Genomic DNA, 72,089 nt, shown 5'->3' with positions numbered 1-72,089 from the left:
TTCCCATGTATGTAGAATACGTGATCTAGAAGTCATAGCCATTAGCCCGTCGGATCTATTGTTTTTTGCTTCCAGATGAAAACCAGGGATAAAAAAGGAATTTGCTTCAGGCAGAGTTGGGAAAAACCCCAGAAAGTCAGACTCAGTCTGGTGGTATTTGCTCAATACCATGCCCACGTAGGAGGAAACAAAGGCTCAGGAGCAAAACTTCTGTGCTCCTCTTAGGACTGTGTGTGTGTGTGTGTGTGTGTGTGTGTGTGTGTGTGTGCGCGCGCGCGCGTGTGTGTGCATTTGTGCACGTGCGTGTGCTCGTGTGCATGTGTGTAAAGCAGAGGGAGGAGGAAGGTGGCTACAACAAAAGTCTTCCAACCCCTCATCCACGTTTTTAAAACCACTGCTACACCTTATTGGGACAGGATTTTTATTTCCACTGTTCTGTAAGCTAGCTTTGCCAATACACGAGTGAACCCAATCCATTGTCACTGTGTGCATACCTTACCACAGAACACATTTGTGTGTCTGTAATGATCACTGAAAATACCCAGTGACTTTTTTTGCAGAAGAGCTATTTAAATGAACAGAGAGCTCAGTAGCCATTAAGTGATAATATTTGTTGAATAATGACACATTCTAAGATTCAAGCATAGTCACAATTTCTTACAAATTTAATTAGGGATTAGTTTGTGGTTCCCCTAATCTGGACTCCCAACACACTTTTTTTAGAATCTCTAACTTCTGTTTCATCTTCAGATTCCACATAGTTACTCATTTATTATTGAGTTGTGAAAGAGCTGTGTGGCTTTTCACCTCAGTAGACCAACTGTGAGCAAACAGTCTGGAAGAAATCACTGTAGCCTCCAACCATGTGTTCAGTTGCCAGACAGTGCATTATTTTTCAAAATATTAACTGTATCTTTTCGTAAGGCCTGATACATAATAGGTAGGCAGTAAATGTTACTCTTCTGTTGAAAGTCCTTCATGCTTCTTTCTTTCCTTCAGGATAAAATTAATACTCAAGCTTGTCTTAGTTGCAGCATGCAAGGGCAGACACAGCTGCCCTTCTAATGATTGCTCCAAATGCTTAGGCCCCTAACCATGAACTGCATAGAGATTCTCAAACAATGTACACTCTTTCCCACCTCCTTGCCTTTGCGGATGCTACACCCAAATGCCAGAATGACATTTTTCCTCTCCATTCTCCTAAATCCTACTTTGAAACTTCTCTATGGAATCTTCTAGGATCTCCCCAGTTTGGAATAGATTTTCACCAGTTCTGCTGCTACTCTCTACACCCCGTCACCACCACCCCCCCACACACACACACACATTCGTACTCACAAACGCACACACACCTCTGCTCCCATAGCATCCTGTTTAAACTTCTATCATGGATCTCACTGTATTCATTTTAAAACCTTTTCTCACTCCTCTGACAAGGAGATTAGAGATTTGTTGTGTCCATGGCAGCCCACACGTGGGTGCTTACTACATTTCTGTTTCACAAATGGAGAAGGTAGAGACCCTGATTCCACTCTACAACTCCCTGTGTGTGACAAAGGGGGTCAATTAAATTACATGCCGTTCCGGGAAGCCCTTGTGTGGAATTTGGAAGGGCAGATGAAGCACTTTGAAAGGGCATGCGATTCCTAGACCACAGCTTAATGATTTGTTTGTTAGGAAGGCTCTCCAAGGGAACAGCAGTCACATTCTCTGACTACCCTCGGACAGCAGGAAAAAAATATCAGGCAGTCACTTTCTCAGTAAATCTCATCTGTCAGCGATTCCTATGGGTACGAACCCTCCTCTGCTGGGCCAGGGCTGGGAACTGAGAAGGTTTATACTGAGTGAATAAAACCATGAATCCACAGTTTCTAACTTCCCCCAGTGAGCAAACCCAGACCCAAAGCCTTGACTGTCGACTCAGAAGAGAACTTAGATGTGATCTTTTGTTCCAAGGTGCTAACCCAGGTGTTATTTTAACTGCAGACTAGAAAGGCTATATCTGAGAAATCTTTGATACAATTAAAATGATTGAGAAGCTTTCCGCATGAAGTGCAAGTGCCAAATAAATAGACAAATAGACACAGATCAGATAAAAATGATTTATCAGAGGGTTTGTTTTCCTGTCTTTCTTACTAGCATATAAGTAATTGTCACTTCAAAGGATAAAAGAGAAATTTAGTTCCTCCTAGAGGAGCAGTCTAACCTAGTGGTTCGGAACCCAGGCTCTCTGGGTTTGATTCCTGCCTTCATTAGCTGTGTGTTATTGGGAAATTTACTGTACCTCTCTGTGCTTCAGTTTCATTACTATACATACATAGACACATGCATGCACACGCATGCTTTTATATCACGGTACTAATGAAGTGATTTAATACACACACAAGAAAACCACTTAGAAAATTGTCTGGTGAATAGTAAGCACTAGTGAAAGTTAGTTGTTATTCTTATGATCCTGATGATAGAAAAATATTAATGAGCTATTTCGCCTTTGTTGCTTTTATTTCTTCTATTATAATGCGATGTCTTGAGATATATTCGGTCGTCCTTGTGCCGTTGAAGGATTTCTGAACAGAGCTAATCCTACCTGTTCTAATGAGGGATCCTTTCACCTCACATTAAATAATAAAAATATCACAAAGTTAAAAATCATCCTTGTGCATTGATTCCAACTTCTGTTCTCCATGAAGGAGAAGGATGCCACGCTTGTGTAATAGTCTACAGAAAGAATTATTATTCTCCACACCATTGTGGATCATATCCCAACTGCCTTTTAATTTGTTCCCCATGTTATGGTCCTGCAGTCAGAAAAGAATAATAATATCCTGCAAGAAAACTAAGTTAATACACAGTGATGTGAAAAGTGGGTAAGATACGCATTGTACTCTATTGAAAACAACAGAGGCAGAGAATGTAGTTATGAGTACGTATAATAAACTCAACCTTTGAATGACATTCAGCATCTGAGATGTGTTTAAAGTCTTGGAGTGGAAGAGAAGTTGAACATGTTCACGGAGATTGTGGAGTCTGATAACTTCTCTGCGGGAGTAACTTACTAAATTTCCTTCCCAAGCAGTTTATCACTGTCTTTGGGGCACCCTAGATGGACAGAGAAAATGTGTCACTGACAGGCCCTATGAGAGGTAGGAAGCTTATTCATTTCCAAAGCCTTCACTTTGATGATCCCCAAATACCATCACTAGCCAAGCCTTCCACCTGTCAGAACTCCTTCTTTTTTGTTCTTAACTAATTTTGGTTTCATGGATGTCTTTGCAAATCTGATGGATATTAGAAATACTCCTCCAGGAAAAATGCACACACACACAGTTTTGCATATTGATCTGTGTTTTTTATGGATGCTGTCATGTAAAAAAAATCCTTTTTAAATGGAATGATTTATATTATCTTCAGTAAATGAATCGATTAACATTTGAAAACCGACTTGCCTACTTAATTTCTTTTTTAAAAAATATGTTATTTAAAAACTGACTTATAACTCTCCCCAAAGATTTCAGATCTTTCACTTTTGTTTTACTATGATCAGCAGTTTCAAAAACCTTTGTAGATGCTTCTGAAACACTTAATTTCTAGGGAAATTTTAAAATTTATTTCTGCTAGGAAAGTGCAGCAGGCATTGCTATGTACCTTCTTAGAAATATTTTATTATAATTTTATGAGGAAATAAGCCAAGAGACTGCAATGTTATTCCCATATTGGTTTATATTAAATAAACATTGATAAGCCACAAAATCTTGATCGTAATTCAGACTCTGACCCTCAGATATATTGTTTTGGGAGAAATAAATGTACACATATGGAGAGAAAAACCTTTTGAAACTCACCCTCTATGGATACATAAACAATACTGATGAGCCACTCTATGAATTCTATGCCTGTATCTTATATTTTAAAGTCGGGACAGAGAAACTTCCTAGATACTTGAGGTAAGAATTTGCTTTGAACAAGGTGGCAATGCAAAGCTTCTTTAAAAGCACCTCTTACAGAGTAAAATCCTTAGAAAAGCTTATAAAAGTTTATAATAATAAAAATTACCATCTTACTTTTCCTTTGAGACCAATCATCACACACCAAGAGCAGCTAAGTTTATAATAATTTATTAAGGTCGCATATCATTTGTCATGAATAATAAATTATAGAAACCATAGCATCTTTATAAACTATTAAGTGTATCATATTCACTTCCTAATGCTTATTGCAGTAACTGTAAGAAATTTAGATTATATTTTAGCATTAGTTAGAAGATTAAAAAAACTATAAAATTTGTTCACAGTACTTCGGATTTATGAAGGACCCTATTATTTTAACTTTTGGGCAAGCAGTTTGAAATACGTAAAAACCCCTTACAAACCAGAAGGTGGCGTACGGTTTCACTGAGCTGCTGAAAATAATGCAGTTCCTTGAATTTGTACTTACACCCATGTGGTGCACTTTTTAAGGCATTGTAATAAATGCAAATAAATAATCAATTACTGATCTCTAAAAAAAAAATCTACCAATAGACAACATTGAAGCTTGGCAACACTTTGAACATTCAAATAAAAAATTCAGTAAACAATTGCAGCATGGAATTCTCTCTCCTGTTCCCCATTTCCCTCCCCCTACCCAGTTTGGTTAAGAAAAAAAAGTTCAGGTTGAGTTTAAGTCCTAGGGCCTGACAGGGAGACCCTGGCCTCCATTCTTCCCCAGACTTCTGTTATCTTCAGTTTCAGTTCTCATTATGTCTGTCCAGACTCGCCCCTGACATCAGCATCGGTCCTTTTCCCGCAGGGGGAGTTTTCCAGTCCTTGCTGAAAGCATTTCCTTCTCCACTGTAACAGCACAGGCGTGAAATTAGTTGGAGTCTTTGTAACAAGTTCGTTCTGTTCCTATGGAAGAGAAACTTACAAGGCAGCAACAAGGTGCTGTGCGCGTTAGGTTTCATAGACTGGCTTGGTCTTTAAATGTCCGGTCTTGGCTAATGTCCTTCTCCATCCTCTGGTCCTCAGTGAACTTTGATGGAATATTTCCGCAGTTTCAGAAATTGGAAAAGCTTGTCTTTCGTCCTCTTCTTCAGAGCCATCAGGGCTCGTGTTTTCTCCTCCAAATCTTGATCTATGGCCAAAATGATCTTAGCTCTCTCCTCTGCTTTCTTGTCCCCAGAGTTTTTGAAGAGCCTCTGTAATGCTTCTTGGTCTATGTTTTCAAAGATGTTGCCCACGGCTTTCTTACGTGAGGCTGTATCGAAGTGGTAGCCGTGGATGGACGGGCTTACTCGCAATGAGGTGGACATGCTTCTGGCCGGGTGGCTTGCCTTGGCTTTCATCGATGTGTGAATCTTCGGGAATTCAGCTCCCGGGCTCCCCAGAGAGTCTGTAGCAAAATCATTCCGTGACTGCTATTTAAAGTGTGAACAAAAGCTCCAGGCTCAGATTACACTGGTGACATCAGAGTGATCTCAAGGAAGCATAATCACAGAGAGGTTTAACAGTTGAGTTGCCAATATCCTGTTCTTGTGCTAAATGTTACTAAAAGCTGCGTTCAGTGATGGGGCCGGAAAGGTGGGTATTTCTCTTTACCACATCTGTGGCCATAGGATTATAGACTTGGACCCTTCTACAGAAAAAAAAAAAAAGCTGAAACCAGGACAGCACAAAGATAAGAGACAAACAAGGTGGCTTAGACCCTCAAATCTTTCCAGACAACAACCGAAGCAAAGGGTTCTGCCAGCCACCAGAAAGTTTTAATTCCCAGGGAAGTTATTGAAGTGCAGTCCCAACATTTGGCAGCCCACACCAGCGGCCTCTGGACATCTCTAGCCAGGGCAACCCCGAAGCTATTGAGAGACAGTTTAAGCATCAAGGACATTGATTTGGAGTATGTCTGCTGTAGAAGGGGGGTCAGACACTACAAAACGCTGATGTGACACAGCCTGAGTCCGTGACCATTCAGAGCCTGCGTCCAAGAGCAGACCTGCAATTGCTGAATAAAATTTTCATTTAATAATAATCATAGCAATAGACAGTGTCTCCTTAGGCTTGTGTATATATCAACAACAATGTCAAAAAAAGCCGGAGGGAGAGTTAAAAGCTGCTTTTATGTACATAGCACTCAAAAGGGATGAGTTGACTTTTTCCTCTCATATTTATTTTGGCATCAGTCAGACACAGTCAGAACAATACTTCCTTTGGAAGAATTTAAATTCATTCTTTCTACCTTCCACAATATTCAGCCAGCCACTGTCCCCACTGGTGTATAGAACACTTACATTCCACCAAGGTTCAATGTCAGCTTCAAAGGGCTCCAGAGACTTCTCTTCAGGGACCTTCTGCCGGGTCCTGGCACTCTCAGAAACAGGGCTGGCCTTTGTTTTCCTCTCATCTAGTCATCTAGAAAAGTGCACAAAGGGAGAGCATGTAGACAAGGTACCTCACTAGAGAAATGAGTTAGAGGCCCTTCTCATATATTCATTCATTCACTCGTTTATTCAATCAGTATTTATTCAAGGTCGACTTTTAGCTGGAACTTTTCTAGGCATTGGAAATATAACAGGAAACCACACTAAACCAAATAAAAAACAAAACATCCCTACCTTACCTTTGTGGAGTTTACATGCAGCTGGGAAAGGACGTCACAGGGTCATGCATGAAGGAGTTTGTACAGGAGAAGCAAGGGAGGGTTGGAATTTGCATAGGATGTCCAGAGGCAGCTTCCCCATGTGACCTTGTGCAAAGACCTGAGGGAGCTGAGGGAGGAGCCTGCGTAGACAGACACCTGGGGGGAAGGGTGTTGTAGGCAGGGGTACAGCAAGTGCCAAGGCCTGAACATAAGAGTATGCGTGGCGTGTAGGAGAAACAGCCAGGAGCTCAGCCTGGCTGGAGCAGAGTCACCAGAGAAGAGTGAGAAGGGGATTCAGGGTAAGAAAGCCAGGGGCAGATTGAGTACAAGCCTGCACTCACAAATATCCTGTACTCACAACCCTGTCTCACAAATTTCCCTTTTACTCTGTAGGAGATAGGTAGCCTTTGGGGAATTTGGAGCTGAGAAATGACACGATTTTTCTTATAATTTAATAAATAAATAAATAAATAACTGTCACTTCTTAGTAGAGAATAGATTGTAGGGAAACAAATCAGATTCTGGGCATATTGTGAAAGGGGAGTCGAAAGGATTGCAGACGGCCCCAACCTGGGGAACCAGACAGACAGGAGCCCAGCACTCACTCTTCGTGAAAGCTGCTTCCTTGAGAGATGTTTCTAGGTAAGCTGGTGTTCAACGCGCCAACCACGGCAGCTGATACTTGTTCTGGTTTTTCCATGGAGAACCCTATGTTCCGCTTCCCACGACTAGGGATTTCCTAGCATATCTAGCACACCTTTGTGGCAGCCTCACTAACGTAAAAATAGTTATTATTCCATCATCAAAAAGTCTACATACAATAAATGCTGGAGAGGGTGTGGAGAGAAGGGAACCCGCCTACACTGTCGGTGGGAATGTAAATCGGTGCAGCCACTATGGAGAACAGGATGGAGGTTCCTTAAAAAACTAAAAATAGAACTACTGTATGATCCAGCAATCTCACTCCTGGGCATATATCCGGAGAAAATCATAATTCGAAAAGATACATGCACCCCAGTGTTCATTGCAGCACTATTCACAATAGCCAAGACATGGAAGCAACCTAAATGTCCATCGACAGAGGGATGGATAAAGAAAATGTGGTACATATATGCAATGGAATATTACTCAGCCATAAAAACGAATGAAATAATGCCTTTTGCAGCAACATGGATGGACCTAGAGATTGCCATACTGAGTGAAGTAAGTCAGAGAAAGAGAAATAAAATATCGTATGATATCACTTGTATGTGGAATCTAAAAAGAAATGATACAAATGAACTTATTTACAAAACAGAGACGGACTCACAGACTTAGAGAATGAATTTATGGTTACCAGTGGGGGAAGGGTGGAGGGAAGGGATAGTCAGGGAGTTTGGGACTGACATGGACATAACCTGTCTTAACTGTCATTGCTCAAGGCTTCATCAGCCTTTCCATGCTCTGCCCTTTGTTGAGGTGACTCTTATGCAGGCTCACAGTTTTTATCTTCTATTCATTAATTAATCCCAAATTTTGATTTCCAACCTGCCCCTGTCCTTTAAAGTATAGATTTTATTAACTAACTATAGAATACTTACGCAACACAGGTATGCCATTAATATCTGTTCAGTTGTAAAAGTCAGAAAGCCAGTTATAATCTTCTGTAATCTTTAATATCTCATTCTCTTTATCCCCTCTATCTATCTATCCATCTATATATGTCACCAAGTTCTGTCAACTCTATCTGCAAATATTTCTCAAATCGATCCAGTTTCTCTCTGTTTTTCCTGCCACTCTTCAGGTAAGCCTCAATAGGGCGGATGCTGTGATGCACAACCCAAGCATTCTCACTAAGTTTTCCCCAGATGCTCAGCTGTCAGCTGCCTTCGGAGGTGGTCACCACTGAAGAAGGTCATGTCACCTGAGGCACCTCCCCTTCCTGGTGCAGCTGCATCTAGTGACTGGTCAATACACGGGTGGAAATGCCCACTCCCCTCACCCCAATTCTGAGGGCTCTTCTACACTTCAGAACATCCTTTAGGCTCTGCCCAATCTTGTCTCTTTCCCATCTCTTGGCAATGATCCCAAGAGCTCTCGGTGACAGACCACCTGCCTGCTGCTCGCCAGCTCGGAGTCTGCTTCCCCGGGATCCTGGTCCCTGACACCCCATCTTCTCTCACCTGGACCAAGGCCAGACCTCTATCCTGGTGTTCCTGCTTCCACTCTTGTTCTCCATTCTCCGTGCAGCACCCAGAGCAATACTGTCTAATGAGCAATCTGGTCAGACCACTCCTGCTATTTTTCTTAGGATAAGCCTCCAAAATCCTAACACAACCTTTCTGAGCCTGACCTGCTCTGGTCCCTGGCTACTCCTGCCGCCTGATAATTTGCCACTCTCTGCCCTGCTTTCCAGTTCCTTGAATGCACTATGCCCATTCCTGCTCTGGGTATTTGCACATATTTTTCCTCCTTCTGGAATGTTCTTCTCTGCCTTTTATCTCAGCTATTCATTCATAAAATCTCAACTAAAAGCTACCTGCTCAGAGAAGTCTTCCCTGATGCTTCTAGACCAGATCAGGCCTCCTTGCCAATGTACCCTTTACTATTCCCTTGTAGCACTTATTACAGTTTTCAAGCACACATTTATTTTGGGGATTACTGATTTAAAGCCTGCCTCCACCAAGAGCAGGGATCCGCTCTACGCTTCTCTTTAATGTGTCCGAAGCTCCTGGGTCACTTAATGTGTTGCAGTGTTTAACTAAATAACAGTGTGTGTGATTCTATTTAATTCTCATAGCAGCCCTGTGCGGTAGGAACTATTGCAATCCTCATGTGACAGACAGGACAACTGAGGCAATGGAAACTTGCTCCCTGCTGTAGGCTGAATACCCTCCCCCTCTCCCCAGATGTCCTAGAACCTATGAATATAAGCAAAAAAGGAAATTTATAGTGCAAAAGGGGCTTATATGGCAAAAGGAATTTTGCAGGTGTAAATAAATTAAAGATCTTGAGTTGTGGAGATTATCTTGGATTATTACATGGTCGGCCCACGCAATCATAAGAGTCCTTATAAGCAGGAGACAAGAAGTCAGAGAGGGAGAGGCTGCTGTGTGGCTGACTTTGAAGACGGAGGATGGAGCCGCGAGCTAAGCACCAAGGGTCGCTTCTAGGCCGCCCCTAGAAGCTGGAAAAGTCAAAGGAACAGATTCTCCTGTAAATCCGTCAGAAGGAATATATCGCCACAGACCCATTTTAGACCTCTGGCCTCCTGAACTGTAAGATAGTAAATTTGTGTTGTTTTAAGTCACTAATTTGTAGCAATTTGTTACGTGGCAATAGGAAACGAATTTACTCTGCAGATCCTTCAGCTGTGATAAGGTAACTTGAACCCAACGTGAACCCTTGACTACCTGACTCCAAAGCCCGTGATTTTAAACACTCTACTGAATTGCTCTCAAATCAACTGCAAGCTCTCTCTTCAAAAAGCGTGAATAATGTTCCCACATGACACTAAGCAGCTCTCCTCGAGTACTGCCTGAAAGCATCCAGATGAATTTGAGAGATTAAGGCATTTCAAAATTGTTTAGAGGACAAGACCATGCACAGGGGAACAGTGTTCGTTTCTGTTTACCAGAAATGTGACACAAGCCTTAAGGCTGTGATTTGCTGATGCCCTTTGCCAAAGGTAACTCCACGTGTGCTTGGAAAGCCTTTTGCTGCTGTCACCCTGTTCTTTCCCTTCTTTGTATAAATATTTTCAGTGAATGATGTGGACAACAGACTCTAAAAAATCACTGGCGAGGAGTCACAAATTGCATATGAACGAGATGGTATCACATAGGTGCCTTACAGAATGTTTGCTCTCTACAGTAAAGACAGGACATGATGAAGGCTGTTTAAAAGAAGCAGCTTCTAGCAAATTCCTTGGCAGTCCAGTGGTTAGGACTTAAGAAGCAGCTCCTAGGCTAGTGTATTTTCTTTCAGGCACCAGTTTTCCAGCATTTTTTCATCGCACAGAGAGATCTGTTTGCCGGTAATAAGTGTGTGCTTGGTTACTTTTGTATCTAATGAAAAGATTTGAGAAAACAAAGGGAAAGAAGAAAACTAATATTTATTAAGTGATGTGTATACCTAGTTTTCTTCATACAATATCTAAATGATTCTTCATAACAATACTGGAAGTAGATATTATTGACCTCCATTTTCACTAAAAACAAAGAATTGGGCTAAACATTCTGTCCAAAGTAAGTTGTAAAAACTGAATTCATTTCCAGACCTTTTTCTTAGCCCCAAGATCTCTTTGGGAAGGTTTTCCCGAACTTTTGCTAGGCTACTTGCCACTACTGTTTGCATCACTAAGACTCTAGATTTACCTTTCCAGAGGAAAAATGAGAACTTTATCTATATCTTTAAAGGGCCAAAGATATTAAGTGTAGAGGCTGGTACATAGAATGTATCTAATGAATACTTACTGAATTATTACATGAAGAAGTGAATGAAAGTAATCATACAGAATTTACTTCAATGCTGTTTTGTGTACCAATTTCTCTCCCTGGCAATCTCCTGAAAATGAAAAGCACAGAAGCCAGCAATTAGACATGTATACCTTAAACTTTCACTGAGCTATCCCTGCACATTTTTGTTTTAACAACAAAAATTTCGTACTGCGTTGCAATTTACCAAGTGCTTTCACATATATTACTTCGTTTGACTTTCACAACGTCACTGGTAGTATTATCCCTATTTTGCAGATGAGAAAACTGAGTATAACAGAAGTTAAGCAAGTTTCCCCAAATTTTGGAGCTAATTAAATAACAGAGCTGGCCCTGGAACTCTCATTTTTTGGTCTTTAAATCCTATGGTTTTTTTTCCTACCATCGCATAGCTTCCTGCTTAGGCTCATTATTTCCTTATCTCTTATAGTTTGAAAATTCTATCCCAACTGTCTTTCATTTTTCTTTTCATGTCTTTAGTCATTGATTTATAGATTCAGTCACAAACACACTATTGAATGCTTACTGTGTGCCACGAGCTTGAGGAACAAACAGGCTGGGAGAAATGGACATCATCCCGGTGTCTGTGGAACATGAGGCCTAGAGAAGAAAAGAGACTTTAGACAGATAAGTAAACATATCAGTAGATGAAGAAATATTTATAAGTGCTAGAAAATGAAAAACATCAGGTGATATAAAGGAGGAAACAAGATGAGGCTTCCTTTAAATCGTTCAAGGCGTGAAAAGCTTTTCTGAAGAAGAGCCATTTAAGCTGAGACTTGAAGTAAATGTTGAAATTAACAAGGAGAGGAGCACAGCAAGGAGCTTTGGATGCAGAAGGAAATCCTGCGCAAAGGCCCTGGGGTGGGAATGAGTTTGAAGGACAGGGAAACAGACACAAAGACAACGCAGGTGGGAAATAGAAACCAACGAGGAGAGGATGATGATGCTAGATTGGTAGGTGGGGCCGGAAGACGGAAAGGGTTGAGGACCGTGTTGAAGACTTAATATTTTATCCTAAGTGCAATGGGCCATCTTTAAAAGGTTATAAGCATGGAAGGGAAAGTGCTGCGCTTTTCTACTTTAATTTTTAAAATTACTTTGAGTAGTCAAAGACAACAACTAAAGAGAACAATTATGGTTTCAGGTGGTGACCAGACTCTTCTAAATGTAGTTTGGAAATAAACTCAAAGGGACTTGGTGATGACTTTAATAGGGGATGGGCTAAGCGTCAAGGGTTACTCCCAGGTTAAACCCTGGCCTCCTTGGTGGGGAAGGTTGAGAGTGAAAAGGATTTGGGAGAAAATGCAAGTTCAGTGCTGCACACAGTAAATCTGAAATGCCTGGGAAACTGGAAGAAGATAGCTGAGTATGTGAATCTAGAGCTCAGAGGAGAAGTCTGAAATGTAGTTTTAATTTTTATTTTTTCTCAGTAATAATTATCAAGAAATCAACATTGACTGCAGCTTTCTTTATCCTACTTATGCATAAACCCAGAATCTAGAACAATGCCTGGCACAAAGTAGAATTCATATAAATGGTTTTAGAATTATTTTACATAAGGAAAATATTGAGGCCTAGAGAGGGCTGAATAACATGTGAAAACAATGGTCAATGGTCACGTGACTTCTTTTCACTGGACACTTAAACCTTCATTTTTCTATACTTAACAACTGAAATGGCAATCATTCTCTTAAGTAATTGCTTTGAGGGCATTTACTATATTCCATATGTTTATATAAAATCTATACTAGTCCATTTCTGCTGTAGTAGTGGTTAATTCCTTTAAAAAATTAATCAGCAAACATTTTTATTTCAGTAAATTTTATTAAATGTCTTTTTAATCTTTAGTGATTGCTGATGAGAACGAATGGCAGGTTTTCTTCTAGAAACTTTGATTCTGATATACTTTTACTCGAAGAGAGGAACTAATTAAACATTCTGAAGCAATAAAAATTTTGAGCAAAGAAAAAATAAAAACAACAGAGAAATGCTTTTCCAAAATGCTTTCAGTCAAAATATGGGGAAAAAATCCACAACTTTACTGCAAAGAATTACCGCCAAGCCCATTTTTTTAAAGTGCTGCTTTTTAAATGGTGCCTTTGCATGTGAAATGAAACAGCTGTCTTTGCTTAAGCCACAGTCTATATTTGCAACATCTCCTAAAAAAGGAACTGAAGATAAGCTTTTCTTTTTTAACATTTTAATTAGCTGCTCAGATTCAGATATTGAGCTCCTTTTATTAATAGCTTCTTTCAAAGGAAACAGTTGTGAACATAAACTAACATGTTTTTCTCAGGAAGTGGGCATGAGATATTTATATGTATTTATAGTAGTGTGTGTTTCTAAAATCTATGACTAAAGCTAAAAAAATCTTTATGCACCATCTCTTCCCACTTGCCACTCCCTCTCCTTCAGTCCGTGCCTCTCAAAGTGGGACTCCACAGAGAAAGAACTCCTGGCATGTGCCTCCCAGATTTCGCAAGTAGTGTCGCAAACCATACACGTGGCCACTTCTGAAGGCCCTTCTCCTGAGCAGATTACTGTCACACCTGGCTCCTCTCTACTCAGACTGACCTACTCATTCTGTCTGACTTTCCAAGAACTATAGGCAGCCCAAACTTCTGAGGGGCCTGGAGAAATCCGGTCCCGAAACTTCTCCAAGCCGCTGAGGGACAACTGGACTCTTGGAATTCTTCATAAGGTGAAGCAAACTCTTAGCAAGGACAACATATCTCTGTTTAAATATTGAAAGGTTATTAAATGGAAGAAAAATTAGGCTTATCTGAAAAGTGCCTGGTGGTAGAAATATGGCCAATGAAATAGGTGAGCTCCAGAAAGATATAGTTTGACTCAGCACAATTAAAGGCATTTACTCAATGAGAGAATAAACAGTGAGAACGTTCAAGTACAGTCAGGATGACCACTAGGTAGGTATCCCATAGAGACATGTAAGTAGTGAGACTAGACCAGTGCTTATTTTTATTTATTCTATTTGTTGCCGATGATCTACAGCATGTGTCATCAGGTTATACACACATAAGAAAGTGTGTAACATTTTTGTTTCAGTCATTATATATAAGAACATATATATGTTTCATGTATGTATAAGTAATGTACATGCATAGCTGAAGCACAAATTTCAAAAAGACAGTTAAACTTACTAGCTTTATGCACTATGTATTTCATTCTATTTTTATTGTATCCTCTGGTCGTTAAAAAATGGCTGGTTACAACCCATTAAACTGACTTCAAACTCACTAATGAGTCACAACTTGTGGTTTGAAAACCACTGGACTAGACAATTTTAATGACTCTTTTGATGCTGAGCAGAGGAAATCGTGACCCTTTGCTTCAATAAACTTTTACGTAACTAGTTGTTGCTGTGCTGTTGTTTTTGACACTTGTGTACACGAAAGGCTTCAGCATAACCACCCTGAAACGGTAGACAGTCCAGTACAGCTGCCATCACTATAATCATTCGGGGAATAATTGTTTTTTAACATGTCTCTAGAACCAGGTAGTAGAACCACATAAAAATATCTCAGTAGTTTAGACCACAAGGGCAATCATACATTCAATCCTTTGCTCATTTAGCCAATAAAATATCTATTTATTTCATTTCAAAAGCCTCCCATCCTGTTTGCGATGCCCGAAAGAGACAAATACTGTATATGCTTATTAGTCCTGCTTGCCATTCCTCCAAACATCCCAAGGTGTTTCCTCTTCCATTTTACAGGGCTAATGAGATAAGAACTGGAGGACCAAGGTAGTAAAAAGGGTGCCACGGTAGGGGATAAGGATGGTGATGTTGGCCGTGGGAGGTCAAGAATAGCCTTGGGTTGGGGAGGGATAAATTGGGAGATTAGGATTGACATATACACACTACTATACGTCAAATAGACAATGAATAAGGACCTACTGTATAGCACAGGGAACTCTACTCAATACTCTGTAATGACCTATATGAGAAAAGAATCTAAAAAAGAGTGGATATATGTATACGTATAACTGATTCACTTTGCTGTACGCCTGAAACTAGCACAGCATTGTAAATCAACTATACTCCGATTAAAAAAAAAAAATAGCCTTGGGTGAAAGGTAACAAAGTAGATCCCAACAGACTCCCAAGACACTCAACAGGCACCTGTTTTCAAATGCATGAAGTGAAAAACTGACCCTCTTCTAGTTTACTACTTGTTGACACATGAATATGAGAGTCCCTAAAATGCTGGGAAAATTGCACAACTGCTATACAATCCAAACTTGTATCTCTGGAGATAAATTTACTTTTCTATTTCAGCACGTCAAATCTAAGTTTTCAGACAGCCTGGGAAGGACGGGAAAGCAGCATTTAATGCAGTCACATGTGTTCCAGGCTCATGCAAAGACTAACACTCAGTAGGAATTTATGATGGATTTTATGACTCAGAAGCAGAAGAAAGAGATCATGGTCCCTGAACTTAGTTGGTTTTTGTTTAGAACATTAAGGAACTGGTCCAAGGCCACTGAACAAGAGTAACTAAATATTTACTGAACCCCTTAGAGGGTATTAACTTTCCTATAATTAGTCTTTTTTAAAAAAAACCCTGACATCAACTTAATATGTTGTCTTTTGTCTTTTTGTTTTTCAGGGTATAGTGTTCTACACGTGCTCTCAAATCTTGTCAAACATTATTTCTAGTTAATTTTGTTCTAAATTCTCAAGTGCATTAAATATTTCTACTAGTGATAAAAGTGAGTTCAACTGACATGCCAGCAGAGCCACGGGGTCCGTAGTATCTTACATATTTTGTGGCCAGAATGGCACCACCGTGCCGTCGCACAGATGGGGCTCAGGCAGGGAGGCAATTTTCTGAGGGACACAGCTGTTTTGGGTGGCCCGGCAGGGGTGAAAACAAACCAATGGCTGATCTCCTGGAAACTGGGGTAGTGGACCTTTTGTCTTCAACGTCTAGGACTCCTCTTCCCGTTTCTTTCCGGGTAACAAATGCTTTCTCTTGCATTCAAACTTACTCTGCAAGAGGATGGAGAATCAGTGCTCTACACTGATTCTGTGGTACTCTTTAGAGAGGGTATTTGCATTTGCACCTTATTTCCCTCCCAATGTCACGTAGACCCCCCTGGAGTCAATGAGTCCGTGACACACGGCCATCTCTCCTTCCTGCTCAGTTTCTCCTCGGCTGCTTGACTAGTACCCTTATAGGACTGTACACCTGACCCCTGGTAGCTCTCAGTAAATCACGAAGTAGATAATACTGAGTGTCCAGCATGCTGCTTACTTATTTTTGACTTTTAATACAAAGGTGCAAACTCCGTGGTGAGTTTCGCACGCTTGAACCACGGTGGGTCTCTCTCCAGTTCCCAGATCTCTCCAGCCTTTTGTTTGTCTAACCTTAAAGCACTTCAGGACACCGTGTTCCCAGACTTTCCTCTGGTCTAATCAGGTTCCGTGTCCCAGAGGGGACTGCAGCTCTTGGCTAGCTTGTCCCCTGGTTCCTCATCCAGGAAGAAGCAGGGAAGAAGGCCAGAGGCTGCACCCCCAGCAGCTGTGAGGTTACAGCTCACTGGCCCTTTGTGCTCCGCTCTGACTCCCAAACCCCTGGGGTCCCTCGCAGAGGCTGTGCGAAAAGGAATCTGGCTGTACTGGCATCCTCACCTTCCTTCCTCTTTGAACTCCTGGCAGGAAGTCACTGATACAAGATGACACTTAAAAAAAAAAAAGAATCCCGGAATGCTGCCTAAATCTTGAATTTAGTTCAGTTGTCAGCTTGCCTAGAAGCCGGGAAAACCGTGAAAGACGTTAGATGCATCTATGTAACCGGATTTTGAGAATGGCCTTAGCATTGGACCCCTTACGCTAAAAGCAGATACATCATCGCGTTTTAGAGCTGAGAGGGGCTGCAAAGTCTTTTAGAAAAGAGAAGTAAGGCAGAGTACTGGCTCCCAGGCTCAATTCGCCCCTGTCTGAAAGTTTGCTCTTTCTCGGAGTCCTGCGTGTCTGTACTGGACCCAGGACTCAGCTTTGCAGAGACTCCCTGAACTGCAAGGGACCACAAGACATCTGACTGACAGCCTCCTGCCTCTGGTTCAGACCCCCCGTCATCATTTGAATTAGGAAATTGGAAGTTCTCCTAACTTTGTCCCTATACCCCTGGACATTGCTCTGTGTTACATTATCACGATAGTGGTGGGAGAGGGGAAATTTGTTTCTTTTTTTAGAAAAATTCAGAGAAAAGTTAAAGTTTGAAAAATTACTGTCTTGAATTTAACACTAGATGATGACCTGGACTCACCAGGGTTCTGGCGGGCAGGGCTCTGGGCAGAGCAAAGAGGGAAGGGAAGTCATATTTCAGGCGTTCCTCCCGTTCCAGGCACCTTTCATACACTTTACAAATCGTCACCAGAGTCCTGTAAGAGCGGGTGAAGTGGAAAGTGAGGTTTATTTAATAAGTGAAGGCACAGGGTCTTGTTTCTTGTTTGTATCTATCTGAATCCAAAACCACAGAGAACCTTTCCACCAAACGACTGCATCCACCATGTTGCCTTCGTCCTGGCTTCTGTCTCTTCCCCCACTTTTCTCCTAAACGCACATTCATGGTGTGCTTGACCCACAGTATCTATATATTTACATCTATATCTATATTCATCTATCTAACATCCATCTCTCTGTCATCTATCACCTATCAGTAAATACAAAATCTAAAATCATCCTCCCAGCCACTCATTGAACCCTTGAGGATTAAGCCTTCGGGAAGCAAAGTATCACACAGAACATTGGGCAGCTGAGATGGAAGGGTTGTCCCAGGTCCGTGTGACTCTTGGTCTCTGCTTTTTCACAATCCCCCTGCATTTGTTCTGACATTTGAAAGAGCAGCTTACGCGTGTCAATAATTTGGCAGCCACGTTAGAGCCAAGAGAGAAGAGAGGGGAGGGCTCTGTGTTGGAGAAGACGTACGAATGGAGTAAAGAAGAAGGAGAGCCGTGCCTCAGATGGAACTGCAACGGTGACAGTATCCACCCCAGGCTGTCCTTCCCTCCACCTGTTTCCCCTCTCCCACCTTATGTCCAATTCAGTGACTTCCGGTGGACCGGCTTCTCAGAGTGAATCTCATTAACTCCACTGGACCACCAGCTTCCATGCCACCATCATTTTTCTCCTGGATTACCACAAAAGTGTCTTTACTATTCTCATGCATAACATCTAGAATGTTTCCTTGAAAGCATAGATCTCATCTTAATTTTTCTGTGGATAAAACACTTCAGTAGCTTCACATTGAATAGACTAAAACCTGAACTCCTCATGTGAGTTACAAAGCTCCCCCTGATATGGTTCCCGCTCACATATATGGTCTTAGGTTCTCTCCCTGTCTCTGTCTCTCTGTCTGTCTCAGGAGTGACCCAGCTCTAGGACTTTATACTGCCCTTTGCCTAAAACCATTTCTTCCTCCCAGATTGTCAGGTGCCTTCCTTCTTCTCGTCAGTCAGATTCTATTTCTAACGTGCTCTTCCACAGGGGCCCTCGCTTAGCATTTATTGTGGATTGAATTGTGTCTCCCATAAAGACATGTTAAAATCCTAACCCCCAGTGCCTGTGAATGTGACCTGTGATTTCAAAATAGAATCATTACAAATATAATCAACTTAAGATGAAGTTATACTGGATTTGACTGGGCCTTAATCCATGGATGGTATCCTTATAAGAAAGGGAAAAATTTGGACACAGACACACAGGGAAGAAGGCCATGGGGAGGTTAAGGCAGAGATTGGAGTGACGCATCTAATGAGCCAAAGAATGCCAGGATTTCTTGCACCTACCAGAAGCTAGAAGGCAAGGAAACACAGCTCCCCTAGAGTTTGCAGATAGGGTGGCCTCCCCAACACCTTGATTTCAGACTTCTATCCCCCAGAACCATGGAAGAATAAATTTCTGTTGTTTTATATAACTCATTTTGTGATCATTTGTACAGCAATCCTGGAAATTAATACAGAAATCAATCAAAAGTTTGCCCCGGGCTTCCCTGGTGGCGCAGTGGTTGAGAGTCCGCCTGCTGATGCAGGGGACATGGGTTCGTGCCCTGGTCTGGGAAGATCCCACATGCCGCGGAGCGGCTGGGCCCGTGAGCCATGGCCGCTGAGCCTGCGCGTCCGGAGCCTGTGCTCCGCAACAGGAGAGGCCACAACAGTGAGAGGCCCGTGTATCACAAAAAAAAAAAAAAAAAAGTTTGCCCCAACTAACTCTCTAGCTCATAGCCCATCACTCTCTAAAATTACCATTATTTTATTATATATGTAACTAATAGATACATTTACAATATTTATACCCATCTATTAACGTTTCTGATATTTATATCTATATGTATGTGTGATATATGGATATTTGAAAGCACAAAATGTATCCATGTGGTTCACTGAACACCTAGAGGATCGTCTGTGTGTAATAGGGCTGTAGCAATACCTGTTGAATGAACAGGTAAACTTTGTGAGTGCAGTCATAGGGCTATGCTCAGATAATCTCTGAACAAAAGCCTTTATTATAAAGCTCTTTCTTCACTGAAGGCCAGGTTATCTCAAATGCAGAATATTTTTCCAATGCTTCATTTAATAAATCTAATTCTTTGAACACTGAACTCAAATTCTGTTCCACTTATTCAAACTCCCAGAGAGATAGAGTGTTATAAAGATATGATTTTGTATCAGTTAAGAGATATGTAATACGTATCAATGTGATTCCTACAGCAAAGGTCTGAATTTGAAACAATAAAAATAATTAATAAAAAATTGAAAAAACAAATTGAATTAAATATATCAAATGTATCAGGTGAGAAAATACAATTAATTTACTTTTAGCTGTCCCCAGCGCTTAAGAACTGAAACAGGAGAGGCCCAAACACCTATGAGTTTTTCCATCACTTGGCAAAAATAAGTTCATTTTTGAATGAGTTTAGGTTTGGCTACGTTGAGTATGGCGGTTCATGCTCTAATTCATCTTGTGATCTGCTTAATTTTGTTCTGACATCACTTTCTGTTTCCTAAGTATAAAGCCCTGCAGATGTGTCGAGTATCATAGATGAGTCCTAATGTAGAAAAATCAAGTTTGTTCCAGTGGGCAAAGTCCAGGCTTCAAGACCCAGAACCCTCTGATTTCAATCGCAATGGACCACATAATCACAGGTAAAGAACCCTGTTTTCTGAGCATGACATATTGTTTTTCATGGCATTTGTTTTCTTTTAAAGATCATCATCAAAGTAATGGAAGTTTGTAACAATGATATAGAAAATACAAAAAAATAGAATACCAAAAATATAAATCAGTCCCAGTCTTACCAGCCTCAGGTAAAAACTATTAATATGTTAGTTTATTTTCCTCCAGTTGGTTTTGTGTGTACATATTTATACAAAAATATATGCACAGAAATACGGCTGTGTTTCTCACAAAATTAAGGACACATGGTATACAATATACAGCTTTTGTATCCTGCTTTCTTTGAGGTCTATATAAATATTGATTTCTTTAATTCACATTCTATGTGAATTTTTTGTGTTTGTGAATATGACTTAAAAATTTGCCCAACATTTAATGACATAAATATGCTATAAATTATCGAGCAGTTTATTGTTGAAAATTTAACCTATTGCTAATTTATAAATGATGCTTCTGTAAAGATTGCTGTCCATAAACCTTTGTGTCCATGTCTTTGGAACTTGGTCTTTCCCTGAGTTTTTCACACCACAGCAACTCCTTTCCAAGAGAAAGTATTCCAAATGCTCTAAGAGATTCAGACAGAAACTGCAAGGCTGCTTGTGAGTTAAAATGTCATTTCTCCCACGTTCTCCCGGCTAAGTGAGTCACTAAGATGAGCACAGATTCAAGGGAAGGAGAATTCAAGAAAATGAGAAGCTGAAATAAAGTTGTGTGTCTGTTTTTAAGCAGGATTTTGGAAAAATATAAAGAAGTCAGGTCCTGCTGGATTTGAAACTAAAACTTTCTTATTCCTAGCTTCTCTCCACCTTTCAATGGAGGAGTGGCAAGGTCACATTCCAGAAGACTGAATGGGATGAGAGAGTCTGTCCTGGCTCTTCTAGGTAACAGTCACATGCAAAATACACTTAGACTTCTTCCAAGACCTCTAAAATTTGATCCACTTACAGTATCATCACGAAGTCCAGGGTCTCTCCATCCAAATGAAGTACAGGTACAGAGGAGTTTCTTGGACAGTAACTCAAGAACATCCCCTCTCAATCTGTAAACCTATAAATATGTTAGCTAGCCTCCCCACCGCCAATGTATGCACTCAACCTACAACGGTGATACAGGGATAGAATTGTGATGGGTTGAATCCTGTCTCCTGTAAATTCTCATGTTGATGTTCTAACCACCAGTGCCTCAGAATGGGTCCCTATTTGGAAACAGGGCCATTGCATATAAAATTAGTTCAGGTGACGTCATACTGGAGGAGGATGGACCCTTAATCTAATATAACTGGAATTTCTTTTTTAAAAAAGGGGAAATTTGGACACAGGCATGCAGAGAGGGAAGGTAATATGAAGAACATATAGAGAGAGGACTTCCCTGGTGGCGCAGTGGTTGAGAGTCCGCCTGCCGATGCAGGGGATGCGGGTTCGTGCCCCGATCCAGGAAGATCCCACATGCCGCGGAGCGGCTGGGCCGGTGAGCCATGGCCGCTGAGCCTGCGCGTCCAGAGCCTGTGCTCTGCAGTGGGAGAGGCCACAGCAGTGAGAGGCCCCTGTACTGCAAAAAAAAAAAACATAGAGAGAAGACAGCCATCTATAAGCCAAGGAGATTGCCCTGCAACAAACCCTTCTCCCAATTCTCAGAAGAAACCAACACTGCTGTCATCTTGATCCTGGACTTCTAGCTTCCAGCACCACGAGACAATAAATTTCTATTGTTTAAGCCACCCATTGTGTGGTACTTTGTTATGACATGCCAGCAAACTAATGCAAGAATGACTGAAATAGACATTCTCATTTAATAAGAACAGAAAGGTGAGGCCTACAGCATACAGTGGTCCATAGCAATACTGAAACTGATCCGGACACACAGCACCAGTTTCTTAATTAGATTCTCCTTGGGTATGATTTTTTTTTTTTTTTTTTTGGCCATCTTAGCTCTGCTCTTAGGACTATGAGCTCCTCACTCTGGAACACCCTTCCTTTGCCATAAGATGTGACTCATTTTTTCCACTTTAGTAGCTTTCTCATCCTGCTTCCTGAAGCCCTGTCTCTATTGCTTCTAATCCAAGTATACAATGCTTCGGGTAGTGTAATTATATTACATCGTTTTCTAGATTTTCTATAAATCTTATTAGGGTTTATTGCATTAGACAAAATCCATGCCCACAATTCCCCAGCTTGGACTGAGAGCCTGGATTCTGTGAGCTAACACCCTTCTGTTGGTTGAAACCCTTTTGGTCTAGTTGAGAGAGTTTACAAGACATATCCTTAAATCATTTTGAAGTTTAACAAAGGGTCTTACAGACACACTCCTGGATTTGTTCTTTATGGCTATTTCTTACTTTGAGAGTCTTTTGCCATCTAGAGAAGGTAGAAATCAGAACTGGTTTTATTTTCAAATCCAGCAAGGCCTGACTCTTATATTGTTTCAAAATTCTGCTTACAAACAGACCTACTACTTTATTTTAGCTTATCTCTCTATTGATACCTTATCATATGTGACTAAAAGAAATTAATTGGCACTTTCAAAGTTCTGCTTAGAAATTCCCTTAGCCAACCACTCTACTTCATTAGGTATACTTTCTATTTTCCACGTTAGTATAGACCATAGTGCTGTCAAAATTTCTGCCATTACATAACACAATTTTTTTTTCCTTAGCAGCCAATAACAATTTTCTCACTGTCTTTAAGGCTTACAGTCATCAACATCCTAGATTTTGCCCACCATATAGTCTGGAAGAGAATACCACACGTTTTAGGCTTCCATTTTGACAGTATCCCAATTCTAGGCACCAAACAGTTAACAGGTAAAGTTGATCAGGCGAAACAGAACTAAAAATGATATGGACTAAGGGATTTATTATGGGAATTAGACCTTATTTATTTATGGAAGCACGTGAAGAAGTCTACAGAAGACTTTTCTCTGACTCTAGTGGTGGGAATAATGTCCCTGTGGGTCAGTAAGACGCACAGTCAGGAAATAAAACCGGAAGTGAACTTGGGAAGGGTGAGGGCACACGAACCTGTAGGGACAAATCCAGAACGATAAACTCCAACCCACCTCTCTTACCACTTCTGACTTTTATGACACCAGTGACCTGTGACTAAAACTATTGTCCTTTGCCACAGAACTACACACACACACTCAAATTAGGACTTGAAGCTGAAACAAGATCCAGCAGAAACCAGAGGAGCTGGAGGAGATGCAGACCCAGCTGCTGCACCAGCACACAAGGTAAGTCCTCAGACAGAGGTGAGGTGTGTGAGACGCCATCATCTGGCACGCCACACCTTTGGAGTGTAAGGGCCACTGTGTCCCTTCCACCTTCCATTAAAACAGCGCTTGAAAGGAAGGTGATTGTGCCCTGTCCATATAGCTGAAGGCAGTAGGCGGACACACATGGATTTAAATCTGGTTCCTGTAATGATTCACACGATGCACATTTTTTTTTTAATTGAAGCATAAGTTGAGATACAATGTTGCGCTAATTTCTGTTGTACAGCAGAGTGACTCAGTTATACACATGTATACATTCTTTTTTTATATTCTTTTCCACTATGGTTTATCCCAGGCGATTGGATATAGTTCTCTGTGCTGTACAGTAGGACCTTGTTGTTTATCCATTCTGTATATAATAGTTTGCATCTACTAACCCCAAACTCCCAGTCTGTCCCTCTCCACCCCCCCTTGGCAACCACAAGTCTGTTCTCTATGTCTGTGAGTCTGTTTCTGTTTTATAGATAAATTCATTCACACAATGCACTTTTTATTAGGACATCGAACTCCAAGAGGAAGTAGGATCTCCTAATACAATGTTTTCTCTCCATTAATAAGATAATGAAGGATTTGTTTTTATGTATTTTCAACTTTTGCTTTAGTTGCGGGAAGCTCAGAGTTACATTGTGGTGTTACATTGCGGTGTTCAGTTTTTGTAAGACAATTGTAATTGTCTTTGCTCAGTGTTTTCTTCATAACTGCTTCCCTTCATTATTGCTTTTTTAAAAAAAATTTAATCATTATTTTAATTATTTAATATTTAATTTTGTAGGCCATCTCAATTAACTTCTGAAAGTAGGTTGAGTGTACATATAATGTATTATTGTGGTTGCTGTACAGCTACTGCCAAGCTTTTTTTTTTCTTTTCTCTCTCTCTCTCTCTTTCTGTTTTCTGTCTGTGTGCACATCTCACTTTTTAGAATTGAGAAGGAGATCTTGGGTTAAATTCAGGTTCTGTTATATGATTTTTCAAGGGGATACGGTCTAAGGGCTCATTTTCATTCAACAGGATTTCATATACACTGAGGAAAATAGTAGAAAATCCTAGAAGAAGCATGAGATGCCCTGAGAGGGCATCTCATCTCAGGGACATCATAAGCCAGAGGCTTTGGATTTGTCAACTAGTCTTCAGCTTTTCTTTATCTTATACAAAGGTAAGTTAATCACATTATGCAAAAACCAGGAAGAAAGAATATGATAAATGTTACATTCTCTTTGAGACTTAAAAGTCTGATACTTCCCATAAATTCCATGTCATCTCTGGGGTTCCTGACAGTGCAGGACATGACAAGATAAATTGCTAGTGACTTTAAGTAAATTATAGAGTTTCACTAATCTTAAAAATCAAAGCTGAAACTTGTGACATTTTAAAAGTGTTCACAAGGCCACATGAAAGAGCTCCCAATCAAAGCTGAAGAAACGGGCAGTTGTGAACCTACACCCAGGTCTTGCTTCATATTCTTTTGAAAAGATCTCCTTGCCTAGAATGATATTGTACCTGCCACAGAAATGGGAGGCTGAGGACACATACACACACAGAGACACAGATGCAAACACACACACCCTCTCTTTTGTCATTTTGCACACATTTCTGTTTATAGGCCTCTAGCTTTATCTAGCCAAGACTCAATAATGTCAAGGGGGTGGGGAATAAGCACACACCACTCCTCCGCCCCCATTTGTCTTAGTATTTCCCAATCTCTCTTAGTTACTGCTCCACTGGATCCTGAGTTCCCTGAGGACTTCATCTGAATCTTAGCCATCAGTTCATCTCCCACAAAGATTTACATATTCCACCACAGATACTAGATACATGTTCATTAAATGAATGAATGATGTTGAATAGAAATTGTCTTAAGCATGCAAGACAATTGTGTGTGTTTCTGTGAGTGCTGCGTGTGTGACTGTGTGTGTGTGCGTGTGTGTTAGAGAGAAAGAGAGGGAGGAGAAAATTTAGCACAGTTTCTGCTTCGGGCGATACCACCAGCTAGAACCACTGGGCATCCTTGGACGCTGCAGTGCATCTATGCATGCTTTTAGGAAATGAGTTGGTTTTTCTCTGAAAATCAGCTCCATGTAGATAAAGGCTGGAAAACTGACGCAATTAAATACAGACTCTAAGACTCAATCGTAGAGTACAAAATTACATACTCCCATTTATTTTTCTTATTATTCATAAAAGAGAGATTGGAAAATCTCTTTCTGTTGTTTTTTTTTTTTTCCTCATCCCTCTATAGCAGAGAATAGTGGCTCTGGGTTCAACAACATAGGCAGTTAGACCATGGAGGCAGGATATCAAGAATAATAAAGGCTTAAATACTCTGGTTGGACTGCCCAGAGAAAGGGCTGATTGGAACAGAATACGATTGATTCTCATTATTCACAGCAGTTATGGTCTATGAAGTCCCCGTGGACACTGAATGAGTCAATACTGAACCACCGCTTCTAGGGGAAATATCCTGTTAGGTTCCTGAAAGCCTCTGGTCACATTTTCATCAATCAATCAACGTATACCTGATTTTATGGTGCATTTCTGCTTAAAGGCATTTAATATGCATTGTTGATTAATTAACCTTGAACTCACAGCCAACAGCCCTCTAACTCATGTGCCAAAGAAGGTTATTTAGCGTATGTTTTCTCCCTAATGGAGATCGCACTGGACAGCACAGCACTACATCTGGGGACTATTTTAAAACAGCAAAATCACCAATAAAAAGCACAAACATGTGGCACTAAAGGGACCACAAAAAAAAAGACACCTGTTTACTGTATGAGCTTTGCAACAAAAAGGCACAGTATCTCCTCGGTCGACCTCAGCTGGGCACGTGTGTATTGGGCTATGCACCTTTTTTTTTTGCCACTTTCACATCTGCAAATGACTGTGAAAATGCCATGCATATTGATTTGGGGTTACAGATACATTTTAGTGAGTCTGTGAACTTAACAATACAGAACCCGTGAACAAGGAGGATTAACTCTATATACATTAGGGGGCAAACTGAGGTGACTGAAGTTGAATCCAGTTCAGGGCTCCACATTTATAATCATGATTATTCTGCATCAGCCTGGGTTCAGGAGGAAGCAGAAACAGATGGTTCCTAGGACATGTTACCTAGTAAATGTGTTTTCCTATTAAATGTGAGAGGGGTGAGAAGCTTAACCCCTTGACGTAGCAATGGGAATTCTGGAAAAGAAAAAAAAAAAACCTAAACCGTTTAAACCCAATGGCATAAATGGAGAATATAAAATGCTGAGTTGGCAAGTGAAAAGAGCAATTAAGTCCCTTAAGGGAAGTTGTGCCCCCTGCTATTTCTGTGATGTTTGAGGTATCCCTGGGCTGGTGTGAAGTACTAGACACCATTTCTGAAGGAGAAGTAAGGATCCTCTAATTGGGCAAAACTACAAGGAATCTGGATCTTGCTTTTGGATAAGGCCAAAAAAAAAAAAAAAAAAATCCAAAGAAATAGAACTGTCTCTAGATTAACCTCTTGAAGAGTCCTAGTAAGTCTCAGCACAGAACCTTATTTGAAAGAGCTCATCAGAGCTTGGCCAAACGGTCTGTAAACAAACATTGCTAAAATCCTAAACAAATGCAACAGAAAGCAGTGAACATAAGACAACCTAGAAACGCCCTGTAATGCAGGTATTTTTACACCCATTGGATACTAAATATTGATATTTTGTTGTTTTGAGGGTTGTTAAAGGTGTTGTAGAAATGAAGAAGTATTGCAAACGTTAAGAATAGGACACACAAAGTAGTACGTGATGTTTAATCCATGGCAGTTACTCGTATTTTCACCCTAGCTGTGAACTAAGCATTAATACATGGGGAGACAGAGGGTCTCTCGAGGCTACTTTGCTTGGCAGACTTCTGACCATGAACAGCCATTGCAGTGGGCTTCTCTGCTGTAGTGGAGACCGTTACCTGCGCAATAACTGTTCTTCCTCTTTTCCTTTCTAACAGAGCCTGGATAAAATACTACACTCCAAGCTTTGCCAGCAGTAGAACGTGGCCCCATGACTGAGTTCTGGGGAGTGGGGCTCCCCAGAAAGCTCTTTAAAGGGAACCAGCACAGTTGCCATACTGTTTTCCTTCCCCCTTCCCCTACACGATGGCTCTTGTGGACGTTTTGAAAATGTGAGGGCAAGGGTTACACCCTAAGGACGGAGAAGCACGGAGGTCAGAGGAGACTGCCTCCCAGTTGGAACTGAGAAGCTCCCATACCAACTCTGGACTGTCTACTTCCAACGGGAAAAATAAATAACCCCTAAGTTGTTTAAGCCAGTGAGTTTGGAGTTTCTGTTACGAGCAGTCAAATGCAATTCCTAACTGATAGACCCAGGGACAGTCTAGTGGGTCCCGGTGTGGAATATACTCAAGGCTTTAGACCTTTTCTAAGGAATGAAAGTGACAGTTTACAGCACAGAATGTGGGCCTTTACCCTGCTCTGGTGTGCGGATTTATGTGATCATTTTGGGGGTCGTAATGGATAATGGCATTGAATCAATAAAAGTATGAGTTTAAGAAACAATGTTCTTTTTTCATATCCTGGGTTTAAAATAGAGCAATCCTTGCTGAACACTGGACACACATATTTTTTTTCAGGAGGTGAGTTTCTAGGTTTTAGGGTCATACCTTTGACTCTGGGTAATCCCATCTAAAGTGGCCTTTGTAAATAGATATCAAGCTTCACTTAAACTGAGTTAAAACGTTTTGCTTCTTTGCCTTCATTTTGGTTGACAGCAGACCTCGTCCCCATTCCTGGAAAGAATGTTGCCAATTTCCTGTTTAACAAACGATGGTGAAGAGAGGCAGTGGGTGAGGCGTCAGACGTCCTACCTATGAAAATAGGGCACAAGCTTTGCTAAAAAAGGATAAAGATGAAAGGTCTCTAAGTGGCGGTGTCTCCATCCGTTGTTTAGGGCAGGCGACGCTGACTCACTGTCCTGATGGCCAGGGGAAATCCTGTATTTCCCTCTCTGGGGCTTTCAGTTTAATCTTGCTTAAGAGAGGCAGGCATTTCATTGTTCTTCTGGAGCCTTGGTGTCACTCTTCCAGACTTGCTTGTGCCAAGTTTCAGGTGGCCTCTGTAAATCATGTCATTGGAAATTGGGGACATAACTTTTTCTACTTCTATTGTTTGGACACCGGGTAGCATTGTGTTCCTAGGCACACGTACATCTGTCTACTGACCTGGGACATTTCAGACGGTCTTCATGGGAACCTCCTCCCGTGTTCACCTGTCATTCTCAAGTAGATCTGACCCTAGTCTTTTCATCATTTTAAGAAAACTTTATATCTATTGTCAATTCTTTATTTCATCATATAAAGGAAGCACTCTATAAATTGTCAGTCTTTTGCAATATCATGCACACAATGCTATTCTCATTAATTTATTGGAAAGAAACCAAAAAAGTTTCAGACATGATGTGTGCCTTAAATGGATGAAAAGAGTAAGACAACCAACTTGAGAATCAGATGGCCTGGCACTTAACCTAATTCCTCAGTCATACAACTGCAACTGAAAACCGTGAAGGATTCAGTGTGAAGCTGCGTGGATCATGGTCAGGGAAGAATTCACCAAGAAGGTGATGAGTGATTTGAGGGGTTAAAGTTTATGTAGGTTCTAAAGTAGGTGGGAAAACAAAAAACAATTCCAGCAAGAAACAGGGTATGCAAAAGCTTGGAATCAAAACTGAACACATGCTAGTAGAAAACAGTAAATAAAAACCCTGCCAAAAAGGAGGATTTGCAAAAGAGAACTAGTAACGTTTTAAATCCTTTGGGTGAGGCTACGTTATGGAAAGTGTTGGGCTCAATCTACTAGGAAACAGAGAAACTTTAGTGATGCTCAGAGACAAGGTGAAACAATGTTTAAGAAGAGAAATTTAGCAAGTGTTCATTATTAATATCATGCTTACAAAGCAAATGAATCGTCAAATTAAAATAAAGTAGAGATGTTTGAAATTACTTAAAAGGATAAGCAATTTACTTACATTAAAGAATTTATTTTTGGACGATTAAGCTGCTCTGTCCACATTACAGAATGATGAAACTGGTTGGTTAAAAAAATAAATTGTTTATTGTAATACTCTAACATTTCTGATGAAGAATTTCCTCTTGGCTATCCACTATAGTTCACTCCCTGTCATCTCCAAAAAAAAATGCACCCTGGCAAAAACAGTCTGATGCAGGTCACACAATTTAATTTTTTAAAAAAAAAGTTCTGTAATTTAAACTTAAACTTGGTAACTTCCACTAGTTCTTCTGAATTAGTGAGTCAGTGTAAGCAAACTCTGGTTTATGCTCTAGATTGTAGCTCGTTGACAAAGCTTTATGTACAGGGACGTCATTTAAAGGTCCATATAATAAACTGAGCTTGTTGCTATGTCCACTGCATAATCTGCTTTCCAGTCCAGCTGCTTCACACAACAATTTGCACTTGGCGGTCATTTTTGTCCCAAGTTCAGTTATTTGATAACTTTTAATTCATTGTATTTAAGTTGCTGTTTCACTCTCTCTTCCCAGTTTATTTTTTATATTGCTATTCCTTTCATCTAATTATTTTATTATTATTTTTATTGACGTATAGTTGATTTACAATGTTGTGTGAGTTTCTGCTGTACAGCAAACTTTCTTTCTTTTCTTTCTTTCTGGCTGCGTTGGGTCTTCACTGCTGCACGCGGGCTTTCTCTAGTTGCGGTGAGAGGGGGCTACTCTTCGTTGTGGTGCACGGGCTTCTCATTGCGGTGGCTTCTCTTTGTTGCAGAGCATGGGCTCTAGGGCATGGGGGCTTCAATAGTTGTGGTGCATAGGCTCAGTAGCTGTGGCTCATGGTCTCTAGATCACAGGCTCAGTAGTTGTGGCACACGGGCTTAGTTGCTCTGTGGCATGTGGGATCTTCCCGGACCAGGGCTCGAACCTGTGTCCCCTGCATTGGCAGGCGGATTCTTAACCACTGTGCCACCAGGGAAGTCCCAATACATATGTATACATTCTTTTTTGTATTCTTTTCCATTATGGCTTATCACAGGACATTGAATATAGTTCCCTGGGCTGTTTCTACCCAGTTTATTTTTGTTTACTATAATATTGCTTATTCCTTCAGGTTCAATGAGCTATTCTTTAAATCCTGTAAAATCAATGGATTTAATCTTTCTTATTTGGTATCTTGGTTATTTCCCACAGTGCTACTCCTGAGTGAAATCTCTCTGTCATTTTGAGAACAATTTAATATTACAAAATCTTCCAATATCTATCTTGTGACTGCTACTCACGGCTGTCAGAATTCCTGGCACGCAAAGCAATGGCCAGTAGGTTCAAGTACAATAATTTTCAATTATATTCCTTATTACTATATCAAATACCTTTACTCAAGGACTTAAAATGTAAAACCCAGTCATCTGAGGAATAACCTGGTCAAATCTTTGGATATACCTTCTCTCAACTGGGAAAAGAAATGGTGATTTCATTCTTAATTTAGAGAATGTTTTGGCTATATGTGACCTTTTAGTTTTGAAATTTTTCAATTTGCATGTTGTCTTTATCATTTGCGTACAATTTGTATATTGCAGAGTCTTGTTCTCACATCAAAGTCAGTTTTAATATGAAAAGGTTTCGGCATCATTAAATGTCTCACTGACATGGTTTGAACTGCCAATGTTAAGACAGAGAAGGTCTCAGCTCAGTAAAAATGGTCTGGGAAACACAGACAAGAATGACCTCTTCACTGATGCAAAAAAATACAGCTTCTTTCAAGCCTTTCAATATCCCTTTTTATCCCCTTGAATTAGAAGAGCAATGTCTCTGTTGTCATTCACCCTGTGTTCTGATTGGTTCACCCATCAGGAAAATCCAGGAAGTTTCAGTGTCCAAAGTTTTATTGGGTTTCATCTGGAAATCAAGCAGGACCCTGAGGGGCCTCCCCGGGTACAAAAGTCCCTTTATGTCCCCCACTTCTTGTTTATAGAATAAAAGGCTTTAGCCTCCTGGGCCTTCCCCAAGTTCCAAAGAGCAGACTCCAGCAGTTAGAGAGTAGGACAGCAGAGCCACAGGACTCATAGTTCCCCCTGAAGGGTTATGAATAACAATCTGAGACATATCTCTGAGTTGTTCAGTAGAAACTAATCCCCTCCCCCAGGTGGACTACATGAGGGCCACAAGCATGGAGACCCTAGAATGGTTGGGACCAGAAGTTTGAGATTCCTGAAACATCACCTTGTTACCTCACCACCAACCAATGAGAAGAAGGTCCACAAGCTGATCGCCCATCCTACAACCCTCTCCCCTAACACTGTCTTTAAAACCCTTGCCTGAAAGCTGTCAGGGAGTTGGGGTCTTTTGAGCACGTGCAACCCCTTCTCCTTGTTTGGTGGCCTGCAAATAAGCCCTGACTTTGCTGCAAACACCTGCTGTCGGAGTTTGGCTCTCTGACTTCTTTTGCACAAGCTCTTGCTCTGCAGCAATTACATAGAGACAGTTGACTGAATCACTGGCCATATGGTTCATGGCTCATAATCCAAGGTTGATCTTTCCAGCATGACCAGCCCTCATGCTGGTTAGATCATGAAACTAACCAGGGTCCTCCCACGAGTCACCCATGTCTGATCCCAGGGTTTCTACCAAGAGTAACAAACACACTCTTATCACTTAAAAACTTCCAAGGATTTGGAATCTCCCTCCCAGGAACCAGGGACAAAGATGAGTCAGATTCTTTGTTATACAACAAGGTTCAATAAATGTAACTACTTTTATTAATGTTGTTATTCCCTGAGTATCATAATAACTTTGTGAGGTAGGGACAGCTTTTCATATAAACTTTCACACTCTGATTTTTAAAGATGAGAAAAGAGTAGAGATGGGAGGGCGTGTTCTACTCAAGACAAAATTTTAAGACCCTTTGGGAATCCAAACACTTTAAAAACGTAAAGAGAATGCTAGGCACTTTACACATTTTCAGTTTTCAGATTTGTAAGCAAAAGTGTAAACATGTATCATCTTTCTATAAATTAAGTCAAATAAAAAATGTGTAGTTGAATTCTGGGCTAATTATGTATAACAACTATTAAAAAATAACTTCCATGGGAAAGCTGAATAACTCATTTTTGGAATTAAAAATAGACACAAAAGTAAGCCAGATCCTCCAAATACAAGATACAGATGTTTTCCATATGCTGTTGACAACTATTATCGCTGTTGGCAACCAAGGAGAGTGAACTTCTGTCAAAATGCCTTGGATTTCGCTGTATCACTATAGGTTTGATTTACCTCGTGTTACTGCCAGAGAAACAATAACAGACTTACAAAGATTACATTAGCATTTGTATACCTTTGTAATCTTGGGCGAGATCACGGCTTTGCATCCTATTAAGGAAAAATAAAGATACTTTAAAAGCGTTCTGCTACAATTATAAGATGTAAGGCGTCTCCTGGTTCACTTACTTACACCAGCTGGATCCTGACTCAGCACATGAGCCATACTAGAAACAGGATTTGCTTCATCACAGGAGGACGCAAAGAGAGGGTCACTTTAACAGGCTTTTGAGAAGAGATCTAGCCTCCTTCCTTCAGACCGTTAGACAATTCAACATTTTACATTTGAGACAATTGAGGCCAAAAGCTAGGTAATTTGATCACTGCTCTACGGTAGATCTTGTTTAAATCAGAATGCTACAAAAACGACTTAGTTAGGTCCTGTATAGCACAGGAAACTATACTCAATTTCTTGTAATAACCTATAATGGAAAAGAATCAGATGAATCGCTTTGATGTACACCTGAAACTAACACAACACTGTAAATCAACTATGTTAATACCTCAATACAAAATTTTTAAACATCAACTTAAGCCCCAAAGTCCATGAGTTTAAAACATTTCTCAGCAATCCCTCCACTTTACATGAAAGCGTAAGTGATAAAAACTGTTAAGAGACTATTTATTAGGAAGCCATGATTTCTCCGAAAGGAAATCATTGTTTTACACATTTTGAGTTTCCTATTTTGCATCAGATTTAAGTAGACACTTGGCTTGTCAGGTTGCTTGTGTTTGATTAGCATGATTTATTTAGATGATTATCTCCAAGTTTTAAGAGAAACTGGTCCTTCTGTGGTGTTGGAAACTCTTTGTTAATATAATGCTTCAGAATCATAAATCATCAAAGGGGACTGTTTGGTTACTATGGAACTCCAGAAGAAATTATTTTCTTCTGGTTTTTTTTTTTCTGCAAGAGAAGACTGTAGAGAGAGGTTGGATCTAAGGACAGAGACAGATGCAAAGAGCACAAAAGCACCAGAATGTTTCCACTTCTGGGTAAAGGGGAAGATAAGGTGAAGTCCAACCATAGCAATGCAATTGGTCATCTCTGTGGTATAGAGTCCCTAAAAACCCCCTCTTTGGTAAGATCTGGTTTCTGCAGAATTCTTCACTAACACTAACTCATTATTTTACCATGAACTCTCTGTTATTTAATCTTCAGACTAGGATTGTGAGGTAGAAAGATTCATCCTTTATTTCAGATATTCTTAGGAGTGTGGAAAAGTGGTGTATGTTAGCTGGCGCTCTTCTAGGAAACAATTTAACCAGAAAAAAGAATTGGGAAAGATTTCCCAGACTGTGGTACTTCACTTTGTAAAACATCCTTATTTGCCAACTCAAATCAATTTTGGGGCCAGGAGTGTTTTTAATAAGTAATTATTATCTTCTAAATAAAAAGAGTCTTTAGTCACTAACAGGAAATTTTATAGTTCAATGAATGCAAACTCAAAACTATTGCCAACTTGTAAAATAACCTTAAGATATCTAACTTGAGAATATTTACCATATCTTCATCTCCCTGGCTTTCAAAAGCAAAGAAAATTTGGAATTCTTCTCAGTTCTCAGAACAATGTAGAATGCTTATAAAAAACCCAAGGTGGATGAAGTTTTGTCTTCTATTTAGTTCCTAAACAGAAAATTCCCCCTACATATGTGTATAAAGACCTCTTGAGATTGGCCTACAATGGAGAATAGTTTCAAGGATAAAAACAGAAATGTGTTTATTATACTCATTTCCTACTGAGAATATAAATGAGTAGAGACCTTATTATTAAATCCCTTCGAATTGGATTCTTTTCTCCAACAACTCACATTTACTACTGTTAGTTCCAGTTTAAAGTCCATATGAATCAGATGTGAGGAAGGAAATGCTCTATTCATATGAAATTTCGGCAGTGATTTATACACAGATGCTTCGGGCAAAAAGTAAGATGAAAGTACTTTATTCCCCATTTAGAATTCTTTTCCACAATTCATAAGTAAAATTCCTTCTCACTGTGGTTATTGAGTTTAAAGCCACTTAAAACCCTGAAAAAGATCATGGAAGGGGTGTTCTCCACTTGGACTCAGTCCCATCCGACCATAGAAAATGCTTAGGCAGAAGGTTTGGAGTCTCAGAGGCAGAAGGAGATGTAAGAAATTAGCTAAGATGACTAGACCAAAGACCCAGTAGGTAGTCTTACTTGATTTCTGTGGTGGGGTAGTGGGTTAAAAGATGGGAACAATTGGACAGGTTGGATTTTGGAGAGCCTTGAAAACTAGACTGAAAATTTATTGTTTTTCACTTACCAATGGTAAGTCATTTTATGTACTTGAGGAATGAAATAATCCAATACATGCAGTATTTCAAGAGAATTAGCTTGATAATGGTGTACTGGTTGAATTGTGTACAGAGAGGACAAATTTTGGATTCACCAGAATTGCAACCATAAAGATCTGTGTAATTAGGAGGAGGGATGGACAGGGAGGTAAACTTGAATAGTAATTCAAACTTTCAAAGAAATGAGAAAAGACTTTGGTGAAAATACGGACGTGTCAGGAGATGGAAGAATAGAGCATAACTGCAAAGCTTCCAGCCTTCAAAATTGAGATGGTGGACAGAGTAAGACCTTTGTAAATGTTTGTGATTTGCGTTTAGATTTAGGTTAGGAGGACCAGTTTGATTTGGGCGTGTGGAGTTTGCGACGACCATAGGACATCCAACTGGATGTATTTAGTAGGCTGTGTGAGTGGTATGGTAGTCAACTATGTAAAAGTATCAGTAGTGGCTAATTCTCCAAGGGAATTAAAATGAGAGAGAAGGGATAAGAAAGACCTTTAATGAAAGAAAACAAAATATGTGCCATGAAAGCAGGGTGAAGGAAAAGGAAGAGAAGTAGGGGGAGGAAGAGAATGGTATGAATCTATGGAAACAGAGAGAGAAGAGAGTGAGGAAGAAATGGATACCAGGTTCAAACCTTTCACCAACGTCAGGGACATGAAATTTGAGAATTGGTCACCTTGGATGGAGCAGTCAATGGAATGGTTAGAGTATAAGTCAGAACATAGCAGTTGAAGGTGGAGTGGGATGTTGTAAATTACAGGAAGAAATGAAGAAACTGGAAGGTGTAAAGGAGATTGCAACTACAGAAACAGCAGGGGCAGCTGAAAGGGTTTATTTTAGGACTTGAGATTCTTGGGGCTCGGGAAAGCTTTTGAACCTGGAGTTGGGAGTCTACTTATTTTGAAATACAGTATTACAAGGTGCCATGAGGAGCCTGGTAATGGGTCCATTTCTGTAACCTGATTTTTGGTTTTATGTTTGTGGCTTGAAATGATGAGTTTCAAGGATCAGCTCACATAAATAAGAGGGAGAAAGAAGGGATGGTAAACTACTCTTTGTACTCAACTTCATTGCAAAAGGCAGCCTCACAACCCCCTTCGAACTGGTTGGAAGCCAGCATCTTCAGAGCCTACTTACTTCCTGCTCAAACCATGAGGATAGACTGAAACCAGATGTGTTGTGACCTCCTCAAAACATATACACAAGCAGGAGTCCATAACATACTGTTTAAATACAGCCCATGCGTCACTAATGCAGGCCCTCATTTTCCATGATGTACCAACAGAGCGGGGGCCCAGCCAACTGCAAAAGCTCCAGGCTAGAATTTTACAAAGAACAAGTTCCCCTGTGCGTGAACAGCTAAGTCACGAGTGGTCCCTCTTCAGCACTGAGATGTTTCACCTTAAAGCTTCAGCCACCTAGGAGAAACCCAACATATAATCATGACCCTTTTCAATTTTCTTATAATGAAAAGAAGAAATGAAGCGTCTCTGAAAGGTCAACTTTCAGAAACAGGAAAAGACAAACAAATGAGTGGTTTTTGTTGTTTTGTGTTTTTTTTGTTTTTCAACATGACTTAAGTAATAGAGTCCTACCCTTGTGGTTCTGGTTCACCATCCAGTGCATCTCTCATTAGGAATTCTATTTTTTTTTAATTCAACTTTGACATTTTTTCTTTATTTGTTTTCATTGCTTCTTTTAGACCACCCAGAAAGTATTTTTCTTTCATTTTTTGTCTTCACACACACATACCTCTTTCTCTCTCTCTCTCGCTCTCTCTCTGATTTTAAAAGACTTAGGCAGTGTTTCATTTTTTACCTTGAAGTTTCAAATCAGCAAACATGTACTGAATACCAACTATGCACTAATCAGCCATTTATCCTTATTTTATGTTCGAAATATCTATATTGCTTTGGGGGAAAATGATAAAGCGTCCATGTTGAAAGATCTAAAGAACAAAAATATAAAAAATCTTTCAGATCCCACCATCCAAATACAACCAATATTAAGCACTCATTTGCTATCTAGTCATGCATATTTAGAAATATATACGTTTATAATTTTGCTAACTGGGATCATATATATTTTCTATAAGCAGCTTCTTTTACTCAGTATGCCATGGATATCTTTCCTGGTCAAAATGCATCACAAGGTCATCATTGTCAATAGTTATATTACATGATATACACACACTGTAATTTTCTTGACTAATCTCCCAGTGCCGATAATCCAAGTTATGATTATTTTTCTATTCAAATTTCAAGAAGCAACCTTATACATACATAATTTTTTTCCTCTAGGCCCTTGCTGTTTGTCAGTGGGTCAATAACTCTTTTCCCTTGGGGCTTTCTCTACGTGCTCCAGATGGTCCTACAGTTGGCTTGAGAGTGATCTTTAATATTACAAGCTTTAGGCTTCCCTGGTGGCGCAGTGGTTGAGAGTCCGCCTGCCCATGCAGGGGATATGGGTTCGTGCCCCGGTCCGGGAAGATCCCACATGCCGCGGAGCGGCTGGGCCCGTGAGCCATGGCCGCTGAGCCTTCGCGTCCGGAGCCTGTGCTCCGCAACGGGAGAGGCCACAACACAGTGAGAAGCCCGCGCACCGCAAAAAAAAATTACAAGCTTTCATGAAAGCCACATTTTATGTGCTGTTCTGGGCAGATGAGATCAAACAATGGAAGCTTCATGAAGGCAGATTATGGGTCAATACTCAGAAGCATGTCTCGAAATAACTATGTTAAATAAATGAGATAATATAGGCAAGAAGTATGCTGCAAGTTGTATAGCCCAATACTTGTTAAAACAAATACCATTATTCTGATGTAATTAAGGAAGGAATTACTTCTTTAAGTGGTGAATTCCTAGGTCTTTGCGACATTTGTATTGAAGCTAGGTGAATAATTTCAGCAATTATAAGACATGTTGTTCTTAAGTGGAAGTTTGAGCAGACTGACCTCCTATATATGTATCACCCTCCCAGAAGTTTCTAAGATTCTAAAGTGGAGCACATATTGAATTGGACTTTAACCTCACCACCACCTCCTTAAATCTTTCCTCCCCAAAACGTATTTATGCTTCAACAAGGGATTTTTTTTGAACACCTCAATATTGGCAGAATCTTGGCAGGTAGGCAGAGGGAGATATTTGGAGTTAGGTAAGCATTTCAGACTGCCTATTTAAATCACAACTTTTCTATTATCTATTTGGAAGTTTCCAACTCAGATTTCATGGGTCTCAAATAGGATCGACTTCCATCCTAAACACACACACAGAGTTTCAGCCTATAAAATTTTCTGGTTTGAAGGTCATTGGGTGGATGAAGAAGAAATAGCAGCAAGAATGTAGGCTGAAAAAAATTGCACAACCTAAAAGTTGAGAATTATGTTTTATTCAGCAGACATTCGGAGGACTTCAAGCCTGGGACACAGCATGTCAGAGAACTCTGAGAGGCTGCTCCCAGGAGGCAAGGGGGGCGAGCCAGAACATACAGGAGTTTTTGCAACAAAAAGCAGGAAGTCGGAATATCAAAAGATTACTGTTAATTAAGGAAAACCAGACATCTCAAGTTAATGAAATTAGCACTGCTTTTCTATACATGGGAAGATGCAAAGTCTGGGCTCACTGGAACCATTCCTTTGAAATGCACCTCAGCTATCGGGGGCCAGTATCCTGTGCTTCTCATCCAAAGTCTCTTCAGGTGCACAGTTGGGGCAGCTGTCACGTGATGGCCTGGTGGCTGCAACATCCTTTGTTTACTGATATGACAGCAACATTTTTCATTCACAAGAAGAAACATGCACATTCCAATATCCTATTATATCCACAGTTATGAATCATGAAAAGGTAGCATACACCAGACATCAAGGCACATGTAAATGAAGGTTGTCAGTCACAACCCTGGAGGTGGGGGGCGCTGTGTTTTGGTAGTGAATTCCTCACAACAGCCCCAAGAACAGCTGTCCTTCCAGGAAAGGACAGTCCATCTCTGTCTATCTCTGCCCAACTCCTAAGAACCAGAACCAGACGGCATGCATAGAATCTCAACAACAATGTACTTAACCTTGTTCATACAAATCAATTAATGGGAAATAGTATCACCCCACCAAGCAGGAAAGGCCTCATTATTGTGGAGTGAAGATTTGTACTTGGAAATTTAATATTTCTCAATGTAGGAACTTTTTCAGAGTTTGACTTTTTTTTTTTAATTAATTAACTATTTAGTTACTTTTGGCTGTGTTGGGTCTTCGCTGCTGTGTAGGCTTTCTCTAATTGCGGTGCGCGGGCTTCTCATTGCGGTGGCTTCTCTTGCTGCGGAGCATGGGCTGTAGGCACGCGGGCTTCAGTAGTTGCGGCACGCGGGATCAGTCGTTGTGGCTCTCGGGCTTAGTTGCTCCGCGGCATGTGGGATCTTCCCGGACCAGGGCTCGAACCCGTGTCCCTTGCATCGGCAGGCGGATTCTTAACCACTGAGCCAACAGGGAAGTCCCCAGAGTTTGACTTTTTAATAAAAGAGTGTCCTCAAATAAAGGGCAAAATCCGTATATTTTGCTAGTGGCTAGCTCTTCGTATCCCGTTATTGGCCTCTGAGCCATTCTTTGAAGAATATGGTGAAATAAAAATGAAATAATGTATGTGCAAGTTCTTTGAAGAGGTAAAGACTACCTGATGTTTAGTAAAGATAGCGATAGTCTTCACTCTCTCTGCAAAGTCCTGCAAAGTGCTCAGGGTGTGAGAAAGAGTCCAGAAAAAGGAAGGGGCTCCTAGAACAGAAGGAGTTTGCATTCGCCTGCAGCTCTTGTTTCTTTTTAAATTATGCCACACCCTGAAATAGTGTGTGATTCTCTTTTCAAAATATTTGCAATGGTTTTCCATAGCGTGAAGCGTATGCTTTTTAGTTGGAGTAGTCTTACCTAAAGGGTTATTCGGCTATACGTGTGTACAGGGGTATTGAAAGCTGTAAGGTAAAATATTTGCCTACAGGTTGGATTTTCTAGAAGTTTTGGTAAAAGAATGCCAAAATTATTATCGTAAAATGAAAATAAATAGAATGGAGTTATTTTATTTTATTTTGAAAATTATCCATACAAATTGTTATCATAAAACTTGAAATTTTTCCCTTTACAGTCAAAAGAGAATAGAAGTGTGAATGAAAAGTGTTGCCTGTCATATCAGCAAACAAAGATGCTGAGGCCACCAAGCTATCAGCCACTGCTGCCGCCAACCGTGAGCCTGAGGGCACTCAGGATGAGAAGCACAGGATACTGGCCCCAGTAGCTGAGGTGCATTTCAAAGGAATGATTTCAATAAGCCCAGACTCTTGCATCTCCTCATACATAGAAAAACTCTCAATTCCTTAACTTGAGATGTCTGGTTTTCTTTAATTAACAGTAATCTTTTGATGCTCTGACTACCTGCTTTTTGTTGCAAAAACTCCTGTATATCCCGGCTCCCCCCTTGCCTCTTGGGAGCAGCCCCTCAGAGCTATATGACATGCTGTGTCCTGGGCTTGAAGTCTTCAGAATGTCTGCTGAATAGAACATAATTCTCAACGTTTAGGTTGTGCATTTTTTTTCTTCAGTCAATAGAAACATTCCTATATTCTCACCAGCCTTGGGCATACTTCTGTGGAAAATTTTGAGAGGCATGAACCTAAGAGTAGAGGACAGACTCCCAGCCTGGTATTCAAGCCCCTTCATAATGTGTTCTCCATATTCCTTTTTGAACTTTTTCCACTACCTTTCTCTCTGAAATCTGAACAGCAGTTGGCAAGTCCACCCCTGGACTGGATAATGAGCCATGCCAAGCTCTACACACGCCTCACCCAGTTTCCCTCCCAGGAAACTTCCCTTCTGTCACGTCTGGTTCTCCAAATTCAGCTCCAGTAAACTCTTCTGTAACCCCCAATCCCTTGGTGGTTAGTCCCTCCTCTGCACCACATCTTTACTTTTTTTCACCTTGTTTGTCATTAGTGGCAAAATACATTACCTGGTTACAAAGCATATAGCTTCTCATTTTCACTGTATGTACTGTCTACCCAATTTAGACTGAATATTCCCAGAAGGGAGGACTTTTATTATTCTTCCTAACTCTTGATACAGTGTCAAGCACTTTGGAAAATCGATGACAATACATGGACAGCACTTTAGAAACCATTGAATCCGAGTTCCTCCTTTTATAGATAGAAAATAGAGACCAAAATTAGAGAAAAATGAGAAAACCTGGAGGATAATACAGAAGAGGGATGTTCATTTACTCTTTTGCCTTTACCTCTGTTAGAGATTAGTTTTACATGAAGCCCCGTAGCAACTGAGAGAGAGAGAGGCTGTTACTATAGCCTGTGGCACATAGGTTAAGTCAGAAATATGGAATTTTGTCTAATAGAAAAGATTGTTTCCTTCTGGCCTCTGAGGATCTTTCATGTAGATCTGAAATAAGTCTGGTATTTCCTGAAAGCAGGAGGCATGCATTCTTGTAATTTTGCTCATCTCTCCCCAGCATTATTGTGGCCTTCATTTTGGGCATGGATCTGTGCTTGGAGTTTTACCCATCCCTATGCAAAACCATAAATCTCACACCAATCCTCTGAAAATTTCTCTACAGTCCTTTCTGAGATTCTTACATCACCACTAAATGTGTTTGTTTAGGTGTGTCAAGTCTCCTAACTTAGGGTGATGTCATTTGAGAAGTTGGTGGAGGGTGAAAGTTGAGAGAAGTGAAGATGTTGGAGATTGGAAGTGAGACTTGTGGATACTGGTGAACAACTTGAGAGAGAGGGCAGGCAAAGTAAGAGGAAATCAGTCATGTATTATTTTCTTTAGAAGAATAACATTGGTATATGCACCCTGTATTTATTAGCTCATTGAATCCTCATAACTAACCTATGAGGCAGGTACCATTAGAGTGAGAAACTGGGTTCCAGAAAGGTTAGAACCCAAGTAGGCCAGCTGAATAGGTGTCAGCACCCATATCTGAGCCCAGGAAGTCCAGGTCCAGAGCTACGTATGCTTCTGTCTATGACACTACAGTGCCTCTCAAAGGAGATAAGGTACACACACACACACACACACACACACACACACACTCACACACTCACACACACACAGAGGAATATTACTCAGCCATAAAAAAGAATGAAATGCTAATTGTTAATCAACTATACTCCAATATAAAATAAAAATGAAAAAAAGAATGAAATCATGCCAGTTGCAGCAACATGGATGGACCCAGAGATGATCAAACCAAGAGATGTCAGACAGAGAAAGACAAATATCATGTGATATCACTTATATGTGGAATCCAAAAAAAAGGATACAAATGAACTTACTTACAAAACAGAAATAGACTCACAGACATAGAAAACAAACTTATGGTTACCAAAGGGGAAAGGGGGGTGGAAAGAGATAAATTGGGAATTGGGGATTAACAGATACACACTACCATATATAAAATAGATTAAAAAAACAAGGACCTACTGTATAGCACAGGGAATTATATTTGATATCTCTAATAACCAAGTGAGATGGATAGGAGGTGAGTGAGGCAAAGAACTGGAAAAGGAGAAGCCCACTAGAAGATGATGCCTGTAATCCAGTGATTCATTGGTACTCAGGTTAAACGGGAAAAAACATGGCCATGAAAGACTGGAAATCTAGGACTGACCAGAATGAAAGTTGAAAAAAGGAAAATGACCCAAAGTTTGCAATCAGAGAGTTGAAATAGTGGAAGTGTTAGCAACAGGAATGAGTCTGTGTGGGATGTGTGGAATGTGAGAGCTCTGAGCGGGAACTGTGACTGAGTCACATTTGTACCCCAACTCCCATCACTTGTGACTTCTCAGTAAACAAAGAATATGAGAATGAAAGAATGAGCTTGAAATTTTCTTTTTTGAGAAAGAGGAATCACTTTTAGGGGAAGGGGATGTGCTCAGTTTTGTAAAATGACTTTGCTTGGGCTGCCATAACGTAGTACCACAGACTAGCTGGCTTAAACAACAGACCTCTATTTTCTTGTAATTCTGGAGAGCAGAAGTCCACGAGCAAGGTGTCGGCAGGTTTGGTTTCTTCTGACGCCTCTCTCCTTGGCTTACAGATGGTCGTCCTCTCCCTGTGTCCTCACAAGATCTTCCCTCTGTGTTAGTCTGTGTCCTAATTTCCTCCTGTTTTTTTGGTTGTTGTTGTTTGTTTGTTTGTTTGTTTTTGCAGTATGCGGGCCTCTCACTGCTGTGGCCTCTCCCGTCGCGGAGCGCAGGCTCCGGACGCGCAGGCTCAGCGGCCATGGCTCACGGGCCCAGCCGCTCCGCGGCATGTGGGATCTTCCCGGACCGGGGCACGAACCCGTGTCCCCTACATCGGCAGGCAGACTCTCAACCACTGCGCCACCAGGGAAGTCCCCTAATTTCCTCTTTTTGCAAGAACACACTCATATATGGTAGTAGAACACCAGTCATATTTTTAAGAACACCAGCCATAGGACTTCCTTTTACCTTAATTACCACTTTAAATGCCCCATCTCTAAATGCAGTCACATTCTGAAGGTACTGGAGGTTAAGACTTTAACATATAAATTTAGAGGGAGACACAATTCTGCCTATAACAGATGGTTACCCAAATGCACATTCCACAAGAAACAGGATATTCAAGATTATAACCTGGGGAAGAGTACCACACTGAAGAGAGTGATTTGAAGAACTTAAAAGTGGATGAATATGTACAATGGAATATTATTCAGCCATAAAAAAGAATGAAACCATGCCATTTGCAGCAACATGGATGGATCTAGAGATGATCCTACTAAGTGAAGTAAGACAGAAAGAGAAAGACAAATACCATATGACATCACTTATGTGTAGAATCTAAAAAAAAGATACAAATGATTTCATTACATGATTAAAACTGTTTTATAGTATTAATAAAAATGAATAAAGTTTATTTTACCTTTTAAAAAACTGCTTATGATATGTGGACTTTAAAAGCATCTTTAAACTGATTTCTAGCTGCATTTTACTGTAATCAGAAAAAATATTCTGCATGGTATTCTTTGAAATTTGTTGAGATTTGTCTTATGGATAAGAATATAATCTTATTTTGCAAATAATCTATGTACTCTATAATGATATACTCTATAGTTTTGGCTTATAGGATTATAACCACGACAATTTCATCAGGTTTGCTAGTCATGTTATTCAAATCTTCCATATGCTTACTGATTTTTTTTTTGTATACTAGTTTAATCAATTACTGATAAATTTGTGTTGAACTTTCTCACTATATAAAAAAAAGGGATAATGAAGCCATGAGACTTATAGTCTTGCATGCCAAATTGCTTCTAATAGAAAAAAAATATATATATATATACATACATATATAAACAAACATGGGAGTTTCTCAGATAAGATTTGGGATTGACTGAAGCTAGGTGGGTCCAGGAAATAATGCAGAGAATGGAGCTAAGTCATTAGTACACTCACAATCCGAACAGTGCCTATCAGAGGAGTTCCCAACCTCTGCCCCAGCTGTGTGGGTTTCAGGACCATTACTCAGCTGAGCTGCACCATTGTCCCTAGGCAAAGACTCATGTGGCAAACAGATTTGGTGAGTTCCCCGTCTACAAGAGAAATGTTAGGTGTGTGACTGTCACCCTAACTATTACTGAAACAAGATTAACACTGTTTTCTCAAAAGAAAAATTTGTGTGTTTGCTGCATCTTAAAATCAAAGGCACTGTCTCTTCCATCCTGGTATCTTTCACTGTCCTCTCTGTTCTAATACTGCGTTTGTATAGTTGGGTCCACCTGGTAGGATTGCGCCAGTAGCATTCTCCCAGCAACTAGCTCTCAGATTTGTGCCAAGTCATGGCTATTTGGATGTCAGTGTTACAAAGGTAAGTCCAGTGGTCTCTAAATTGGCTTAGTGAAGAGGAAGAAAGGAAAAAAAATAGTTGCACTTTGCTACCAGGAAAAGCCATAATGTTGATTTTCCTGTTTGAAGCACTGCTGTTCATTGCTAAGGGTCTCAGGAAGGTGTAGGAATTAAATATAAAATCAATACCTTGTAAAGGCTTCGCCTTACACAGGAGATCTTAAACAAAGACCTACAAACATGGCTTTTTTTTACATAATCTGGCCCATGTTGACCTCTCCTGGATGTCCCTAGCTTGTCAGCACTCAACAGGGTTTCTCCTATCACCTGTCAGCACTCAACAGGGTTTCTCCTATCATCACCTGTCAGCCCCAACCAAGCTCATCCCATCTCACCGACTGCTGCCTCTCTGGAGATTTCTGTTCCAATAGATTCCATCATTGAATTTCATACCAAGTTGGGTCCTTCTTCTTATATCCTTCTAGAACCCCGTGTTACTTTTCCTCCATAGCTCTTGTTAAATATGACTATTTGATTAATATCTAGCAACTTCATAGGACTGGAAGCTCCACAAGGGGCAGACATCATACCTACTTTATTGGCCAGTCGATGCCCAGTGTCTAGATCAGTGAAGAATCTACCAGCTGTGGGATCAACATATAATTAGTGCATATATTTCTATGCCTATAGGTATTTGACTTGTCTTTTCAGGACCTCGGGTTTCTTTGTACGTTTGTTTGATTTTAATAACAAGTAGCATGGAACGGTGGAAAGATCACAGATTGTGGAATTAGACACACCTAGTTTAAATTGAGCTGTTACATTTTATTTGTCTAGATTCAGATGAGAGAGATACCAGTAACCGATGTTCAATTCTCATCCTCTTTGATCTTTCAATCGAATGTTCACTTTTACTTGAAAGTGTCCCCTTGGCTTTGTGGTCTCACTGTCTTATATTCTCCTCCTAAATCTCTGAACACTTCCTAGGTTTTCTTTCCTTGTCCCCAGAGTTGCATTCTGTGTCTTCTTCACATTGGGCACCCTTTATACAGAGCACTCATTTTTCTCTTGTAGCTTTAGCAGTCCCAATCTGAATTTTTCAGCTGCCTCACTGATACCTTCATGAGAACACAATAGGAAAGTATTGTAGTTAACCCCAGAGCCATGCTGTAGTGATGTTTGCCCATCACTTGCAATTCTGTATAGTTTGAAGCTTTAGGTAACATTTTAGTGAATCACTTATAGTTTATTCTTAATTGCTGTGGAAAATGTATTTTGCACAGTATTAGTTCAGGTTCACTTACTTTGTAATAAGGACAATTCCTGTGTGTGTAATATATAATATACAGCTGCATCCATCATCTATTACAAAAAGAATCATCTAATATTTCACTGAATTACCTCAGAGACCAGGGATCTCTTCTAATCCATCCATAGGACTTTCTGAGTGTAAATACTCTTCAATCAGATATTCAGACAACTTTTCAGGGCACTCAAACCTATAGCGAGGGAGATATGTATTCTAAAAATAATTCCAATAGAAGCAGATATTAGGATAAGAAATATATTCTGGACATATTTCTGTGTTATGGAAGACATCCCCAAACTTACTAAAACGATCTGAAATGGAATAACCTTCCTTGATGGGGAGGATAAAGATTTGACTGATGATGATCTAGCAAAAATCAAACCTGCCATCAGCAAGAGAAATGATTTTTTGTGTGTGTTTGAATAACTTCTGATAAGTCAAGGCATTTTCTTTTGATAAAAAATGTATTAGTTACATTTTGAGCTTCACATTACGCACTTTGGAGTGAGCCACATATGCTTTTTTTTTTTTTTTTTTTTTTTTTTTTTTTAAAATGTTTATTGGGGTATAATTACTTTACAATGGTGTGTTAGTTTCTGCTTTATAACAAAGTGAATCAGTTATACATATACATATGTTCCCATATCTCCACATATGCTTTTAAGTTACTCTGCAGCCCTAGAGAACAAGAGAGACAAAAAATAATCAGGTCCTGGCTGTGGAAGGTACAGTTGGACACCTTAGACATTGAGACTTACTCTCCAAGGTACTTTTGCCCAACTACTTTCTCATGTCATCTCTAAAATCAGTTGCTGCTTGGAGACACGTGGAGACCAGGTAAATAAGAAGATAAAAATTTTGCCATGAGAGCTTCCCTGGTGGCGCAGTGGTTGAGAGTCCGCCTGCCGATGCAGGGGACACAGGTTCGTGCCCTGGTCCGGGAAGATCCCACATGCCGCGGAGCGGCTGGGCCCGTGAGCCATGGCCGCTGAGCCTGCGCGTCCGGAACCTGTGCTCCGCAACGGGAGAGGCCACAACAGTGAGAGGCCCGCGTACCACAAAAAAAAAGAAAAAAAAAATTTGCTATGGCTCTTCTAAATACCTACCCACCTAAAGTAATAAGACAACCATATACTAGAAAAACAGCTGTCTTCAAAGTTAAAGCCTAACTTCTTTTCCTAAACAGAAAAAAGAAGGAATAGAGAAAAAAAGAGAGAAATACTGAAAACATTCTATACTTAATACTACCCCAAATCAGAAATCAGGTGTTCAACAGGCTTACATATCCAGAACTTAGAAGCAAAGCCTCTAGGTAACTATAAAGGATGATGGTGCCTCCAATGAGATTTAGCCATTTGACTTGTACACAAACCCTTCGGGAATTTATTCAAGCCCATTTATGGTTATTTTATGCCACACTAAATACATTTTCACATTTGAGAGCTAAGTCAGTATCAGTTTAAAATAAAGACATTAGAATAAAGAAATAGGCAGGGTTCAGTTTCAGCAATGATGTAACTCGTTTGAACCTATTCAACAGACAGAAGAAAAAAACTAAACAATCAGTAGTATCTCAAAGAATACAGAACATGTGATATTGGGGGAGGGACATGGAATCTTATCCAGCAAAATAGGTCCTGAGGAAACAATATATGATAAACAGCAAAAAACCCTGCTGATCATAAGACACCAAGAAAAATTAAATTTAGAATCTTCTGTGAAAAAGAGTGCAATTTTTAATTTTTATTTAAAATGGATACAATTCGGGACTTCCCTGGTGGCGCAGTGGTTAAGAATCCACCTGCCAATGCAAGGGACATGGGTTCCATCCCTGATCCGGGAAGATCACACATACCATGGAGCGACTGAGCCCACGAGCCACAACTACTGAGCCCACATGCCACAGCTACTGAAGCTGGTGCGCTTAGAGCCCGTGTCCGCAACAAGAGTAGCCCCCTCTCACTGCAACTAGAGAAAGCCCGCGCGCAGCAACAAAGACCCAACGCAGCCAAAAAATTAATTTAAAAAAAATGGATACAATTCAAGGTTTGATGTTCAAAGAAGTCTTCAGCAGTTCATAATTTTTCCTGTGCTATTTACTTACTCTCATTCCCAAGCCCATCCTCTGTCTTCTGCATGTGATGCTGGGACTTCCCATTTTGCTTCTGATGAGCATCTGACAATGAGAGGCAGTGGGAGACAGAACGGAAGAAGGAAGGAAGAAGGCACTTCCTCCTGCTTTCCAGCACCCTTTAGCTCTTCTCAAGCAGCAACAGACAGTTGGGGCCAGCCTATCAACGCTCTTAGCACTCCCGACACCTGCCTCTGCTGAGTTCTTCCTCAATAACCAATTCGCAAAAGAGTGAGCACAGTTAGAAGGCTGCTGTTTTGTACCACTACATTTTGGGATAACTTCCTGTGCAGCAATAGTAACCAGAACATCAGACTTCTAAAATTTGTCCTCCACAGGAGGTGCTCAAGTAATATTTTATTGAGTAAAAAATAAATGCTGAGAAACTAGATGGCAGAAGGTGGTGGCAGTATACCAATGGTATTCTCCATTTAGTCCCTAAATTGGCATTACATTGACCCTAGAATGAACAAACTATCCCAGAAACAGTTCAGAAAGCAAATTCCACTCTACAAACTGAGTAGGTTGTTTTCCTTTTCTTTTTAATGAAGAGGAAGGTATTTTTCTTACCTTACAATTGAGGAAGCCTACTTGTGAAATATTGAACAGGAATTCCCACATTTCCCATACTACAACCTCAAATTCCCTTTTATTCTCATCCTTTCCTGAGACTGGACTTGATTTTCACGGTATTTGAAGAATTTCTAGGAATTGGTATTAATGAAGTGCTTATACTACCTCATCATCCTAGAATTTAATTGATTAGCATCAACATTCCAGATGAAACTCAGATTTTAAATATTTACATGAATGACAGTAGCAAGGCGCACAGCTAGCACCCAGATCTTGGTTTCTAATATCATTCTCCAGCCAAATAAACCAAGGCTCCCTGGAGACATGGCTGACTGTTGGATTAGGACAGGAAATGTACAAGATGAGCCTGGGTCATCTTATAGTTCCAGAAAGTAAAAAACTGCTCAAAATTTTAAAAGCCCAAACTGATGGGGGTATGTTGAAGGAACATGGGCACCAAAGAAAAGAAGTCCCAATAGTCAAAGCTAGAAAAATTTGAGCAACAGAATAAATAAAGTAGTATTGGATTATAATCCAAAGTATAAAATTAGTATCCATTAATCCATACTTATACAAATAAATGATTGAATAAATAAATAAATGGAGAGAATAGATAAATTCCTCAGGCAGAAAAATTCCAAATAATTTATACACACACTCCACTTTTAAGGAAATGTACTATAACTTCCCACTCCTTAAGTGTGGGCTCCACAGAGCAATTTCTTTCCAAGGAGTACAGTATAGAAAAAGACAGGGGAAGAAGAGTAACTTGACATTGGTGAAAGATATCAAGGAAGAAACAAATAAATGGAAAGATAGCTTATGCTCATAGATTGGAAGAATTAATACCGTTAAAATGTCAATACTACCAGAAGCCATCTGTAGATTCAGTGCAATCACTATGAATATTCCAATGGCATTATTTAACAGAAATAGAAAAAAGTACTCCTAAGATATATATGGGACCTCAAAAGACCCTGAGCAGCTAAAGAAATCCTGAGAAAGAACAAAGCAGGAGGCATCACATTTCCTTATTTCAAGCTATACTATAAAGCTAAATTAATTAAAACAGTGTGGTACTTGCATAAAAACAGACAAATAGATCAATAGAACAGAACTGAGAGCCTGTAAATAAACCCAAGTATATACAGTCAACTAATATTTGATGAGAGAGCCAAGAATACTCGGTGGAGAAATGACAGTCCCTTTAATAAATGGTGCTGGGAAAATTGAATATCCACATGTAAAAGAATGAAACTTAAAATCTATCTTACACCACTCACAAAAATTAACTTAAATGAACTGAAGGAAAAAACCTACTTACTTTGTATAGTGGAACTTGCTTTCTGAACTGTTTCTGGATTGTTTATTCATTCTAGGGCCAATGTAATGCAAACTTTCTTTTCAAGTTAGTGTTTTTGGATATATTCCCAGAAGTGAAATTGCTGGATCATATGGTAGTTCTATTTTTAATTTGTTGAGGAACATCCATGCTGTTTTCCATAGTAGCTGAACAAATTTACATTCCCAACAGTGCACAAGTGTTCCCTTTTCTCCACATCCACTCCAGCATTTGTTATCTCTTGTCTTTTTGATGACAGCTGTGCTAATAGACATGAGGTGATACCTTATTTTGGTTTTAATTTGTATTTTCCTAATAACTAGTGATGTTGAGCATCCTTTCATGTACCTATTAGTCTTTTATATATCTTCTTTGGAAAAAATGTCTCTTCAAGTCCTTCACTTATTTTTTAATTAGGTTATTTGGGTTTTTGTTTTTGCTATTGAGTTGTATGAGATCTTTATATGTTATGGATATTAACCCCTTATCAGATATACGGTTTGCAAATATTTTTTCCCATTCTGTAATTCGTCTTTTCACATTGTCAATGTCTTCTTTTGCTGTGCAGATGCTTTTTTTAGTTTGATACAGTACCACTTGTTTATTTTTTATTTGTTGCTTGTGCTTCAGGTGTAATTTCCAAAAAATTGTAACTAAGGCCCACATCAAGGAGCTTTTTCGTTTTAATTAATAATAATGTATTAATATTGGTTCATTAATTGTGACAAATGTACCATACTAATAAAATATTATAATCATAATCAAAATGGAAAACAGGTTGGAGTATATGGGATCTGTCTGTACTACCACCACAATAATTTTGTACCTCTAAAACCATTCTAAAATAAAAAGTTTATTTAAAAAATGTTCACATGTGCTGAGTTTTGTCAACATAAAAAAAAATTGACAAAACTCAATAAAGTAACTTCACCATGTGTACAACTGCCCTGTTGACTGTCGTCTCAATGACTAGACTTACAAGTTAAAAGCCTACACAAGTGTCCACTCATAAAGGGCAACATTAAAATCCTGCCAAGTTTGCTGATTAATAGTCTGGGTGCTGCCATAGCCAGGCTGTTCCAAGTACTTAGAAAAAGGAGCTTAGTCATCTGCCTACTCGCTCCTTTATTGTTTAATTTATGGACTGTGAGTTTCACTGGAGCGGAATCTTGAGCACAACAGCAAATTGTTGAACAGAAACGGGACGGCATGGAGGCTGAGGCCCACGCTTCTCAGAAACAAAGTGGAGATACAATTGTTGAAAGACAATAAGGGCTCCGCATTGTTGAGATGGTCCCGGAACAGAATAACCACACCTAACTTTGTCCCCACCCCTTCCCACTTAGCCCGGCCCAAAGAGTCCTTTGAAGGTCCTAGATTTTCACTGTTGCCTTAAATTTTGTGAAACAAATAAAATAGCACTTAAAAAAAAAAGGTTAAAGCAGCAACATATCTTAACTGTATTCATACATTTGCAAGAATTTAAATAATTTTTCATCTGTAATATTTAAAATAAACTCCTAAAAATATGTGGTACTAACAGGAAAAGTCTAGGCACCCTTCCAGAGGGGACCTTGAAGACCATCTTTGTACCACCTGGGCCACATGTCTCTATTAGAGGACAGGAAAAATAAATCAAGACCTAATAACTGAGGAGGGGTGAAGGCCATCATTCAGGGTGTTGCATTCATCGTAGAGCTTTGTGGCTTTCCACTGGCTTCAGGTCAATTTGCTTTAAGAGCAGGGTCCTGTGAATCCAACTGAATGATCAATTTATTCAACTATTGTATTTCATAAATTTAATAAATTATTTAATTGTCGAAGTGTCTTTCAAAGTTTTCTTTTCAGTTTCAACCCTTACCCCTGCTCCTCCTACCTTTTCCAGCAACCCTGCCCCTGCATTTTCTTCTACTCCAGCCTGTTAATTTTTTACGAACGTAGTTGGCCTTTCCTTTAATCACTGGCACAGAAAGAGTCATGGCATAGTGCCAGACCCTGTAGAAGTGTAAAATTTCTCATAACGTCTCGGGCTAAAGTAAGGACAGAATCAAGACCCAAATCTACAAAAAAAAAAAGAGACTAAAAATCGTAAAAGGAAAGGCTCTCCATCGACATATAAAATGGCAAGAATAGGAACAAGAAAAGATGTAGGTGCAAGGGCTGAATAGGGGCTGAAACAATGTCAAAACTTTGAAATATCCTCACTACTTGGCAAATAGGATTTTTAAAAAAACCTGATCTATTGGCAAAATGGCTTTCTGCAAATTGACCAATTCTCTTTTGACAATACTATACGGCCTCATCATCAAAGCAAACTGGACTCCTCTTGGCTTTACCAAGGACACATAAGAAATTAATTGACAAATAAATGTTCAAACAGCCATGCACATAATCCCATTTCTGGTTTTCCTTTGCACCTTACTGTGTGCCTTGAGTAAGAAGCCAGAGCTGGCTGAATTTCAACATTTCTATTGATTTAAGAAAAGGGAGAAGAAGGAGAGACAAACTTCTTTCATTTTCCTAACTTCTGAATAAAATCACCTGACATATAATTTGTGCCTGCTTTTGTTGCTTGAAATGAACCCACTATGATGCCAGAAACCTCTTGAAAAGAATAATAGGACTTATTGATTGTCTATTTTATATGCAGTAGTGTGTATATGTCAATCCCAATCTCCCAATTTCTCCCACCCCTCTAAACCCCAGTAACCATAAGTTTGGTTTTCTACATCTGTAACTCTACTTCTGTTTTGTAAATAAGTTCATTTGTACTCTTTTTTTAATATTCCACATATAAGCAATATCATATGATATTTGTCTTTCTCTGTCTGACTTACTTCACTCAGTATGACAATCTCTAGGTCCATCCCTGTTGCTGCAAATTATTTTGTTCTTTTTTAGGGCTGAGTAATATTCCATTGTATATATGTACCACATCTTCTTTATCCATTCCTCTGCTGATGGGCATTTAGGTTGTTTCCATGTCCTGGCTATTTTCCATGTAAATAGTGCTGCAATGAACATTGGGGTGCATGTATCTTTTCGAATTATGGAGAAAACTAATAAGGACCTACTGTAGGGCACAGGGAACTCTACTACTCAATAATGGCCTGTATGGGAAAAGAATCTAAAAAAAGAGTGGGTATATGTGTATGTATAACTGATTCACTGTGCTGTGCACCTGAAACGAACATGACACTATAAATCAACTATACTCCAATAAAAATTAAAAAAAAAAAAAGAATAATGGGATTCTCCAGTTATAAAATCATTTAGGAACTGGTAAAGACAGTGGAAGAGGGGACTTCCCTGGCGGTCCAGTGGTTAAGACTCCTCACTGCTTTCACTGCAGGGGGTATGAGTTCGATTCCTGGTCAGGGAACTAAGCTCCCATATGCCACGTGGCCCCCCCCCAAAAAAAAAAGACAGTGGAGGAGGGTACGCTAGGAATTTAAGGCAGCACAACCCCCAACGTTTTATAGGCTAAATTCCCACATCCTTAGAATAATAATATGAAGTCATGAATAATAGAGTCTTGTTCTACCCAGCAATCTGTTGGAAGGAAGAAAAGACTGGAAGGAAGGAGAGAGAGAGGAAAAAAGAGGACATGGAAGGACGTTGTGTTACATTCTTGATACGGCCACCAGGGAGCCCAGCGTTGTGGCCACGACAAGATAAACATTTTCCCACTTTTTTCACACTAGTCACCCCCAGGAACAACCTCGTCACTGTTCCCTGAGCACACTGTCATTAATCGGACCTCTCACCCGTGATTACCTTTTCATTCTGACTTTCTGAATCCCACCTATTTTCAGGGTCCAGTGGAACGGTCCCTTTTCCAAGCCTCTCCCAGCCGTCCTGCTACCTTACCTTACCACCCTGGTATCTTCACCCCTGCCATAAATTGACAGTGAGTTTAGGAAAGAAATTCATCTGAATTTTGACCCCTTTTAGTTTGTATAACTTACTTAGAAATGAAGGAGCAACAAATGCCCTGGACATGATTATTTCCTGTGTGTATTGTCTAAGAGGTCACTAAAGTACAAGACTTTTTTCTTTCAGCAGTGCTGGACCCATTGCAGGGGCTCTGTGAACACCTGCTGGGTGAACATACAGATTAATGAATAAATGAACAAGTGAATGGGTGCCCTGAGCTAACAGTTGCAGACAAATGGAAGAAGCATGAGGACGTAGAGCAAAGAGTCAGGTCAGGGCCCTTTCGCTGGCTCAGCGGGCTCTTTCCCACAGAACTCTCAGCTTTCTTTAGAGATCAAAACTCAGTTGCTTTGAAATAGTCATGGCAAAGGAAGTGAGAAGACTTCAAAAGAAATATGAGTGATTTCAGAAACACGGATCCCTACATTAACAGCCCTTTATGGGCAATAAAAAGTCATAGGAGGCAAATTTAAAATAAGTCTCCTTTCCAGAGCCCAATGGAAAAATAACCCTTAAACATCTTTCTTCTATTAAGTCTACATTTCCAGTAATGAGGAAGCTCAAACAACTCCATTTCCTGTTTATGTAAAATTTTTTATCACTGGATGCAGGGAAAAATATTCATTTTGTTGGCCTTCTCATGAAGGTATCACCCACTCACCAATGCCCTATTCTTTCAAAGGACAACTCATTAATGTCACCACCGGTCACCCAAAGACTAAATTGAGGCAAACCTCATGTTTTCTTTGTGTCCTGCAGTTTCACAAGGGAAGAGATTGCACTTGCCTAATATTTCATCTTGTCCCATGTCTAGGGGTTTTGGAAGGCGTACTGTAAAGTTCCACCTGGGGTCTGTGTGAGTGATTCCTGGATTTGGACTGGTTTCATTTTCTAAAGCAAGCCGGCCTGCCTTGGTGCCCTTTTAGTGATGGTCTTTGCTGTAAACTGAGCCAAGATTGATAACTATTTATGTGGCATTCGCTCATTGCCTGCTTTCAGCTGGCAAATGCCAAAACTCTGCATTTGTTCAAACTATATTCTTGTTCTGCCAACACACGGTAGAGATAGCATCGTCTAGAGCTGGCCGCTGTTCCTGCTAACTCCCTCATTCAGGAGGGCAGGGAAGCATGTGATTCTGGTAATTTGCCTGTGATGGAACTTTCATAGCCTGCATCCTTTTGCTTGCTGTGCCCAGATGTTACATGATACTTCACCAATAATGCATATTTGAAGGAATTTGTCTTATGTGTTTGTTTTGAAAAAATTTTATGCTTACTCCATGTTTTATCATTCCCTCTCTTTCTCTGTCTCTCTCTCTCTTAATGTCTGTCTATATAAATTCTTTTCTCAACCATTTGAGAGTAATTTGCAAAGACAATGCCCCTTTCCCTCCGTGTGTATTTCCTAAAAAACAAGAACATTCTCTTAGGAATGCAGAGTGTGTACAGTTTTCCAAATCAGGAAATTCGCATCAGTACAGCACTGTTATGTAATCTACAGGCCTTAGTCAAGTTTTGTCATTTGTCCTACTGACTACTTTATAGCACAAGGATTTTATACTTTTTTCTGGTCCAGGATCCAAGCCAGGATTAATGTTGCATTTGGTTTACTTGTGTCTTTATTCTCTAATGATTCAAAATAGTTCTTCAGCCTTTCTTGGTCTTTCATGGTCTTCTAATATTTTTGAAGAGTAGTGGCCATTTATGTTGTAGAATAACCCTCAGCTGGGAATTTTCTGAAGCCTCTTCATGGTTAGATTGACGGAACTGCCATCAGGAGGTGTCTGTTTTTCTCATTAATGGTGATGCTAACTTCGTTCACTTTGTTAAGGTTTCTCATCAAATTTTCACCCACCTGTTTTCGTATCTGTTGATGATTCTTGACTAAAACAATTATTACTGTGGTGGGTTTCAAATTGTGGTTTTCTGAATATATTATGCCATCTGCACTTGTTATTTGCCTTTCTACTGTAAAAAAGGACTTTTCTCTCTTGTTTATTTATTTATGACTAATGTGCTTATTAATTTTAATATGCATATTCAATATGGATTCATGAATTCACATTTTATATGTTTATGTTGATGCCCAAGTTACCTCAAATTTGGCCGGAGGGGGTCTGTTCAAGCTGGCTCCTGTGTGCTTTTGATGCATCCCATTATTCTGTGAGCACTTCCTTACTTTTTGGTATAAAAATATATTCCAAAATTACCTTGAACTTTTCCAGCCCCAGCTTTAGAATTGGTGATTTCTATAAGGGACCTTTTTTTTTTTTTTTAATTGGAAAACGGTACTTAAAATCCAAGATCTGGGGCTAGGTATGCTAATTGGCAGTGTCACTGTTCTAAGAAACTCCCAGTGGGCAGAGTTAAGAAAAGTATGCATGTATGTGTGTGTGCGTGTGTGTGTGTATGTATACACAAATTCACATTTATATTTATTTAAAAATCTATGTATTTTATATCAAAAACTGAGTTCTAACTGATAACCTCATTTCCAATCTAAGATATAAGTTCTCAAAATGAAAGGTCTAAAGAATCCCAAGCAAGATAAACGAAACAAACGTTTTTAAAAAAATCCCATTCAGGGCTTCCCTGGTGGTGCAGTGGTTGGGAGTCCGCCTGCCGATGCAGGGGACGCGGGTTCGTGCCCCGGTCCGGGAAGATCCCACATGCCGCGGAGCGGCTGGGCCCGTGAGCCATGGCCGCTGAACCTGCGCGTCCGGAGCCTGTGCTCCGCAATGGGAGAGGCCACAGCAGTGAGAGGCCCGCGTACCAAAAAAAAAAAAAAAAAAAAAATCCCATTCAATTCATATCTATTAGAATGTTTCAGCACATCGATTAGAAAGAGAAACTCAAAATGGGATTTGATAGAATGCCTGGAAAAAATGAGAATCTAATTAGATTTAAAAAAAGAAAAAAAGAAGCTATTTGGGTTTGTAGATCTCTACCCAGAAAAATCTGTATTTTTTAAGGTTAATAATATGAATAAATCTTTGGCAACTGTGGTCAAAAGAGAGAGGAAAAAATCATGAACAAAGGGGGGATTTTCATGGAACTTGGTAAGCTATTTCTAAAATTCAAGCAAAAGAGAAATGTGTAAGAATAACTAAGACAGCTTTTAAAAAAAAAAAAAAAAAGAGGGAAGTCTTGTCCTAACAAATACCATGACATACTATAAACTTTTCAATAGCAAAGCGGTCTGCTAATAGAAAAAATAAATACAAACAAGCCAATAGAAAAAATCAGGGAATCCAGAAGCAGAAATTATGTATACAAGGGAATTTCTTACATGATAAATGTTGTCTTCATATTGAAGAGAAATTCTAATACATTAAATGGTATTGGAAAAACTAGCTACACATTTGGGAAAATATTAAATTAATCCATAGTTTTCAACATTCACAGAAATACATTTTATTTTTAATTTGTTTTAACATCTTTATTGGAGTATAATTGCTTTACAATGTTGTGTTAGTTTCTGCTGTATAACAAAGTGAATCAGCTATATGTATACATATATCCCCATGAAATACATTTTACATGGGTTTTAGACCTACAGGTAAAAAAGTATACAAAATACAAGAAGAAATATGAGGTAATATATTTATCAACATAGGGCATGGTGTACATAAAGCAATTGATATAATGAAAAATATTGAGGTCAATAAACTTTCAAATTTTGTGAGGTAAAACAAAAGCCAAAAAAATTGTAAATCATAGACTGTAGGAAATATTGATTGTAGCGCTGTAACAAAAATTATTTTCTCATGAATTAATTAAAAAATCAAATAAACAATGAGCAGTTCATAAGAAAACTGGCAATATATATTAAGAAGAAATTCAAGAGGAAAAAATATAAATGACCATTAAACATATAAAAACTAAAAGAAAAAAATGTTAACCTCTCTAGTGATCAAGAAAAATGCAAATGAAAATAGAAATGAACCTTTTCTACCCAACAGTCTAACAACACATGAAATTTGATAATAGAAAATACTGGCAGATCCATGGAAACTGGTTGCCATAGATGGGACATTGGTATGGCCCTTTTTTGTTGAAAATTTAACAGTATCTATTAAAAGAAAAAATGCATATCTTAAGTCTCAGCAATTCCACTTTCAAGACCTACTCTGGAGAATTATTTCAATGTTCAAGACAATGTATACAATGATATTAATTGCAGATTTATTTGTTGTAAGGAAATATTGGAAAAATCCTGTGTCTATCAATGTGGGAATTACTATCAAATACTATAAAACAGTTAACATGTATTTGTAAGGTATATTGTTTAGTGAAAAAAAAAGCAAATTTCAGAGTGAAATACACAATATTCTATGTCAAGAAAACAATCCAACCAATACAAATTCAGTGGAACAAACAGATGCATTGTGAACATACAAAACATTATTTAGAATACATCTCACACAATGGTAAAACCTGGGTATCTCATTAAAACCTGGGAATGGATTAAGGTATCTCAGAGTAAAAGTTCATTTATGGTTGTAGCAGATCTTAGTAAAGATCTGCATTCAAGAAGAAATGAGGGATGAAGTTACCAGTAAGAAGCTGAGCGACCATCATACCTCAGTGCTAATGTATCAGTTTTATAGGCTCTCTTGTAGCTATGATCACGTCCAACATAAGATTCACCTCCACCCCTACCAACTTTCCAGGAATTGTTTTGGAATCCATAAGGTTTTTAAAAAGTAAAAACAACAACAAACAATATAAATTTGCATATGATTTATTTTCCTTCTCTAGAGGTTGACTGCTTGCCTTCTCCCATCAGAGCATAAGCTCCACAATGAAGACAGAGACTTCTTGTTCTCACCAATCTATTCCCAAAGCCTAGAACAGAGACGAGTACTCTCATAGAAGTTTGACTCCCATTTATGAATTGAAAGAGAGGGAAATTTGATGATGATGATTATCATTATTATATTATTGTGATGTTCCACATTATTAGTGACATTACATTTCTGAGGGATGACAAAATTTCTTTTGTACCCAGGTTTCAGATCATCTGGCTTCCCAAGAACACTAGGAAATGTCGCTTCTCTCAAGAAATCAATGATAAATCTGTGTCATGGGGAAAAAAGTCCCTTCACCTGTGTTTCAGCCACTGTTACTGCCCCATGGTGGTGGTGGTGAGGTGTTTGCAGAAGGACCAGATAAGGCCTCTCAGGGGTTATTGGTGGAACAGGAAGGACAGATAATATATATTTGAAACCAATTCAAGCACACATTTTGAAAAAGGGAAGTGATAATAAAGGAAACCAGATATACAATTTGAAAGCAAGGGCAGTCCGAGTGAATAAGGTAAAATATATACATAAAGATAAATTTCGATAAACGTTTGAAAAAGAAAATGGTCCCAATATAATATTCATTCAGAAAGACATACAAGAGTATGATATTTAATGTAGGTAAAAGCATCATGACAGTTGTTCGAGGGATAAAAGTTGCATTTTCTTATTAGTGTCTTATCTATTGATTCCAATCAGGTCCACGTGGCGGCAGGCACACTTAGAGGCAACCAGACACTCCACATTTAATGGAGCTTTGCACCAAATATTCTGAAAGTTAAAAGCTCAATTAACAAAACTCTAAAAGAATTTTTGTTTGAATTTTATTGTCAAAAGACTCATCTGCTTGCACTAAAGGAGATTGTCTGTTGTTTTTTTAAAATTTTTATTTTATATTGTAGTATAGTCGATTTACAATGTTGTGTTAGTTTCAGGTGTACTGCAAAGTGATTCAGTTATACATATATCTATCCTTTTTCAGATTCTTTTCCCATATAAGTTATTACAGAATATTGAGTGTAGTTGCCTGTGCTATGCAGGAGGTCCTTGTTGATTATCTATTTTACATATAGTAGTGTGTATATGTTAATCTCAAACTGTCTGTTTCTTTGAAATTAACCCTTGTACCAGCCTGCAGTTTCTGGGCAAGAAGTGGAATGAAGAAAAGCCTCTTAGTTCCTAAGGAGGGCAATATTCCCCAATGCCCTTTCCATCATTAGGGAAGGAGGATAATCAAACAAGTACTTTCAGAGGACCACAGAGAACAAAGGACAAGTGAGCCCAAGCTACTCCCAGGGCACTGACTGAGGACCTAATCGGGGAACATTCCAAACATTCCACACTCCCCAGATAGGGGGCCTCTGAATACATTCTCCCCGTGGAATTTAGGAATTGCTGCAGACCTTTGCCAACTGCGTGTCTCCCATTCTTCTTTCGGAAAAGCAGGGCTTGGTGTGTTGGGAGGAGCCAGGTAGGTTTGCTATCTATCTCCTAAGCCTCAAGAGGTCCCAGATTTCGACCAGAGCTGGAGACGACCGCACACTCTCCCTGGTGATGAGATGATTCAGTATCCTCCAGAGATGCTGGACCTTGAGCTCAATGCCACTTCAGGACTTCAGCTGGTTACCTGTGGAAGAGGTGTGAGTATTTGCACGTGGAAAGGCGAAGGGACAGAAGGTTTGGTTTTCAGAAGAGAAAACCTCGATTCCTCATTAAAGTTGTTGAGAAATATTCAATTTCTCCTCCTTCCAGGCATACAGTAGGAACGAATTCTATATTTTATTCCCACCCTTGTAGTGAAATGTGGCCACGTGCCCTGTGCTGACCGATGGAATGTAAAGCAGGAGTCTGTGTCCCTCAACGTGTAAACTTTCAGGGCGGTTGTGCTTATCACTAAATACTTCTCTCTGCCCTGGCACTGCCTGTGCTCTGGATCCTCCAGATGGTGGATCGTGGCTGCCCCAGTAGCCTGTGTCCTGAAGTGAAGGACAGAGCAAAATAGAACCCAAGATGGCCCTCAGGGCCTGCATCAGAGGGAAGAAATAAACCTCACGGCTCTGTCACTGAGATTTTAATATTTTTTATTAATGCAGCATTTCCTAATCTATGCTGACTAGTTCACTGATGATCATTTTTTTACATAAAAATGCAATTAAATATTACCTATATAGTTATCTTTTTTTTAAAGGAAGATCAGAACAATGTCTAGAAGAAGAGAATTAAGAGAAAAGGCAGGTGATTTCTGTCTGTGAGGGGCTTGTCTAGGAAGGAAACTGGCAATACAGGGTGGAGCCCAAGCAGCTTTGTGATACCCTCGTGGTCATCCAAAAATAACTAATTTAGCCCTCAGTACAGGAGGTCATGTGCAAGGGGACTTCCTACAACCCGCTGAGCTGGGAAGATGGGAAAGCAAAACACCAGTCAAATCTCAAAATAACAAGGGTTAACTTCTTGGACTTTTTCTGACTTTAAAAGCTGTCTGTGGTTAAACATTAGAACAAAGAAAAATGGAATTTCTCTCTTTTCTCACTATCAGCAAAAACTTCTGGGAGATAGGCGTGAGCAAGTCTTGTTGACCTTTACATTCCTCTGCCAGGCAATAAATTATTAGTAAATCAATAAATAATCAATAAATTATTATTAACTGGGAAAGTAAATGTGAAAGAAAGGATAATTGAATGAAATGTATATCAATGGTTTGGGCTAAAGGCGTAACATTTGGGGTATGTATAACTCATTTTTTGGTAGCCAAGTGGAGGATATAATGTAACACCTCACTGTATACACACTTAACACGTACACATTTAGTTCTTCTTGAAGGCTATGGATTCCATCACTTAAATACGCCATACCTACCTGTTCTCCAACTCCAGTGACTTAATTTGGAAACCATTATCTCTTGCTTAGACTACGGCCATTGCTTGCTAATTGGACTACAAATCTTTATCCTGCGATGCATCTCTCGCAGCCCTCTGAATGTAAAGCAGACTAAGCTTCTTTCCTAATAAAAAATATTTTAAGTTTCAGCTACAACAGAATCAACTTCAACTCCTTAGCAGGCTAAAGGAAGCTTCATCTGGGTCCACTTACATTCTTCAGTAAAATTTTAACTCATTCTGGGCCGAGCACTAAATTTACGGCATCACTTAGTTTATTGCTTTTTCTTCAACATGTTGTAAGTGTGCATGAACTGTGCCACAGGGCATACTATTCCTTTAGCAAAGACCTATCCTGAAGGTGCCCTCCGTATAACAGAACATAACATCAGCTGACTACTGCTGTTTATTAAGTGCCTACAGTGTCCCAGGCAGTGTGTTGTACATTATACGCATCCTATTATTTAATTTCCACAACCTTCTGAGATGAGTATCATTAGGGGCGTTGGACAGCGAGGAAACTGATGCTTAGAGATAAAGAATAACCTCACCTAACTTCACACAGCTAATAGATTTGAGAGGTCGAGTAGACCCTGGGCTGACTCCAAGTCCATTAACCGCTATGTGATACTGCTTCAGACCAAGCTCAGACGTTAACTCCTACCTCTATACTGCCTTTTCTGGCACCTTGAGGCAAAGTTAGCCATAAATTTTGCCCAGAATTACCTTACAGAACGTAATATATTATAGTTATTTGTTACGCATCTTTCTCTTTAAGTAGACTATGAGTTCTTGAAAATAGGTAATATATCTTATTCAACTTTGAATTTTCTTTTTGGACATCACTGTTGAGCATAGTGGTTGGGCAAGAGAACGTAACAAGTGTTTGGGATAAGAAAAGTGGAGAAAGTATGAGAGCAGAAGTTTGTTTACAGTGCAGAGAAAGAGAGAGGAATATGTACTATTTCAAAAAAAATGGTATAAGCACTGGAACCCCTCTATGGGTGTGAAGATACTGTTTTATAGAGAGACTGCATTCTCAAAGGAAGGAAGGAGATGTAACAGAGATTAGAAATGACAATATAAGACATTATAGAGTTAATGGATTTGGGCATTTTTTGACTTGGACTTTTTTTTATAAATACACCTTTAGAAATATCACAGCCTTTACGGTTGCCACTGTAATGGGTGGTCAAAGTGGCAAGTAGATTCAAAATAGGTATAAATGGAAGAGATTTCTAATGCAGCAAGCCAAAAAGAAAAACATAAAATTAAGATTCCGAATTAAGGGTGCCAAAGACTTGCAGAGGGAAATAATAATAACATATTGACTTTGAGCAAAGATAATTTGGATAAATCACTAATCAAGAGAGCAATTCAAAGAACTTAAGGATGACATTAGACACTTCAGGAATGTCAACCAAGGAATATTATCACGACTGGAAAAGCCTTCCAAACATCGAGGAGATAGGCTAAATTGAATATTAATTAATATTAATGGAGATCCTAACAGTGCAAATATGGACCAAAGCACCCCTGACTTGGAAAGCTAGGGCAGAGGTATTCTCTACACAATTTGCTGAAAAACAAACCAACATCAACAACAAGGCTAGAATCATCTGACGCATCCACAAGATCTGGTTCTAGGACATTAACTAAACGTGATAGAAACAGTTAAAATCAGGAAGCATCTCCAATCCAAGTGTTTTCAACCCAGGTCAATTGCAGATAAGCAGGAATAAAAAGTAAAAGAAGGCAAGCAGGAAGAAGATGTATTTGTTCTGTGCAGATGGATTCAGGGACCGTGGAATACCCCCAAGGAAGGCAAGTGGAATCCCCGTGAGGACCAGGCAACTACTGTAAGTGGTGGGAACCGTTTCAGAAGCCCTAGGCTGTACTTGAAATGCAAATTTCACTTTGTGCCATTCTCAGCATGGGGGAAGGGTGTCCAAGGTTAGCCAGAGCCGGAGCCGGCTGAAGAGAGACATCAGATGAGTGTGTGAGCAGAGAGTGAAACGCTTAGAGTCAGCAAACATCCCAGACTTTTCAAAGGAATCTTTTTTTTTTAATTTATTTATTTATTTTATATATTTTTTATTTTTGGCTGTGTTGGGTCTTCGTTTCTGTGCGAGGGCTTTCTCCAGTTGCGGCGAGCTGGGGCCACTCTTCATCGCGGTGCACGGGCCTCTCACTGTTGCGGCCTCTCCCGTTGCGGAGCACAGGCTCCAGACGCGCAGCCTCAGTTGTTGTGGCTCACGGGCCCAGCCGCTCCGCGGCACGTGAGATCCTCCCGGACCGGGGCACGAACCCGTGTCCCCTGCATCGGCAGGCGGACTCTCAACCACTGCGCCACCAGGGAAGCCCTATCTCCTCCCTCTTGAGCTTCCCTCCCACCCTCCCTATCCCACCCCTCTAGGTGGACACAAAGCACCGGGCTGATGTCCCTGTGCTATGCAGCTGCTTCCCACTAGCTATCTATTCTACATTAGGTAGTGCATATATGTCGATGCTGCTCTCACTTCATCCCAGCTTACCCTTCCCCCGCCCCATGTCTTCAAGTCCATTCTCTATGTCTACGTCTTTATTCCTGCCCTGCCACTAGGTTCATCAGTACCATTTTTTTTAGATTCCATATATATGTGTTAGCATACGGTATTTGTCTTTCTCTTTCTGACTTACTTGACTCTGTATGACAGACTCTAGGTCCATCCACCTCACTACAAATAACTCAGTTTCATTTCTTTTTATGGCTGAGTAATATTCCATTGTATATATGTGCCACATCTTCTTTATCTATTCCTCTGTTGATGGACATTTAGGTTGCTTCCGTGTCCTGGCTATTTTAAATAGTGCTGCAATGAATATTTTGGTACATGTCTCTTTTTGAATTATGGTTTTCTCAGGATATAGGTCCGGTAGTGGGATTGCTGGGTCGTATGGTAGTTCTATTTTTAGTTTTTTAAGGAACCTCCATACTGTTCTTCATAGTGTTCATTTGTTTTTATTGCTCATTCCTGCATCTAACAACACTCTCCTGACTAGTAGCCTTATGGTAAATTTCACCTCTTCTCCCTCTTTTGTGTAGTTTGGCAATTCTTGGCCCTTTATTCTTCCATGTTAATTTTAGTATCCATTAGTTAAATTTGTTTGTAAACAACAAACAAAAATCCACTGTGAGAGTACTGGTTACTATTATAGATATTTAATGTTTCCATTCATAAATATGACCGATATCACCAATTATTTTGATCCTTTTAGAATATCCTTCAATAACATTTTATAACTTTTCCATAAAGTTTATTCTCTACCTTTCTAAAATATATCCCTATGTACTCTTGCTGCTATCATGGATTTGTTAAATTATATTTTCTGAATTTTTACTGTCAACGTTAGACATTATGGTTTTTCGAGTAATGCTGATGCACTTTTATTAATTTTAGTAGTTTGTATTTTCTTATCTTTTCTGTGTAGATAACCATATCACCTTTGAATTATGTTCATTCTGTTTCTTATAAATTGCACACCTTTTACGTTTTCCTATCTTATTGGTCTGGCTAAGACTGAGGGTTTAATTCTGAAAGGAATTGCTGATAGCAGGCAGCCTATATTTTTCTTTACTTTGGAGGGAATGTGTTAATGTTTTAACATGAAATACAATATTTGGTTTTGGATGTTGATTGACAAGCTTTGTAAGGTTAATGCCATTTTATGTCTTGTTTGTTAAGAGATTTTTAAAAATCATGAATAGTGAATTTTAACACATGCTTTTTTGCAGGTGTTAAGATAACCATAGTTTATCTCCTTTAATCATTAATTTGTTAAAGTAGTGAGTGAATTATAGTTGTACATTTTATAATGTTAAACTCTCTATGAATTACTGGGATGCGCCCTGCTCATTCACTGAAAAAATGGCTGAATTCAGAATCATTTGCTAGTATTTTATTTAGGAGTAATGCATCTGTGTTCCTGTATAAGAAAAGACTGTCCTACAATTTTTCCTTTTGATATTTACTTGGTCCAATTTAAGAACTGAGATTATATTAGCTTTATAGAGTGATTTGGAGAGCTTCTTCTCTTTGCTTGTTTCCTGGAATATATCGTGTACTGTTGCTTCATGTTACTTTCTAGGTAGGATTTTTTGGAGGGGTTTGGGAAAAAGGAGGGATGGGTAGATTTTTGACCATCAATTGAATAACTTTAATGACAATTTCTAACAAGGTCTCTCTCTCTCAGGGATGTGCCTATATCATTAATCTTTTCAAAGAACTGGCTTTGATTCTTGTTCATCCTCTTTGTTTTTCTTGCTATTGTCTTTCTCCTCTTTATTATTTCCCCTTCCTTTCCTCATGTTCACTCTCTTAGTCTTTGCATGCTTCATGAATTGAACAGAGAGCTCACTAAATTTTTTATTCTGTGTTCATCCTTCATTTGTGCATTTAAAGCTCCAATCTTCTTTATTACTTCGGTTGCTACTCATGAGCTTTGATATATGGCTTTTCAGTTCTCTATTTTAATATCCATTCTGAATTCCTCTTTGACTTGTGAAATACTCAAATGTTCAAATTTTTAAAATTTTTGAATGAGTTGTTTGGGTATTTGTGGTCATATTTTTGGTACTTGGATTTTACAAAGTAAAATGTTGTCCATTCCTATCAAATTCTGGCACATTGTGAAACATGGTCGATTTTTATCAGTATTCTATATCTGTTAGGAAACAACAAATATTTTAATTGCTGGGTATAACAATTAAAATTTAATTGTTTAAATTTAATTTAAATTTAATTGTTTTGTACAACAATTTAGGCAAATTTGTTATTGTGCTTTTCTGATGCTTTTTTACTTTTTTCCATTTTTCCTGGTTGTACTGTTTGTGACAAGCGAAATCTTCTATGATTTTATTTTATCAATTTTTCTTGTAATTTTGTCTACATTTTGCTTGATATATTTTGAGGTTAGACAATAGTTTTAGAGATGGATGGGTTTAGTATTATTTTATTTTCCTGGGAAATTGCTTATTTTATAATTAAGCTCTATGGTTATCTTTATTGCAAATATTCATTTATATCTTTAAGTCTGATTGGCTGACATTAATATTGTCATACAATTCAACATCTTTATTTAGATTTGTATTTGCCTAATGTATCTTTTCCCATTTTTCATTAGTATCTTTTCTCTGATGCCTGTAAATTGCATATAACTTAATTTTTCTATATCAACTAGAGGATCTTTATCTTTCAACTGATGAGCATGCTCTATATTTATTGGAATTATGGATATGTTTGGAATTATTTGTATTTTTTGTGTGTTTTCATGCTATTTCTTGATATTTTTTCTTTTTTAAAATCATCCTTCTGTTGGGTTATTAGAACTTCTTTCTGCTTTTTCCCTCTCTACCAACTTAAAAGATATGCTTTGTATTTTTTCTGATATAATGACGTCATGTTAAAATGTTAACAGGTTCTTCTCATGAACAATAAAGGACTTTCATATTATTGTTGTGTAGCACTTTAGCGACATCCTGTGTTACCCCTCCTCCACAAGTAGGTGTTATTTTAATTATAATCATTAGTTTTTACAATAAAGTTTATTTAGATGTACTCATGTTTTCCTGATTTATTTTCTAACCATACATTTTTGCTTCCTTTTCCTTTCTTAGGTTCAATTTCCATCTTTATGAGATAAACCCTTTAGTGGCTCTTTCAGCAGGATATCTGAGTGGTAAAGTCAGCATTTGTGTGAAAATATTTCTATTTTACATTTGCTTTTGAAAGAGAAATTTAACTGGGCATAGAAGTCCAAGTTCACATTATATTCCTTAGCAACTTTAAGATATTATTCAGTAATCTCTACTTTCCATTTTAGTTGATGGAGCATCTAACTGACAACCTAATTATTCCCTATTTTGCAGGTAAAATGTCATTTCTATCTGATTATTTCTGAGTTATTTTGCTTTTCCTTTCCTCTGCAATTCCACTATGATGCATCTCATTAAATGTTTATTTTTATTTACCCAGCTCAGGAATTCATATCATTTTTATAATGAAGATTCATAGTTTTTAAAATCAAGTCTGAAAACTCTTAGCTAGTTATCATTTTTTTTCCCCCAGCTGTTCCCCTGTTCTTTTCTTCTGGAGCTCTTACTAGACACACATCAGTTACCTTTATTCTACTTCCCATGACACTCAGTCTTCACTCTTTCCATTCCTCTGTCTCACTGGGTTATTATTTCCTGTAGTAATTGCTATAGACTATTCTTTCAGTTCACTAATTTTTTGTGTTCAGATTCTTTATTCAATTGTGTGCAACATGATATTTAACTAAACCTTTGAACACCTAATTTTGATGACTACATTTTCTTTTTCCTTAAAGCTCATTTTGTTTTTCTTTCAAAAACATTATTTCAAAAATGTTGCCTTGGGCTTCCCTGGTGGCGCAGTGGTTGAGAGTCCGCCTGCCGGTGCAGGGCACACGGGTTTGTGCCCCGGTCCGGGAGGATCCCACATGCCGCGGGGTGGCTGGGCCCGTGAGCCATGGTCACTGGGCGTGCGCGTCCGGAGCCTGTGCTCCGCAACGGGAGAGGCCACAACAGTGAGAGGCCTGGGTACCGCAAAAAAAAAAAATGTTGCCTTTTATTATAATTTTATTACATCTTTAAATCTTTAACAATTTTAAGCACATTTTATGATTTTTCTATTACTTCTAATTCTTGAAATCTTATTCCTACTTTTTGCTTTTAACCTGCTTTTAACCAGATTCTCCCTCAGGGTAGATTATTTTCTTGTGTGGTTTGTAATTTGTGTGTGTGCCTATTTAGCTGAGATGTGTGTGTGTGTGTGTGTGTGTGTGTGTGTGTGTGTGTGTGTGTATGCTAGGAGAAAAATCCTCCTAAATAACGTTTTGTTTTGTTTTGTTTTCCTGAAGGATCCTGTTTCCTTAAATCAGGATCTCAGCACATCTTTATGGGACCAGTATTTATGCCAGCTTTTTCTCCTGCTTTATCTAGAGCATAAACTGGGGCTTCCATTTCCCACAGAATATTTTTTCCCAGTTATATTTCCAGGAAGTAATCAGAATTTTGTCTGTTCCTCTAGTTAGTGATAGATACAATTTAGCTTTCCTTTTAGTCCGTGAGCAGCCCTCCCCTGTTCTGGACTTTATGCAGGAGTCTGGATTACATATTGCTTTTTCAAATGTGCCTGAAAAAGGCACATTTTTCAGAACCCCTCGGCTACTCAGACACCATTGCCCCAGCCCCCAAGATTGAGTCATATCAGGAGTCAATTCCCTCCTGGCTACCAGGACATCGCGCGTGAGCTTTGACTTGGTTGACCTCCCCCAGCTTCATCTCTTCTTCTCTGCCCGGATTTTCTGTGATGCTGCTGTGCTCACATCACCCCAACCTTCTTTCAGCTTTCTCCTTCCTGCAGGTCTTCAGTGTATGGGTTCTTGTGTCTGGAATGCTTTTTCCTCTTTCCTTTTCCCAGCTGACTCCCACTTGGTCCTCCGATATCCACTTCACCAGACCTTCCTCAGAGATGCCATCTCGGACATGATGAACTAACTATAAAACCCGTATCTCAACTGCATGTCACACAATGGGCAACTGTGTGTATGTTTTATTTTTAAAATGTCAATCCCGTTCATCAGGGGGAAAGTCTACTTTATGCATCATTATATATGCAGAGCCCAACTTACATTAGGTACTTCATAAATTCGTATGGCCAGATGAATATCAAAATAATGTAATACACAAAGATAGCTGACTTCAAAAGTCAGGTTGACTGCATGCCTCAACTAATAAGTCCTCGAGCTGCAACTAAGACCCGGCGCAGGCAAAGTAAATAAATAAATAAATATTTGAAAGTCAAGTTGAGCCCTTAAACTACTGATTATCTAACTCTCCTTTCCTGGAAAGCATGCATTCTCATGGTTACTTTCGAATCTGCCACCTTGACCTTTAATGATGGTCTGGGATGTGTACACCAGAAATAATTCTTCATCTTGCGTAATCCTGCCACATTTTATCCTAGAGACAGCCCCCAGAGGAGCCTGTTAGATAACTTCCTGATTCTGGGACTCTACCGCTGACAAGGTGTAAATCACATCCCAAAATGGAGAACAATCTCTTTACGGCAAGATCCCAACGCTTTAGATCAGCAAGCCCAGGTAGACTGTGCTGCTGCTACTACAAATGATAACGTTGTCATGTATTGAGTAATGCCTGCGTATCAGTCATTTTACATATAATTTCATTCATTTATTTCATTCGTTCACTTATTTCAGCTAACTGTGAGTTAAATACTGTGGTGGATGTTATTGTTTTCAGTGTTCATACCTGAAAAATGAGGACAATAGTACCACACTATTTGCTTCCAGATGAGTCGACTGAGCAACAGAACGGTTGATTGCATGGCGGGCTTTGAAGCCAGAGGGGTCTGACTCAAAACTTCCTAACTCTTGACTTTAGGACACTCTCTATTATTCTAAGGCAGGTTCTGTCCGAACTGCCTACACATTCATACAATGTATACATACAACAAACGTCTAAAAGGGCTTGTGAAGTAAAATTCATATTTTATGGCAAGAAAAGAGAAATTTAAACATAAAAATTTTTCTCTGCCTTTTGGCCTCCTTTCTCCCCGCACTGTATATCTGCATTAGGCATCGACCAAACCTCCCCCATCGGCAGAAATACCTGGTCAACCATGGAGAGCAGCATTCTCCTAGCATCAGTAAGACAACTCCTTAAAAGATAACATTCCTTCCTGATCTTGCAAGGGGTCATATGACCCACCATGATGATGCTTAGATCTGGATTATGTCAACTGTCAATCATACATCATTTGATGTACAACCCTCTGTCTCAAAAAACTTATATAATGGAAGGAACAGTTCTCAGAGCTTTCTGAGAAGCTCTTTTTGGGTCATAATCTTCAAATTTGGCTGGAATAAAATTTTCCATTTCTTTCTTAGACTGATTAATTTTTCATTGACAGGCTAAAACACAAGGAGAAAGCATAAGCCCTCTAACGTATGATTTGCCACATCTGTTGCTAAAAGAAGCCTCTTCCAGAATTGTGTGTGTCGGGGGAGGATCTTTTCTAAATCTCATCACCCTTCACACTTCCTCACCTGGCCCTTTCTCAGCGTCGGGAACTACATGCCTCACTGCAGCTACATCTCCATTCTGGGCTCAAAAGAGGGAACCTCGAGGGAACGGGGGATTTGCCTGTTTCAGACTCTTGGGGAAGATCTCTGACATTCATTTTCCCTTTCTAAGTGCTTCTACTGAGGTCTGGGAGTGAAAAGCCCCAGGCTTCCCTGAAGTGTCACAGAGTTAGTCAGCCCTTCCTGAAAGCAAAAGGTACTCCCATGGAAGAGTCACCAGGCTGAATCACCTGTTGTTAGCACTTTCTAAAAGGAAGTGCCTGCAGACAAGTGCCTTCATTTGCAGAAACCACTGGTGTTTGTTTTGGAGACTGCTTGCTCCAGAAACTCCAAGGAAACTAGCCTTGGACTAAACATTCTAACAACCTGTTACAATTGCTGGTACGCTGACTTCCGGACTTGGGCGCTGTGGTTTTAATGGTTTTTTTTTACGTTGAAATCGGAGTGACAAAGTGGTCACATGTTTCCATCTTGCAAAGTTATTTCCCATGAGTGGAACAATGCTCCCCTTTACTTGCTTCTTACCTTAGAGACTAAGATTTGATAACCTTATGAGAAAGTTCATCACCCATAAATTTTGGACGTGTGATGGTGATTTCTGGTTTCATTAGACATTGACAGAAATTAGAATAAAGTTTTTGTTAGAGCCTGGAAGTATTTTTAAACCATAACAGTATCGGCTTTGTAGGATGTCCATCTCCAATTAAAATCATATATTTTATATTCTGACATCCAAGTACTATGGTTAAGTACCAAAGTTGGTATTGTGTCTCATTCTGTGAAAGACTTGAGTCAGCTTGCAAAATTGCAAAGGAAAATTTTGATTGGAATATAAGATTGAGCTTGTGGGGAGTGTAAGAAAACAGTCTCGTGACTGATGGGGGTGGGAAATGT

At 39.4% G+C, this 72,089-nt stretch overlaps 1 protein-coding gene and 1 long non-coding RNA gene across 2 annotated transcripts; one reads left to right on the top strand and one right to left on the bottom strand.

Moving 5' to 3' along the window:
- Positions 1 to 4,099: 4,099 nt before the first annotated feature.
- Positions 4,100 to 5,384, bottom strand: TCIM (transcriptional and immune response regulator). The gene has a single exon (XM_004310360.4). It carries the CDS (start codon positions 5,321 to 5,323, stop codon positions 5,003 to 5,005), a length of 321 nt encoding a protein of 106 aa, XP_004310408.1. The 5' UTR covers positions 5,324 to 5,384; the 3' UTR covers positions 4,100 to 5,002.
- Positions 5,385 to 23,414: 18,030 nt separating this feature from the next.
- Positions 23,415 to 28,120, top strand: LOC141277535 (uncharacterized). Its single transcript, XR_012329046.1, has 3 exons — positions 23,415 to 23,523; positions 24,575 to 24,719; positions 27,530 to 28,120. It is a non-coding gene; the product is annotated as an uncharacterized lncRNA (long non-coding RNA).
- Positions 28,121 to 72,089: the final 43,969 nt, after the last annotated feature.

The sequence above is a fragment of the Tursiops truncatus genome, chromosome 21 (genome assembly GCF_011762595.2).
Source record: "Tursiops truncatus isolate mTurTru1 chromosome 21, mTurTru1.mat.Y, whole genome shotgun sequence".
NCBI classification, from domain to species: Eukaryota; Metazoa; Chordata; class Mammalia; order Artiodactyla; family Delphinidae; genus Tursiops; species Tursiops truncatus.
Note: the sequence above shows the minus strand (reverse complement) of the source record. Positions and strands in the feature narration are given on the sequence as shown.

Bases quoted from the DNA above. Each gene is read 5' to 3' on its own strand.
- TCIM (XM_004310360.4), bottom strand. From the start codon at position 5,323: ATGAAAGCCAAGGCAAGCCACCCGGCCAGAAGCATGTCCACCTCATTG.